Source organism: Camellia sinensis, chromosome 1 (genome assembly GCF_055761805.1).
Source record: "Camellia sinensis isolate YWXY chromosome 1, ASM5576180v1, whole genome shotgun sequence".
Lineage (NCBI taxonomy): Eukaryota > Viridiplantae > Streptophyta > Magnoliopsida > Ericales > Theaceae > Camellia > Camellia sinensis.
This window is the reverse complement of record NC_138961.1, coordinates 217,588,002-217,660,090: the sequence shown is the minus strand read 5'-3', so window position 1 is coordinate 217,660,090 and position 72,089 is coordinate 217,588,002. Positions and strand designations below refer to the sequence as shown.

The 72,089-nt window shown below is 36.0% G+C and overlaps 1 protein-coding gene across 1 annotated transcript; it reads right to left on the bottom strand.

Moving 5' to 3' along the window:
* Positions 1-16,970: 16,970 nt before the first annotated feature.
* LOC114258443 (cytochrome P450 81Q32) lies at positions 16,971-41,804 on the bottom strand. The gene is given in 3 exon segments (XM_028198398.2): positions 16,971-17,266; positions 17,269-17,758; positions 40,877-41,804. Coding segments are annotated over 3 exon segments (1,494 nt in total). The 5' UTR covers positions 41,762-41,804; the 3' UTR covers positions 16,971-17,147.
* Between the last annotated feature and the right edge of the window lie 30,285 nt (positions 41,805-72,089).

Genomic DNA, 72,089 nt, shown 5'->3' with positions numbered 1-72,089 from the left:
GACATTGTTTATTTACTGTATTGGCTTCCGCCAGCCCCTGTACTCTGTATTACTGTATTACTGTTAAGCAGGCCTTTGGTAATCTTGGATTACTGGCCAGTTACGGTGTTAAACCCATAGGGGCGGCTTTGGGTCGTGACATAAACTAACAAGATCCTCGGGAAAGACATCCGAGTACTCACAAACCACACTTGGCAACTTAACTTGGACTTTATCACACTCACTAATCAAAACCTAGCAAGAAGATAACTAAATTTACTCCGTCCACGCGAACCATACACCGGTGATAAGACTCTATCCACCCAGTCTCCCAAGAAATAAAAGCAATTACCGCTCAAGGTACATACAGTAACCCTCTGACAGTAGTGATCTATAACAGTCCGGTATGACGATAACCAGTCCATACCTAAAATAACATCAAAACCAGACATGTCCATCAATACAAAAGAAAAAGAAAGCCGGTGGTCGGCGACCTCTATATCACAGCCCCGACACCCCTGTTTCAAAATCATCTCACCCCCAACAGGTGACACGACACATATCGGAGATGCTAACTGTGCCAACTCCAACCCCAAAACAGACGCAAATGCAGACGAAATAAATGAATGAGATGTACCTATATTAATTAACATATTAGCAACCAAGTTGCAAAACAAAAAGTTACCTCTCACAACAGATAGAGCCAGTACAAGATCCGACGTTGTAACAGCATACGTGCGCCCCGTAGGTCTCTAATCTACCTGCTTACCCCTCGGAGCATAAGACTGCTGCACTGACTGAGCTGAAGAGGCTCCCTGATTGGCCCTCGAGGCTTATACTAACTGTGCTGGCTGGTGACTCTATGTCTGCTTCGAACTAGACGCACCAGGTGTGCCACCCAACTGTAGGCAAAACCTCTTCAGGTGCCCCGCCTGCCCACATTGATAACAAGTGAACGACTGGCCCCTGCCCTTACTTTGGCCCTGAGAACGAGTCGACGATGAAGCTGTTCGCTGCCCTCCTCCCATTTGTGGGCAAGCTGGAGACTTGTGGCCCAATTGACCACATTTGAAACTGTGACAACCCTCACCTCTGATTAGCATTAAATTGTGATTAAGCATGATAAGTAATTGATTAAGATGAAATCCTGAATTGATTGCATGAGTGTGTTGCTTTAATTGCATTTCTATTTGTTTGCTATAGAATGATCTGTTCATGTTTTAACTTCGAACTGCGAATTGAAAGCCTTATCGGCGACCGATTTAGAAATTGATTAGTATAATGTGCTAATTAGGATTTATGTGATTTTATAGTAGGTTTCATTAAAATTCAATTTGGAATGATTAAATTAGAATTTTTAATGTTAAATTGATTGAGCCTAGTTAATTACATGTTTTTCCATTGAGTGGGCCATTTTCTAAAACATTGTTTGGGACTTAATTTATGCATTTGATACATCATCTCACCCATCTCCAAGACCAAAACCATGAGAGAGTTAGAGAGTTGGAAGAAAACTTGATTTCATCAAGAGTTGCTTGGAAAATTAGAGGAATTGAAGAAGATTTGCAAAATTAGACTTCCATACTTAAAATTCAAGACTTAAGGTAGGAAATTCATTCTTTTAATTATGAGTTTAAGTTGTTACATGCATGGTTCTTGGAAGAATTAGTGATTAGAGTCTAGAATTAGTTTAAAATGTTGTATTGAGAAGCAATGTGTGCATACATGTCCATGTCATTAAGTTTTGAGGTCATTTCCATAATTTCCACATGCATGTTCATATTTTGGTCATATTCTAGAAATTCACCATGCTTTTGAGCTCAATCTTGCATTTGGTTATGTTTTGGAGCATTGGAGTTCTTAGGAACTTATGCATGTTGTGTTCTTGCTATGTTCATAAAGTTTCATTCAAAATTGTGTTCTATTATCACACCTTTGGGCTTGATTTTATAAAATGATCTTTGGAACATGTTGTATTATGGGTTTCTAAGTGTTTTCCAGAAAATTAGCACAAAAAAATCGAATTTGAAGCCTTTGAGGTTGAGTTTTGTGCTTGAGGATCAATCTGGAAATTCCAGATTTTTGATCCACGCTCGAGCGTAGGATTTCACGCTCGAGCATACACTCTGAGTACATGTACTTCCGCTTGAGCGTCGATAGTCACGCTCGAGCGTGAAATGCATATACCCAGAAGTTCATGTGATTTGCAGTCCGCTCGAGCGAGGTAATCTGCGCTTGAGCGAGGGTCTGAGTCTCACGCTCGATCGTGGGTTGAGCGTCCATCGAGCATAAAAAATGTGCATCCAGTACTTTTTCATGAGTTTGCAGTCCGCTCGAGCAAGGGAAGTCACGCTCGAGCGGAGCCTCTTTGTTTGCATGTCCGCTTGAGCGGGGAAAGCCACGCTCGGGCGAGACCCCTGTTTTCAGCAAATTTTGAAAAGTGTTTTAAAGTGTATTTTTGTATCCTCATTCCATCCTAGGCATTTCTAGGCCATGTTTAAGGCATCTTAATGAGGATAAAGTTATAGAACCACACCAAGCCATATAGGGGCTAAGTTATTAATCCCAAGTGCGTAACTTAGTTTGTGTTCGTTCTGCAACTGTGTAGTGTTGGCACTCGAGGACGCTGATTAGCCTGTCGATAGCCCAGTAATCTGTGAGTAACGATGTTGTAAAGATATATTCAATTCTAATTATTTTCTGAACAATTGACTGTACTGCTTTCTGGAATAACATTGTTTACTGAATGAATGTTTGTCCTATTTTACGAACTGTACTTGTGGCATCCATAGCAATTTACTGTTACTGCACTGTTACTGTTACTGCTACTATTACAGAGATCTCTGTCGGCTCCAATGTTTGGAACCACTACTGTTTACTGTTTGATGGCCATCAACTGACTGCTCGGTCTATTAAGACCTACTGTACTGATTTACTATTAGACGTACCACATATAATTGTTGTGATTTTTGATTGACTGATATGGCATGAAATATGAGCCACTGATTGAATAACTGATCTACTGATGCAAATGACTGTTTTAATTACTGAAAGGACATTCATTCTCAACCCCTTTACGTATTTGTTATTCACTGGGCTTTAGCTCACGGTTTATATACGTATGTAGGTGGACAGGCACTGGACCGAAGCTAGGAGTGTCAAGTTAAGCTCTCGTTTTGTCAAGCCAACCATTGTGCCTTACTTCGAGGTTCCAAGTTTGTTCAAGCCAGGGTTGTTTTGGGGTGTTCCAGAGTCACCCTTTTGTCTCTGTTTTGTAACGAATGTTTAAGACTCGACTGTACAGTTATGGTGAAGGGATTAGGTCCCTAACCTAGATGTTATGTATATCTGATATGTATATATGTTTTGGTTATGGATGTGGCTTTGTTCATAAAAGTCTTTTTCCATTCAGATTTTCACAGCTCATTGGACATCTTTTATTTACTGTTTAGCTTCCGCTAGCCCCTTACTTTGTACTATTGTTATTACTGTTAAGCAGGCCGTTGGTAATTACGGATTACTGGCCGGTTACGATGCTAAACCCATAGGGGCGGGTTTGGGTTGTGACAGAAACAAGTGATGTCTCCTTGACCACCTCGCCTAGAACCCGAACTCGGCACTAGAAAGGTGGACCTCGAATGCGCTCCTTGGGACTGCTGTGGGTTAGAATCCCTTTGTCTCTTACTGTCCCCCTAACCATCCTGACTCCTCCTGGAGCCCCTCATCCTCTTCTCCTCTGCATACATGATAGTCTCAAGATGGGCTGCAGCCTTCACAAGGTGCCCATAGTCCCTAATCATGGATCCAGCCACTCTAAACATGAGCCCGGTCCACAGTTTCTTCTCAAATTCCAAACAACGGCGTTCCTCAATCGCCAACAGCTCCGATGCAAACCTAGACAGGCTAGTGAATATGGCTTCAAATTCAGCGACCGGTGTGTTTGACTGTTTGAGCTAAGAAAACTGATCCCTTAACTTTTCTCTCACTGTAGCACGTAAGTACTTATCCTGGAAAGCTTCAACAAAGGTTTCCCAAGTCCCACCAATGCGCCCCCGTGCATATTTGCACCATTAACCCGCGTCTCCCTTCAGCTGTAAGGATGTCAAGGTCACTCTCAAACCACCGTCTTTGATACCGAGCATTTCAAATGTCTTCGTCATCTGCTCTAGCCATTTGTCAGCCTTCAGTGGCTCCTTAGGATCACCCAAAAACTCGTCCGAATTCGACTGGAAGAACTCCTTCTTCAGAAAGGATGGCCCAACTTTAGTTACTTGGGCCTGGACTTGATTCTCAGCTCTGAGAATGTCCATAGATTCCCTCGATGCTCCAGCCATTTCGTAGGCTAAGGCGCCTATGGCCTGTTGACCTATTGGCTCGACCATATTGGCCTGACCAACCTTTTCCTCTTGTGCTGGAATTTCATCCAGTATGGGTATCTCATGCCTCCTAGGCCTACCACGCCTACCACCATGACCTTGTCCTGATATCCTAATAAAGGTAACGATAGACATTAGCACATTTACAAATATGCCGAAGCTAATTCACCCACGTCCTAATACGATGGACAACTGTAATTCACTCCACATAAGCACATAATTACATAAATACATATGAATTTTGTTTCCAGATAATGATCGTCCCGTGGCGTCGCTAGAGTTCCAGTTAGAAATGGCAGTGATCAAGTGCCTTTCCAACAGAACTTCCAGAAACCCATGGACCCGATCAACATCCTAGAAATTAAATCCCATACCCATATAGTCACATAAACATGTTGTCATATAACCACATATCATCCATACTTAAGTCTCTAACAAGTGAGACAAACCCATTGTGGTACTAACCACTTCCCATGTACCCAAAATATTTAAACCCGGTACGCTCTGATACCAAGTTGTGACGTCCACAAAATATAATACAATTAATCCATTCCATAAGATCTATGAACATAATAAAATGGTATACTTCATTTATCAGAGTTTGTATTACAAAAGTAGTATTACATGCATTATACATTCAGAAATGTTCATTCTGAAATTACAGCATGTAACACTAATTGATTACAACAAAATAAACGCCTTACGGGCTTACATCTTTCCAAGATATCACTTGGTTACAAGAAAAGAGTCCTAAGCTCTATACATGTAAAGCCCTTGGCTTGAATTAACATTTAAACACAAAAGTAACAAAATGAAGCCTCCAACTCCTAAGTCTTCCTAAGCTACGCCCTTGGACAAGGCATGTCACCTGTGCCTGTAAATGGTTTCTCAAGTAGGGTGAGCCAAAGCCTAGTAGAGATATACTAACACAATATATGAAGTTTAACTAAGATATATGCATTAGTTAAGTGTTCAACATTTGCGACCAACTTACATACTATCTATAATCATCCAGTATTGATATTAACATCTCAATCTATTTCCATTCATTCATTTCCAATCAATTCATGAGTATAGCTCATTATTATCAAATCAATCCAAATTGAGACTACAACTCAATGGTTCACTATTTAATACATTCATCACTTCAACACTTCTATTTTGGCCATTTTACGGAATTCTCATCAGAGGAAATCGGCACCCATAAACACAAGATTTCGGGACTTTCACCCTAGACACCCCAGCCAACTTAATTTTAAATGGAGTCCATCTCCTATCTCCTCCCAAAACAATGGAGTACATCCCCTATCTCCTTCCAAACAATGATACATATACAATGTATTTAAACACGTTGTCATATACAACGACTATCCAAATCACATATTCAATGGTTTAATCAAACCGTCATATTCAATGACATAATTCAAATGATTAGTTTCAATTTACTTAATCCTCATGCAATTTCTACAACAATCATAGCTAACCTTCACCGATAGCCCAAAACAGATATTTCTAAATAGATATACTATCTATCAACAGATAATTTATCAAATTTTCCATAGGTGACTGATTTATCAAATCCAACTACACCATTCATTCATATAACCTCCTAATTACACATTTCCCATATCAATTTTTTTATTTATACAAAATAATTATTGAGCACAAATTAGGGAAATTTTTTCCCTTTTCAAATATCAATCTCAAGTCCAAATTTCATCATTTTAACCCATATAACTTCATATTCAATGCCCCATATATATATTCATGGAGCCCACTATAAAAACCCCTCTTTCAATTTTGAATCCAAACCCTAACTTTACCAAAACCTTCCTAAATCCCACAGTTTATACATAACAACAAATACCTAGGTTAAAAATCATATTAATGTGTAGAATATCCCTATCTCAAGAGTAGAAGCCCAAAGGAGAAACAGAAGAACTTCAAAAATGCTCCAAATTCAGTTTTGTTCGGATCAAGAGGAAGCCCACAAGATGCTCTAACTCTTTAACAAAGGGACTAAGGTTGAGAGATGCTTGGATCTTGAAGTATTTGTAGAGAGAGAGAGAGAGAGAGAGAGAGAGAGAGAACTTTAGAGAAAGAGAGTGCCGGATTAGGGTTTTAGGGAAAATAAGATCATAAAAATGATATAATTTTGTTTTGCTGCGAACTGATGTACGCGATCCTCGCTCGAGTGAAGGAGTGGTCATTCAAGCGACAAGACACAACAAGTGACCTCGCTCGAGCACAAGAAGTGTCACTCGAGTGTAGAACCTTCAGGTATTTCACAAATGCACATCCTCGCTCGAGTGCAAGAAGCCTCGCTCGAGCGAAGAACTTCATCTTCCCAGAAATGCTACGTCTAGGAAGGAAACCTAAGAACTTCAAAACTTGCTCGAGCATAAGAAACTTCGCTCGAGCGAAGAAGTAAATTACATAAGGCTCGCTCGAGCGCTAGAAGGCTCGCTCGAGCGAAAAAGCCAAAATCTGGGCAACAACAATTTAGACCAACTAACAACCAACCTGTTCTAAACTCGCCCAACATGTTACAAAACTCAAATGCAAAGAGTGAAAGGAGAAAAACAAGATATGGATACAATACTAAGCCACGAAACCCGAATCCAGAATATAACAAAGGTCGGGTCAAAATCGGGATCGCTATACATCATGTTCTACGTTTTGGTATATGGAACTAGAGGTCAAAGATGTATAGAAATAGATGAAATCAAGCCTAAAAAGCTTGAGAAAACAAAAATGGTGGAAGGAGAGAGAAAAGGGAGTGAAAAGCAAAATGGTTTGATCCAAAAAGTGACTTTTAAAGATCTGATTCTGCACCGTATGCTCGAGCGTCAAAAGTTATGCTCGAGCGCACTATGCTGACAGCATAGATTTGTAAATTGTAAATAGGTATATCTCGCTCGTCCAAACTCCGTTTATAGTCGTTTTCATGTCCAAATTGAAACTCTGGAAGTAAGCTTTCTAATGGTTCTAGCCTCACATCAAGATTCAAAGTATGGAGAGAGAAAATAATAAAAGAGTAAAGACTACTCAATAATAACTATTCAAATTTGGAGTTTTTGAATCAATCTCACCCAACCTCGATGGTAACACCTCAACCAAGGCTCAAATATCGGCTAAAAAGATTCAAAAATCAAGATAATCAAAGCGTCAAATATAATTCCATTATAATAGGAAGTACAGAGTGCTACTGGTCACCATTAAACTATATCATTGTATTTGAAAATTCTATATAAAATTTATATTTGTATATTATCGCTCAATAAGAATATGTTTATGTAGAATTTAATGATGAAAAGTTGTAGAATATAGTCATGATGAAAAGAAGAAGAAATGGTAGGACAAAGGACAAGATAGTCATTTTCAAAATTTTAGGGTATGACTTTAACAATTCAGGAGTAATTTGTAATGAAATTACAAATCTTAGAGAGGAAAATGTAATTTTTTAAATATGAGGAGGGATTTGTATTAAATAAAAACTCAAAGGGTGTCAGTGTAATTTACCATTTTTTTAAATTTAGATACATCTAAAAACTGAAATTAATCGACTAAACTATTTTTAAAAATTCACTAAAAGAAAATATTTTTGTTCGAATTTTCACATTAACTAAAAAAACCTCACTTATGAATTTCACGAATTAAGTGAGCGGATAATGATAAAAATAATTTAATTTTAAGAAAAAAATAATAAAAAAAAACTTAAAGTCTATTTGGATAAGATTATTTTACTCCAAAAAAAAAAAAAAACACACTAAAAAAGTCAAAAAGTTAAAAGTTTTAAACTCATAAAAGAGGGCAAAAATTTTATTTCTTTTCACTCTGTTTTTTGTATTATTATTATTTTTTTTTTGGTAACATGTCAAAATGTTTGATTTTTTTATCTCATATTTTTAACTAAAAAATTAAAAAGTTACTTTTTAAATAGCCTTAAATTGTTACATTAATTTTTTTTACATTGAAAAATATTTTTTTTAATAAATTTTCAAATACATTAGCTTCTAAAAAAAATCAAAAAATACTAAAAATGCCAACCTAAAGAAACCCTAAATAAATGAGACCCACTTGAAAGATAAACCATAGTTAAGTTTGTTTGACGAGGTTTCTTTTCAGGTAAAGAAATTGTTGAAGTTGGAGTTGTTGGCATAGAAATTGCATTTCTATAAAACTCCCTAAAATCAATTTTCACTCATTGCGTGTCATTTAGAATTGGGCAACCGTAATTAGTCAACTATTCACCCCGTAAAGCTTTTCTCAAAAAAGAAATATTACTATGGAGGATATAATAAATCTAAGGATAAAATTGGATTTGTCACACCTTCTACCCGTATATTATTGACAAAATTATTTATAAGTCCTATTTAGAAGACTTATTTAATGTGTAATTTTATAAATGTTCATTTAGAATTTGAAATCTTATTTCAATAGGAATGTGTTCCATAAGGTTCTATGAGTTGCAAATGAATGATATTAGTGTACTATTATGACCCTAATTCATCATATTACGTTTGGAAAGGCTTTTAGGAAAGACAAATCTACAGGCAATGACCGTGCGAGTTTTTTGGCCTTGATCGCGGGATTCAAGTGTATTTTCAAAATATTGCTTAAATTGATGTGGATATGGTCGATGATATGATGAAGTTTGAGGGTTGTGTATTGATTCCTTTGACAAATTTTTACTACAATCGATTGAGAGGAAGATTTATGTTTTATTTTATTTTTTTTTTGTTTTTATTTATTTATTTATCTTTTTGTTAAAGTGTGTTGCTATTTGTTGAAGTGCGGATTATTCATCTTTAATAAGGCATTGGCAATCTATTACACTCACTGATAGGCATACTTTGGCTAATGCTTTGATTGAATGTGTGTATTTGACATTTTGATGGTTGATGCGTTTTGATATGTTTGATGTGTGAGGTGGTGTGTATAGGTTCAAGGGTTGGCTGAGGGTATTTGGTTTTGGTTGTTAATTGGATGTCGAATATAAACCAACATATGAGAATGTCACGTTTTATAGAAATGCAATTTCTTTGGCAACAACTTCAAGAATTTCTTTGCCTGAAAAGAAACCTCTTCAAGAATTGCTCGAATGTGTTCAGCATCACGATGTCTTCAAGAATTGCTCGAATGTGTTCAGCATCACGGTGCGTTCCGCATAAACCATGCCATGGGATGGCAATTGTACATTGGGACCTAGATGATTGTGTTATGATGCATGTTACATTTAGTGTGTAACGTTAACCCACATACACCATATAGTCGATGACATTTGTATGCTTGTTCGATTATATATGTGATTGAATGTGTATTGTATCTATATTGTAATCGGTGTTTACATACATGTCATAGCACGTTGAGTAAAATTATTAGGGATTTGGATTTGTAATTGAATGTGAATTTCATCCCATTTCGATGTTGAAATTGCACTGGATTGGGGGTGATGGTGGTTCAATACATGGGTTAGGTTGGGATGTTACATGTTACATTTAGAATGTTACAATATTCATAATTCAACGGTGGAGTATTGGAATGTCACATTGGGTTTCGAATGAGAAGCATATGGGAATGTCACAGTGGCTTTGGGATGTTACATGTTACATTTACGTTGGATTTGGGATGAGAAGCATATGAGAATGTAACGTTGGGTTTAGTAATGTCACATTGGGTTTGGGATGTTACATGTTACATTTATATTTTGAATTTCAAATTTCTAACCATATAGATACCATCACAATCTATGGTAATATTGGATTTCCCATATACGGTATTGCCATTAATCAAGTTATTTTGACTTCCAATGTCACGTTAGGTTTGGAAATGTCATATTAGGTTTGGGATGTTACATATTGCATTTACGTTTTGAATTTTAACTTTTCAACCATATAGATAAGATCACAATTTATGGTAACATTTGATTTCTCATATACGGTATTGCCATTAATAAGGTTATTTAGAATTTTAAATTTCTAATCATATATGATCACAATCTATGGTAACATTGGATTTCTCATATATGGTATTATTATTAATTGGGTTATTAATTAATTAAGATTGGGAGTAGATGTATCCACAATAAAACTACATGACCTATTAAGTCATAAGTTTTTTCATAGGACCATATTTTCAATAAGTCTTCCAAATAGGACTTATAAATAATTTATCCTAAACTATTATCAAATTATCTATTTATTCTCTAAATTATCCATTGAATTTACTTTGTCCATAAAATATATAAATTAATTTATGTAGTCTCTAAACTATTGATCGAATTTATTAAGTCCCTAAACTAATTAAATTTATATATATATATATATATATATATTTAATCCCTGAAAGGGTTACAAAGATAAAATATAAGTCTATAAGTATTATAAATTAGTAAAATACTTTATCTAGTTAAAATATAAGCATTTTATCTAGTACTATATACCGAATTTCATTTACAATTTCTTATTGATTGTTTTTAAATTTTTCGCTAAATTCTTTTTACAACTTAATTAATATTATTTTATTCTATTATAATTCGTGGCGAAGTGTTATTATTCAAATTATCTAGTTATATTTTTTCAGTATGTTTAATACTTATATAATTTTATTGGCAAGACTGAGAACTAGACTTTGATACTAATTTAAACACATAGCGAAAAGAAATACTTTTCAAAGACAATAAAAATTTAAAATTTTCTGAAATAAAATATTAACTTGATAGGGTCTTTTACTAATTTATAATACTTATGATCTTATATTTTATTTTTACAAACTTTAATGGACTAAATAGGTTTGAATTAAGTAGTTTAGGGACTTAATAGATACAATAGATAGTTTAGGGACTGAACAAAATTTTAATTTATATATACTTTAAGGATTAAATAGACTCAATCGATAGTTTTAAAGACTAAATAGATAATTTAGCTATACTTTAGGGATAAAAAGTATAATAAACCCTAAATCTAATAATACGAAAATTGCACATAAAACTGAATATAAAAAATTTATTGATAAATATTATTTTGGGAAATAACAAATTAGTATTAATTTATATATTATTTAGCTTTTTTATTTTTCTAATAATTTTTTGACTTTTTAAAAAATATTTCCAAATCAAGCAGAATAAATTTTATAAAATTATGTTTATGATGCATCATAATATGTTATCTAAGGGGTGTCTGATAATTTGATTGAATAATTAAAATTGAATGTATTAAGTGATAATAAATTAAATTCATTTGATAATTACAATTAATATCACTTAAAAAAATTAAGTGCCTCTTAAAATTTAAGAAAATTGTAAATCATATGAAACTTAGCGTATGTCCAATGGTTTGCCATTGGAGCTGCTAAAGCTATATTATAGCAGCTTTGAGGAAAAAACATTCTCCAATGGTCACAAATAGCAGCTATTAAAAATGGCAAATGCCAAAGCCATTGCCAAGTTTGACAATAACTTTGGCAAATAGCGAATCTACCAGCTCACCCAAAACTAACTGATTTTCTTCCTTCTCTCCCTCACTTTCTTATCATTTTCTAGAAAAAAAACTCAAACAAAAATAGATCAATAATTTCATTTTGCAAAATTCAGGAATTTTTTTTAAAAACAAAACTCACCAATTTGTTTAAACAATGTTGGCAAATGACATTTAAAAAAAAAAAAAATCAACAATTTATTTTTAGACAGAATTTCAAGCAATCTCAACATATTCATTTATTTATTTAAAAACTCTAAATTGAAACAGTGAATTAACATAACCAATTGAACCAACATTCAGCGAAGAGAACCCTTTGATCGCTTCTGGTGAGGCAATTGACTCCTATTTCATGGGAAAGCAGTTCAAGTGCTGCCATTTGGTCATGTCGACCCCTCACTGAACCCAACCTCAAAGAAAACTCCAATTAGTAAGAGAACAAAGCAATAAAGAGGAAGATAAAGAGTTTCTTCTTTATCATCATCAAGTCGCAGAACAACAAGATCTCTATCTTCATACAGAGTTTCCAAGTACCCATGGGAAGAGGAATAATTGCTTTGGTCGCAATGAAGAAAGATCCTCTAAAGAAATACACAACTTTGGTCATGGGAAAGTAGACCGACCCGACTTCGCATACTCCGCTACGACCTTCGACGACGCCATTGAAGAAAACTCCAAAGGGATTATGAACCTAGGGTTTTTTCAAGACGACAAATAAGATTGAAATGATGGAGCTACGGTGGTACGTACGGAGATTGGGGACCATTAGCATGAGCGATTTATCTCTCTCATCTTCTCTCCTCTCTATCTCTATCCATCTCATCTTCCAAATCCCTCACATCCTTCGCATCTCTGTTAAACCTCCATCTTTCTTCTCTTTCTCTCAATTCCTCTATCTCATATCCTTCTCACTGCAACTGCACTTCCATCTTCCATCACCAATTCCCTTCACCTTTCCCCACCACCACCACCACCATTGTTGTATTTTTCATGATCAGAATCAGACCTGTTGTCTTCTCTTCCAAATTTAGAACGCTCACGTACGACCAAGTTGCATGAGTCTTTTCTTTTTCTTTGTTGTTGTTGTTGGGTTTGCTTTTGTAAAAAAAAAAAACTCTATTTTCTGGTTCATCAACGGCATTGATGGAGGGATTTCACTGTAAAATTATTGAACGAAAGATTGATTGAAGAATTCGCCAGTCCATGAACATGGAGTGTCGTTGGTGTAGCCTAGTTGTCAAGAACAGAGAGTGGGTCGCTGAGAACGGAGTACTTGAAAGAGAGTAAGAGAGACCTATTTGAGTTTAGAGCTAAAGAGTGACTCAAGAGAAGAAGAAACAGAGTAGATGACCACCAAAGGTGAAGACTTTCACTTGTGGTAGTGTTTAAGGCCATGATTTGCTTGACAGAAGAGGCTTTGATTTTGGTGGATTTTGGGTTTATATGATCTCTCTTTCTCTTTCTCTCTCTGTGTGATAAGTTGAGGAAATTACGTTGGTGAAAGAACAATGGAAGATGAAAAGAGCTTTGAAGGTTGGGATTAATGGTGGATTTTAGAGCAAACAAACCCAACACCACCTTTCCCCTCCCTTCTCTCTCTGTGTGTCCTCTCCTCTGGATTAATTGTGGGTTGAATTTTAGAGAGAGAATATAGTGATTCTAGTTTTGACCCAACCTTTATTGTATTTCGGACTTGGGTTTCGTGGTTTAGTGTTGTTGTTCATCTTTTTTCCCATTGTTTTCCTTTAAGTTTGTCTTTTAAAGTGTTGTGGTTATGTTTGTGACAGGTTGGTTGCTTGATTTCCAAACTTTTGTTGTCCATATTTTTGCTCCTCCACTCGAGCAGCACTTCTTGTGCTCGAGCGGGCTTTGCAAACTCTCAGTACTTTTGCAGGTCTGCAAAACTACTAAGAGAGTGTATTATACACTCGAGCGGGTCTTTCTGCACTCAAGCGGGCTCAGCTCGAGTAGCCTTTTCTGGTGCTCGAGTGGTTGGTCTGTTGCCTACAAAACTACTAGATGTGTGTTTTATACACTCGAGCGTGACTTCTTGCGCTCGAGCGGTGAGCGTCTTTTTCATTGTGTCTTGGCGCTCAAGCGGAACAACTTATTTTATCTGATGCTCAAGCATCACTTCTTGCGGTCAAGCGTCACTTCTTGCGCTCAAGCGGATTGTGCGTATATCAGTTTGTAACAGCCTCATTTTACATCACTTTTTCATCCCCGTCTCTCTCTCTCTAAAACTCTCCAAAACCCTAGATCTTGAGTTTCTCTCTCTAAAACTCATCTGCTTTCTGCTATTTCACCTAGATCCATTGGGTTCTTCACCCTAGTGCCTTTGAGAAAAAGGTAGAGCGTCTTAAGAGCTCTGTTTTGATCCCAGTAGAAGCTGGTTTCGGCATCTTTGAAGTTCCTCCATTGTTTCTTTGGTCTTCTAAGCTTAAGGTAGGGATTTTCTACACCTTCTTATGGTTTTTAACTTAGTTATTGGTTGTTTTGTAACAATGGTGGGTTTTGGGAGTATTTTGGACAAACCTAGGGTTTGGGATGTAAAATCAAAAGAGGGGTTTCTAGTGAATGTGATATAAATGGTCATGGGGTTTGAAAATGAGGTTATATTGTATCACAACTGTTGATTTTGGCATTTGGATTGACCTTTGGGAAACAGGGAAGTTAACCTAAATTGGTTCAAATATTTATTTCATATAAATAAATGAAATTGGTATTATAAATATGAAATTGGATGAATGTTGATGTAAATGGTGGAGTTCGATATGCATTACCTCACACTTTTGGAAATTTGAATAAATTATCTGTTTTGAGATTGAATATCTATGTAGAAACATCTGTATTGGGCTATCGGTGGAGGATAGCTGTGATTATTGTAGAAATTGTATGAGAATTAGGTGAATTAAAACTAATCTCTTGTGGGTTGTCATTGAATATGACTATGTTTTAAATACGTTATATATGTATGATTATTTTGGAGGAGAAATGGGATGTACTCCACTATTTTGGAGGAGACAGGGGATGGACTGCATTGAAATTAAGTTGGCCTGTGTGTCCAGGGTGAAAGTCCCGAAACTACGCATATACATGGGTTCCGATCCTATGGACGAAATTTCCATAAAATCGCAAATTAAAGTGTTTGTGTGATAATTGTGTTAATTTGGGAACCATCGAGTTGTAGTTTCAAATGGGTTGTCTGAAAGATAATGAAATTGGCTCATGAAGTGAGATGAAATGAATTAACTTGAATTGACGCGAAAGAAAAAGGATTTAGATGTGAATTTTGGTACTTTATGATTATATATACTATGGAGGTTTTATCACTCGCCTTGTAAATGCACATTTTACTTATACCATCGTTAAAACTCATTTATTTTGTTAGATTGTTCCTACTGGGCTTTGGTTCACCTTATCTGGAAAAACCATTTTCAAGTGTTGATGATATGCCTCCGCTAAGGCAGTAGCTCGGAAGGAGCTTGGAGCACGAACTTCACTTTTTGTACTTATTTATATAGCCAAGTGCTTAAATTGTATAGAGTTAGACTCTCTTTTGTTGTAACCAAGTAGTGACTTGGAAAGATGTAATTCTTTAGGGCATATAATTATCTGTTTAACTTTTATTCCTCTTTACTACTTGTAGCATATGCTGTAGATTTAGGATGAACTATTTATGAATGTATAGCGTATGTGTCACTTTTGTATATCTATTCAGATTAATGAAAGTTTATTATTTCGATTATGCTGTCTTGCGTTTATTGTGTTGAGTTAGATTATTGTAATTATTTTCGAGACATTATAGAGAAAGTGAGTTTACTTCAAATTTGCTGCTTTCTCTCTTTAAAAACTACCAAACCCACTTCAACGGCTTCTCATTCGGCCGATGAAGCCATCTCCAGTGCCCTCTCTTCCTTTTTCTCATGTGTTCCTTCTTCTCCTCTTTTTCTCTCACCGTCGCTTGGGTTTGGTTCTCAAACTAGTTTGAGAGAGAAAAGAGAGGGGGAAGGAAAAAAAAAAAAAAAACCAAAACGACGTCGTTGTGGCACTTCGAGCCATATTTTGAGTTTTTTATTTTTTAAAATGAATTATATGTTAATTTATTTTTTTATTTTTTAAACATACCAAATTTTAGATGCATTTAATAATAAATAATTTTAAAAAAAAATTCAATAATATACTGATTTTTTATATTTATTGAATTTTTAACAAAAAATCATAAATATTTACTTTTTAAGTGCATTTAAAAGTTAAAATAATTAATTAAAATATTTAAAAAAATCACTAGAGACACAAAAAATCAAAAACTGCATTTGAAAAGTGAAACCAAATAGAGTGATGTTTTTTAAATTATAAATTATGTGTTTTGTTTTTAAATGGATGGATTATAAGATTTACAATATTTTATATAAAATTTATTTGTTTATTATTGCTTTTGTATTTTTATTTTAGTGGGAACAAATAAAAAGTTATTAGGAAAAATCACAAATCAGGGAACAGTGAAAAAAATATTTCATTCATGGGTTACAATGTGTATGTTGTAAGTTATTTTATTTTTATGGTACTAGTCTTTTTTGTGCGTGTGTGTCTCAAATTTTCACTCAAAAAAATTTCATATGTAGAGCGATTATTTTTAAACTCACTAATTCGCAATTGCTCCAAATAATTACTTTCCTGACCTATTTTGTTTTTAACTATTTTATTTTTTTAAAATTATTAGATATTCTCAAAATATCACATAATATTATTTATATATTACTCCCGACAAAGCTCCTCCCTCACCACTCCACCTCCTTGAACAAGAGAGAATCAGAGAAAGAAGAGATATAAAAAAGGAGAGAACAGGGAAATAGCAATTTTATTTTTTTTATTTTATATTTTTATGTAAAACAATATAAGATTTCAATATATTTAGCATTAGTTTGAGAAGTTTTAAATATGTTTACAAAATTTCTTTTCACAACTACATATACAACTGTTACTATATAACTAATTGTGAAAGGAAATTAAGTAGTTGTATTGAGAAACTCCCTATTTAATTTGCCACTTTTATGTGGGCGGATATTTTTAAAATATATATCTACTAATTTATAATAAAATTAATTTCTCATTTATTTATAATATTCACTTTAACTTATATGAAAAATCAATCTCACGTGCAATATATATTTGAACTTATATAAGCCACAAACATCATAAATAAAAAAACAAAACAAAATAAAAAATAGTACAATGTACCAAGTAAGGTACCATGACACATGAGAACATATGGACATAATTTTCACAAAAATGCTGAAGCACCGTTTGCGGCTTAAGAGAGAACGTTGCTCATGATTATGTCACGCGCTTTGCACATGGCTTCCAACGACTCAACTTTGAACATAGTAAGCCCTATCCCTTCCGTTAGATCAACTACCTTCTCAGTGACCTCTCCCATTCAAAGCACTGAATTAATGACCCCAAAGCCAAACCCACAACACGTTGTGCTAGACTAGCACCGGGGCAGGCCCTCCTTCCCATCCCAAATGGCATCAACTTGTGTCCTTCTACTTCCCCACTTGCAAACCTCTCAGGCTTAAAGCTTGTAGGATCATTCCAAACCTTAGCATCTCGGTGAATGGCCCAAGCATTAACCAACAATATTGTGCCACGTGGCACATTGAATCCACCTATAGTGCAATCATCTGATGATGCATGTGGTAACAATAATGGTGCTGTTGGAAACAATCGGAAAGTCTCAGAGATGATAGCTTGAAGGTAATGTAGCTTTGAGATATCAGGTTCATCAATCAAGCGATCTTGGCCTACATGAGCGTCTATCTCGGCTCTTGCCTTCTTCAATACCTCTGGGTGGTTGACTAGAAGGGACATTGCCCATTCTATTGTCACTGATGATGTATCTGTACCCGCTAGTATCATGATCTGGACATTAAAGTTAATAAATGAAAACGAAAAAATAAATTATATTTTTACAAAATCAATATTATATTTGTAACAAAAGATATTTTGTTTTAAAGTATTAGACCTCAATTCTACTACATTATTTGTATGTAATTTATATATATATATATATTATATATAATATATATTACACATCATTAATCACAAAAGTATAAGAGACGATAGGGAGATGAATTTACCATTTTTTAGCCTATTATATTTATCTACATAATAAATATTATGTGTACGAAAAATATTTCATATCTAAAAAATAATAAAATGCATTATTAATTTTAATATAATGAGTTCTACATGCAAACATATTTTTGTAGTGTGAATCTACTGTAGAAATGAAAAAAAAAAAAAAAAAAGCAACGAAAGTCATCCCGTAACATATGTCGTTTTTTCAATTATTATTTAGGAGTTTTAATTGCTGTATAAATTAAAAAAATATTTTAGTTTGTTATTAAATACTTTCTTTTTAATTTAATCAACATTCAAGTGGATATAGTATAGCGTTCTCCTTTGTCCGCTAGTTCGCAAAATTGAGTTAGAATAAAGATTTTGAGGAAGATTTTGTGGATGGAAAAGAAAATAAATATGAAAATGGATAAATTTATGAGATAATTTTTTTTTATTATTAAAGATTATGGTATAGATTCAATTGTATTATGTAGGGATATAATTGGTTCAATATGTTCAATATTTAAGTAAAATTTGTCACTAAATTAATAATGTCGGTTTTATTATTTGAAATACTTATACAGACCGCTTCTCTTATGAAATCGTATCAAACTGAATTGATTAAAATGGTTCGATTTGATATAATTTAATTCATATAGAACCTTTCAAATTTGAGTCACTTTTTTAGTATAATTACTCATTTGTATAAAAATATTGAATTAGTTATTTATTCATCATTTCAAACATATCCAATCTATCTATTTAATAAATAATTTTTAATTCCTAAATTAACAAAAATACAAACAAAAAGAAGTTAAAAAATACTAAGGCTTAAAAAATAATGAGCTAGAGTTAAAATTATATAATAACAGTTTACAAATTTATATATTATATAAGGAAAATGGAGTTTTTAACCTACAAGCATTGTAGGAGTTTTAGTATCCCAATCTTAATTTTCTAATTTTTTGATTAAAAAAAAAACTCAGTATTTATTCACTTCTCTCAATCCAAAAGTCTTTTTGATTTCTCCCATATCCCATACACTATGATTGGTGATGGGATTGTTAATTATTTTTATAAAAAATCTTTTAAAAAATAATTTGTATATTCAAAAAATATTTAAAACAAATATAAATTCTAATTAAAAAATAACAGTTTGCAATTGCGAAAAAAAGAGAAAAAAATTACACTGTAAAAAATAATTTGTATATTAAAAAAATATCTAAAACAAACATTATCTATTTATCTATCTATACTATATATTAAGCAAAATGGAGTTTTTAGCCCAAAGTCTTGTGGGAGCTCCAATCTCCCAATATAAATTTTTTAATTTTTTTATTTAAAAAAAAAATCTTAGCATTTATTAACTTTTCCCAACCCCTAAGTTTTACCCTCCTAATAACACTTTATACATTAAGAACAAGCATAAAAATAATTCTTTGAAATTCAACACATATGAATTTCTTGAAAAGTCACAACACATGATTATTATCCCTCATAATAACACTTTAATGTATTAAGAATAAGCATAAAAAAAATTTCTTCAAAAGTCCAACACATATGATTATTATCAAAATATTAAACTTTAATATAATATAATAAAAAAAAAGACATTTAATTCCTTAAAAAGCCTAAAAAAAATGATTATTATCAAATATTAAACTTTAATATAATATAAAAAGGAAAAAAAGAAGGCATTTAAAAAAAAAAGACATTTAAAAATCGCAAAGTATAATTTTTTTTTTTCAAAAGTCCAACACATATGATTATTATCAAAATATTAAACTTTAATATAATATAATATAATAAAAAAAAAGACATTTAATTCCTTAAAAATTCTAACACATATGGTTATTATTAAAATATTAAACTTTAATATAATATAAAAAAGGAAAAAAAAAAGAAGACATTAAAAAAACATTTAAAAATTTCAATTCACATATATAGATAATCATAAACATAATCCGTGCATAGCACAGGTGATATGCTAGTATCTATACTATATATTAAGCAAAAGGGGATTTTAACCCCAAGCCTTGTGAGAGCTCCGATCTCCCAATCTAAATTTCCTGATTTTTTGATTAAAAAAAAAATCTTAACATTTATTAACTTCTCCTAACTCCCAAGTCTTACCATCATAATAACACTTCAATGCATTAAGAATAAACATAAAAAAAATTCTTTGAAATCCAACACATATGAATCCCTTGAAAAGTCTCAACACATATGATTATTATCCCTCATAATAATACTTTAATGCGTTAAGAACAAGCATAAAAAAAATTTTTTGAAAAGTCCAACACATATGATTATTATCAAAATATTAAAGTTTAATATACTATAATAAAAAAAAAAAGACATTCAATTCCTTGAAAAGTCCAACACATATGATTATTATCAAAATATTAAACTTTAATATAATATAAAAAAAGAAAAAAAGAAGACATTTAAAAAAAATATATTTAAAAATCACAATTCACATATATAGATAATTGTAAACACAATCCGTGCATAGCACGAGTTATATGCTAGTACTATATATTAAGCAAAAAGGGGTTTTTAACCCCCAAGACCTGTGGGAGCTCCAATATCTCAATCTCAATTTTCTAAATTTTTTATTTAAAAAAAAACTCAATATTTATTGATTTGGTCAAAATTCCCTAATCAGCATTTATTAATTTTTTTCAATCCATATGTCTTTCCACATGCCTGCATTTATTGATTTGGTCAAAATTTTCTGATCATCATTTAAAATCCCCTCATACAAATAATTATAAATACTAACTTCTCTCATACACTATGGTTAGTGATAAAATTGTTAAATTATTTTTATAAAAAATCTTAAAAAGCATAATTTTTAGATATTAAAAAAATCTAAAACAAAAATAAATATTGATAATTATCTCGTGCATAACACGGGTGATAGGCTAGTATTATATGAGGAAAATAGGATTTCTAACCCACAAACTTTGTGGGAGCTCTAATATCCCAATCTTAATTTTTTAATTTTTTGATTTAAAAAAAAAACTCAGTATTTATTGACTTCTCTCAACCCACAAGCCTTTTTTATTTCTTCCATACCTACCGTTGCACCATTTTCAACTTCTCCCATACACTATGGTTATTGATGGAATTGTTAAATAATTTTTATAAAAAATCTTTAAAAATTTTGTATATTAAAAAAATATCTAAAATAAATATAAATTCTTATTAAATCTATCTGTCTATCTATCTATCTATCTATCTATCTATCTATCTATCTATATATGATGTAAGGAAAATGGGGTTTCTAACTCACAAGTCTTGTGGGAGCTCCAATATCCCAATCTTAATTTTCTAATTTTTTGATTTAAATTTTTTTTTTAACATTTATTAACTTCTTCCAACCCATAAGCCTTTTTGACTTCTTCCATACCTACTGCTACATCATTTTCAACTTTTCCCATGCACTATGGTTAGTGATGACATTGTTAAATTATTTTTATAAAAAATCTAAAAGAATAATTTGTATATTAAAAAAATATGTAAAACAAATATAAATTCTTATTAAATCAATCTATCTATCTATATATTATATAAGTAAAAAGGGATTTCTAATCACAAGTCTTGTGGAAGCTCTAATATCTCAAACTAAAATTTCAATTTTTTTTAATTTTAAATAATAAAAAAATCCTCAATAGCTCTCATTCAAGCAAAAAAATAAAATAAAATAATAATAATAATAATTAATATCTCTTGATTTATGACTTTCAAATAGAAAGTATATCAAATATATAAAACAAAAAAAAGAAAGTATACTAATCCATTTCAAAATTCAAATTTGAGGGCACTAAATATGGAAAGCATTCTATTAATTTAAATTTAAAATTATAATGATTTATCCCATAATATATAAGTTTTAAATAATGATCTATTCCATGATTTATCTATATATCTATATACCATTATAATTGCAAAATATTATCATTTCATTTAGGTTTTTTCTCATTTTTACTTATTTATTTATTTATTTTTATTAATATGTGTTACAATGTGATTGGTCTATAAATTAATTTTATATTCTTAAAATAAAATTTCAAATTTGGATTCTTAATTAAATTATTTTACTATAATTGGAATGAGATCAATATTCATTCCTTAAATTTTGCATCCTTTATTAGTTATAAAATAAAATTTGAAATTTAAATTCTTCTTCAAATTATATTACTACAATTAGAATAAGATCAATATTCACATGTGTCATAATGATGTGTCATAATATTATTGTTCTAAATATATATTTTTTTTAAATACATGTGTTCAAATTATTAATCGCTATTAATTTTTTTTTATTTTTTTTGTTTTAAATTTTATAAAAAAAATTATAAGGACTTGAACAATAATATTTTTTAATATATATATATTTTTTTAACAAAAGAATAAAACATAACTTTTTTTGTACTTATCAAACATGGCGGATTTGCTTAGATTGATTTGTTTTTTTTAATCTCAATTGTCAATTAAAGAAATTAAAATAAAGAATAAAGATATTTTTGGCTCAAATTGTTAAAAAGTTACTTTTGCTAAAATAAATTAGAAAGAAACGTTAATTTTTTTTATATTAAAAGTGATAGCTCATTAAACTTTTTTATTTAAAAAAAAGAGAGGATTATAGGTGATAATTTATTATTTATTTAGAATTATTTTCAGATTAAATGAAAATATCATATTAAATTTTCTTCTTACAATTTTTTTATTCAAATACTTTTATATTGTAAGAATTTTTTTTATTCTATGTAATATTTTATTGTAATTTTTAAATTAAAAAGAATTTCTAAAAAAAATCATATTTAAATTATTTATGCCATTATAAAAAGTAAAATTTTTTAATATCAACTAGTGGTAGTTTGGGAAGTGTCAAATAAGTATACCATTTTTTTTTTGTTTACTTTTATGAAAATATGTATAGAAAAGTATATATGTGATGTGATTCAAAAAAACATAATTAAGTATACTTTTTTACTTTTTACGAAAAGTTATGTAAAAAAGTAAAAATATGATGTGACTCAAAAAAGATTAAAAGATAAAAAAACTGAGCTAAAAAGACTATTTCCAAACAACTTTTTATTTGATGATCCCTTTCTAAAATGTGTATTTTTAAAAATATTTTCAAGAAAAATTCTATTGGAAATCTTAAGTATATTGCCTTTTCTTTTGTTTGTTAATATTAAATTTTAAATTAAATTTATTTATTATTTTTAAAAATAAATTAACAAATAATTTATATATTTATATATATAACTTTGCTTTGGTTGATCAAGTTATTTGGTGTTTCCGCCCAAATCCACTCAAATTTAATTTGAATTTTTGAATTTCTGCATAGGTCCTTATTTAATTAAAAATTATGTTGTTTAATGTTTAAAAAAATTTAAGCTTGACTTAAGTTGCTTGGGTTGAGCTCACCTAAATTTACAGTTCTAGTAAGGGAGGTTTAAAGTTACATGATTAAATTTGTGATAAATTAAAAAATAATAAATAAATTGTGATAAAATTGTCAGACTTAAATTTAAATATTTATATTGTGATATTACGATAAAACTGTAAATTTCAATCTTTTTTGTTTTCATAATTTGCATGCAAAAATTTAACTATTTATATTATTTTGTATAAAAATATATTATTAATTTTTTCACATGCCGTGTATAGCACGGGTTACCACTAGTATATTATATAAGTAAAAGGGAGTTTCTAACCACAAGTCTTGTGGGAGTTTCAACATCTCAAATTAAAATTTCTAATTAAATAATAAAAAAAATCCTCTATTACTCTCATTGAAGAAAAAAAAATTTAATATCTCTTAATTTATGACTTTCAAATGGAAAATACATCAAATATATAAAATAAAAAATAGAAAGTATACTAATCCATTTCAAAATTCAAATTTGATGGGTACTAAATATGAAAAGCATTCCATTAATTTAAATTTAAAATTATAATGATTTATCTCATAATATGTAAATTTTAAATAATGATCTATTCCATGATTTATCTATATATCTATATATCTACATACTATTATAATTTTAAAATATTGTCATTTCATTCCGTACTTAAATTATGATTGGTTTATAAATTAATTTTCTATTCTTAAAATAAAATTTTGAATTTGGATTCTTACTTAAAATTATGTTACTATAATTGGAATGAGATCAATATTCATTCCTTAAAATTTCAAATTAAATTATTCTTCAAATTATATTATTACAATCAGAATGAGATCAATATTCAGATGTGTCATAATATTATTAGTCTGAATATAATTTTTTTTAAATACATGTCTTCAAATTATTAATCGCTATTAATTTTTTTTCTTTTTTTTTGTTTTAAATTTTATAAAAAAAATTATATCCTTCTAAACTATAAGGACTTGAACAATAATATTTTTTAATATATTTTTTTTTAAATAAAAGAACAAGACATAACTTTTGTAGAACTTACCAAACATGGTAGATTTTGTTAGATTTTTTTTTTAATTTTTTTATCTCAATTGTCAATTAAAGAAATTAAAATAAAGAATAAAGATATATTTGGCTCAAATTGTTAAAAATTTACTTTTGTATAAAAATATATTATTAATTTTTTTACATGCCGTGCATAGCACGGATTATCACTAGTATATCTATAAGGAAAAAGGGAGTTTCTAATGAGAAGCCTCTTAAAGAGCTCCAAACTCTCATTCTAAAATTATTAATTTTTTAATTTATAAAATAAATCAAAAAAACCTATTGGCTAATTTATTTATTTAATTAATAATAATTATGCCTTAATTTATGGATTTCAAATGCGAAGATAACAAAAATATTTCATAATCTCTCCATCCTAATCTCTATTATCGATTTCCAAAAACTAAAAATAAAAAATAAAAAATTATCTTCATTCTCTCTCCCCAAAAAGTTAGATAATATCTCTGTCATCTATATCTTATATATTATATTATAACATGACAAAAAAAAAATATTAAAAATCAGATATACGAATAGATAAAATTAATAAAAAAATTAAAAATAAGACATACAAATAGATAAAATTAATAAATTTGAATTATTTATTCAGTTAAAACATTTCTTTTGTCTCTCAGTATCCAATTTTAAAATTTAAAAATCTTTATAATTTATCTAAAAAAATTTAATTTGAAAATATCTCCCACCATCATACTTTAAATTAATAAAACTCATATGTCTATCACATATTTAACTCACATCATAACTTACCCAAATAATAATAATTAAAAACAAATAAAAATCATAAATAAATTAAATTAAAAAAAAATGAGAAACCCATAACTCCATCTTATATAAATTAAAAATAAATAAATAGAAACCACACAAAAATAAAGAAGATAAGAATTTAGATATGAATCTCAAAAAGATATAACAATATCTAAATTTGAATTATGACTTAGTAATATAATTATCTATTTTCTTGATGCATATCTATCAAAATTTTAAATCACTAAATGGGACAAATTGATCAATTTTCTAAAGTTGTTGATTTTTTAATTTATGAAATAGATTAAAAAAAACTATTGGTTGATTTATTTATTTAATTATTTTATAAATAATAATTATCCCTTAATTTATGGATTTCAAATGGAAAGATAACAAAAATATTTCATAATTTCTTAATCCTAATTTCTCTCACAAATTTCCAAAAGAAAATATTAAAACTTACATTCCTTCTTTCTTCCCAAAAAAAAAAAGAAAAAACCTAAAATCAGATATATAAACAGATAAATTAATAAATTTTATTTTTATTTATTTAGTTAAAATCTTTTTTTTTTCATCTCAACATCTAATTTTAAAATTTAAAAATCTTTAAAGTTTATCTAAACAAATCTAATTTGAAAATATCTCTCACCATCATACTTTAAATCAATAGAACTCACATGTCTTTCACATCATAACTTACTTAAATAATAATAATTAAAAATAAATAAAAACCACAGATATATAAAATTTTAAAAAATAGAAACATACAACTCCATCTTAAATAAATTGAAGAAAAAAAAATAAATAGAAAACACATAAAAGTAAGGAAGATAAAGAATTTAGATTTGGATCTCAAAAATATATAATAATATCTAAATTTGAATTATGATTTAGTAATATAATTATCTATTTTTTTATGTATATCTATCAAAATTTTAAATCACTTAATGAGACAAATTAATCAATTTTCAAGTCTTATTTAAAGAATAATCTGATTATTCATCGCAAACTCCTAAATTTCGCGAGCACTGGCGAAGAAGCTGACGGATTAGGTTGGGCGAGGTCTTAGTTGTTGGAGGTAACATCTTACCACTCCATAAACTTATTTATTTTTTAATTTTATTTTTTTCCTAGTGTGATTCCCTTTCTATGCTATTGGTTTGGTTTTGGTTTTGATTTTGGTGAGGTTTATGTGTTTATTTACAGGTTTACATGGTGGAGAACAATTATTGGTGATGATAGTTGCAATCGAAGTATCTATGCCCGTTCTGTGTCAAAGATTTTGATTAGATTTTACTTCATTGAAGACCATAAAATTGAAGTAAAAAATGGGTATCGAATTTTTTATATTTTATTGCCATTTTATTTTATAAAAAATGTGAAAATTTATTGGGAATTCAAGATTTTACTATAAGATTATATTTTTGAATAACTAGGTAAATTTAAAATTTTTAAATATTATTGTGTTCTTTATTTTTTTCCTCCTTCTATCCCGTTATACCATTACTGCTATTTGTTAGTTTATTAATTATAATTCAACTAATTGAAAATAAAAACTTAATATTACTCTTCATATATATTATATAGCGATCCCAGTTTTTCCCTTCATGTATTGTATTTCGAATTTGGGTCCCATGGTTGGTTATGATTGTTTATATTCTGTTTCCGTCCTTAAATTCCTTGCATTTGAGTTTTAGGATATGTTGGGCAGGTTTGAAACAGGTTGGGTGTGATTTGAAACAAATGGTTGCTGTCCAGATTTTGGTTTCTTCGTTCGAGCGAGGCTTTTGTCGCTCGAGCGAGCTTCGGGTTTTAGTTCCTTCGCTCGAGTGAGATTTGAGTGGTGTGTCTCTTTACTCAAGCGAGCATTCTTGCGCTCGAGCGTGTGTCTGCGTCTTGGAAAGACCTGAAGGTTGGTATTCTTCGCTTGAGCGAGGGTTTTGTCGCTCGAGCGAGCGAGCTGTATGTTTTGTGTTCCTTCGCTCGAGCGAGAACTCTTGCACTCAAGCGTGTGTCTGGGTTGCAGACTTGAAGCTTTGTATTGTGCCCTCGAGCGAGGCTTCTTGTTGTGTCTGGTCGCTCGAGCGACCACTTCTTCGCTCGAGTGAGCTTCGCATATATCAGATCGCAGCAGCAGTCTTCTTCCTCACTTTTTGATTTCCTTTTCTTCTTAAACCCTAGATCCGGCACATTCTCTCTATACATACACCTTCTCTCTACAAAGACACTTAGTTCTAGTGATTTTCTACCCTAGTCTCTTTGTAAAAAAGGTAGAGCTTGGTATGGGCTTCACTTTGATCCGAAAAAGTTTGTGTTTGGAGCATCTTCGAGTTTCCTCATCTTCTCCATTGGCTCTCTTCTTTTGAGGTAGAGATAAACTACTCATCTTTATGAGCTTTAACATAAATTTTAGTCATTTTGATTAAATGGTGAAATTATGGTAATTTTGAAAGTTAGGGTTTGGTTTGAAACTATAAAAGAGGGGTTTTATATTTGTGGAACTCCAAGTGTCTTTGAGACCTTGTTAATGTATTCGTTGTATATGAAATGGATAGATTGGGCTTTGAGAGCAATATTTGAGAATGGAGGAAAAGTGTCCTAATTGGGATTAAATCAAATGTTTATCAAAGTAATGAAATTAATTATGGGAATGCATAATTGAGTGGAAATGATGAAATTGGGGACCAAATGTGATTATTGGCATAGTTGGATTGAAAATCGCTTACCTATGGAAAGTGTATTAATTTATCTGTTTGATAAATTTAAATATCTGTTTAGAAATAACTATTTGGGCTATCGGTGTAGGATAGTCGTGATTGTTATAGAACTGCATGATGATTAGGTAAATTAAAACTAATCAACTGAGTTATGTCATTGAATATGACGGTTGGATTAACACATTGAATATATGCTTAAATTGATCATTGTATATGATGAAGTGTTTAAATACATTGTATATGTATATTTGTGTGGGAGGAGATATGGGATGCACTCCAATGTGTGGGAGGAGATAGGGGATGTACTCCACTATTTGGGAGGAGATAGAGGATGTACTCCACTATTTGGGAGGAGATAGGGGATGGACTCTATTGATAACTAAGTTAGCCGGAGTGTCCAGGTGAAAGTCCTGAAACCTTATATCCATCTGATTGATGTTGATGAATTGAAGTGTTGTCTTTATGAGTTGTAGTCTCATTTGAAATTGTTGAAGATGGAAGTGTTGATAATATGAGTTGTAGTCTCATTTCAAATCATTGATGAATTGAAGTATTGCTTTCATGAGTTGTAGTCTCATTTGAATTACTTGGATAAATAAACCATGTCGATAAAGTGAATTGGAAATGATAATGAAAGTGGGTTGTTAGAAAAATATCTGCATTGATGGATTATAAACTAAATGGTGTGTATCAATGCACATGTGTTGAACAGTTATCAGATGCTAATGTTTTAGTTATTTCTCATATTATGTTTAGCATATCTCTACTAGGCTTTGGCTCACCCTGTATGGGACATCATTTTCAGGTATAGGTGATATGCCACCTCCAAGGATGTAGCTTGGGAGGTTTAAAAGCTGAAGGCTTATTTTTGTAGTTATCTTTTGTATTACATGTAATTCAAGCCAAGGGCTTAATATGTTAAGAGTTAGAACTCTCTTTTGTTGTAACCAAGTGTTGACTTGGAAAGTTGTAAGCCAGTAGGACATTTATTTTTGTTGTCAACATGTAATACTTTTTGTAAGGAATACTCTGATAAATGAATATATGTTTATTTCTTCTATGTCTATGGTTATCATGAGTAATTGGGTGATGTATTATTTTGAGGGCATTACAACTTGGTATTAGAGCGTACTAGGTTTGATACGTGGGAAGTGGTTAGTACCATAATGGGTTTGTCTCCCTTGTTAGGGACTTAAATGTAATGTCATGTACTTATGTGATAACATGTTTTTGTGACTATGTGAGTATGAGATTTAGTTTCTAGGATGTTGATAAGATTCTTGGGTTTCTGGGAGTCTTGTTAGAAAGACACTTGATCACTGCCGTTTCTAACTGGAACTCTAGCAACGCCATGGGACGGTCATTATCCGGAAATGAAATTCGTAAGTGCTTATGTGATTATGTGCTTATGTGGGGTGAATTGCAGTTGTCCAACGTATTAGGACTCAAGTGAAATAGCTTCGGCACATTTGTGAAGGTGCTAATGTTCTTGTTACCTTTATTAGGATGTCAGGACGAGGACGTGGTGGTAGGTGTGGTAGGCCTAGGAGACAGGAGATGCCTATATTGGATGATATTCCGGCGTAGGAGGAGGGTGTTGGTCAGGCCAACGTGGCCGAGCTAGTGGGTCAGCAGGCCACGAGTGCCTTAGCCCGCAAGATGACCGGAGCATTGAGGGAGTCTATGGGCATTATCAGAGTTGAGAATCAAGCCCGGGCCCATGTAGCTGAGGCAGGGCCTTCTTTTCTGAAGAGAGGGTTCTTCCGATCGAATCCGGACAAGTTTTTGGGTGATCCAAAAAAGAGCCACTGAAGGCCGATGAGTGGCTTGAACAGATGATGAAGACGTTTGAGATGCTAGGCATCGAAGACGGAGGCATGAGGGTGACCTTAGCGTCCTTCCAGTTGAAGGGAGACGTGGGTCAGTGGTGAAAGTTTGTTCGAGGGCGTATTGGAGAGACTTGTGAGGCTTTTGTTGATGCCTTTCAGGAGAAGTTTTTGCCTCCCACTATTAGGAAGAAGTTGAGAGATCAGTTCTGTCTGCTCAAGCAGTTGAATACACCAGTGGCAGAGTTTGAAGCCGCTTTCACTAGCTTGTTGAGGTTTGCGCCTGAGTTGGTGGCGTTTGAGGAACGCCGTTGTCTTGAGTTTGAGAAGAAGTTGAGGACCGGACTCAAGTTTCGAGTGGCCGGGCCCATGATTAGGGAGTATGGGCGCCTTGTGCAGGCTGCAGCCCATCTTGAGACCATTATGTAGGCAGAAGAGGAAAGGATGAGAGGCTTTAAGAGGAGTCAGGATGGTTAGGGGGATGGTAGGAGGTAGAAGGGTTCTAACCCTTAGCAGTCCTAGGGGACACTTGCGAGATCTACCTTTCCAGTGCCGAGTTCAGGTTCTGGGAGAGGCAGTCAGGGAGACATTACTTGTTACAAATGTGGCCAGTTGGGCCACAAGTCTCTAGCTTGCCCGCAGAAGGAAGGAGGGCAGCGTGCTTCATTATCTTCGGCTCGTCCTCAGAGCCAGAGTCAGGGTAGAGGCTGTGACAACCCTCACCTCTGATTAGTGCTAATCTATGATTAAGCATGATAAGTAACTGATAAGAATGAAATTCTGAACTGATTATATGAGTGTATTGTTTTGAATGCATTTATATCTGTTTTATTTCTAAATGAATCTGTTCATGTTTTAACTTTGAACTGCGAATTGAAGGTCTTATCAGCAACTGAACCAGAAATTGATTAGTGTTTTATGCTAATTAGAATTTATGTGATTTTATGGTAGGTTTAATTAAAATTTGGTTTAGAATGATTAAATTAGATTAAATAATGTTAAATTCCATTAGTTTGCAATTACTACCAAATTGCCATTGAGTGGATAATCCTAGGCTAACTCCTCCCCACTTCATGCACATTTGACATATCACCTCTTCAGCCATTTTCTAGACCAAAAACGTGAGAGAGAGTAAGAGTGTTGGAAGAAAAATTGAGTTCATCTAGTTTGACTTGAAACTTAGAGGAATTGAAGGGGGTTTGCAAAATTTAGCTTCCATACTTTGAATTCAAGGCCTAAGGTAGGAAAATCATCTTCTTAATTGTGAATTCAAGTTATCTCTTGCATGTTTCATGGAAATTTGGAGTTAAAGTCAAGAATTGGTTTAAAGTATAGAGTTGAGAGTGAATTCATGCATGCATGTACATATTCTTGAATTTTGAGGTTATTCTTCATGAATTTCCATATGCATGTCCACATTTTGGTTGTAGTCCATGAATTCATCATAGTTTTGAGCTCAATCTTGCATTTGGTTATGTTTTGGAGCATTGGAATTCATTAGAACTCATGCATGTTACGTTCTTGTATTGTTTATGAAAGTTCCTTTGAAATTGTGTTCAATTGTCTCACCTTTGGGCTTGATTTTACAAAATTGATCTTCAAAACATGTTATACTATGAGTCTTCAAGTGTTTTCCAGAAAATTAGCTCAAAAGAATCGAGTTTGAAGCTTTAGAAGTTGAATTTTGTGCTTAAGGATCAATCTGGAAATTCCAGATTTTGGATCCATGCTCGAGCGTACACTCTGAGTACATGCACTTCCGCTCGAGCGTAGAAAGTCACGCTCGAGCGTGAAATGCATATGCCCAGAAGTTCATATATTTTGCAGTCCGCTCGAGCGAGAGAATTCACGCTCGAGAGAGGATTTGAGTCTCACGCTCGAGCGGAGGTCGAGCGTCCGTCGAGCGTGAAAATTGTGCATTCAGTACTTTTCATGAGTTTACAGTCTGCTCGAGCGGGGAAAGCCACGCTCGAGCAGAGCTCCTTTGTCTGCATGTCCGCTCGAGCATAGAAAGCCATGCTCGAGCGAGACCCCTGTTTCAGAAAAAATTTGAAAAGTGTTTTAAAGTGCATTTTTGCATCCTCATTTCATCCTAGGCATTCCTAGGCCAAGTTTAAGGCATCTTAATGAGGATAATGTCATAGAACCACACCATGTATAATTAGGGGCTAAGTTATTAATCCCGAGTGTGTGTTCGTTTTGCAACTGTAGGGTTGGCATCCGAGGATGCTCATTAGCCTATTCGTAGCCCAATGCTCTGTGAGTAACAATGTTGTAAAGATATATTCAATTATGATTATTTTATGAATGATCAACTGTACTGGTTACTGAAATACTATTGTTCAATGAATGAATGCTTGTCCTATTTATAAACTGTACTCGTGGCATCCATAGCAACCTTCTGTTACTGTTACTGTTACTGCTACTGTTACAGAGATCTCTGTCAGTTCCCATGTTGGAACTATTACTGTTTACCGTTATGATGGCCATCAGCTGACTGTTTGGTCTGTTAAGACCTACTGTACTGTTTTGCTATTGGACGTGCCACGTATAGCTGTTATGAATTCTAAATGACTGTTTAATTAATGAAAGGACATTCATTCTTAACCCCTTTATGCATTCGTTATTCACTGGGCTTTAGCTCACTGTTTATATTTATATGTAAGTGTCCAGGCACCGGACCAATGCTAGGAGCGTCAAGTTAAGCTCCCGTTTTGTCAAGCCAACCACCGTGCCTCACCTCAAGGTTCCGAGTCTGTTCAAGCTAAGGCTATTTTGGGGTGTCTCAGTTTCACCCTTTTGTTTCTGATCTGTAATAAATGTTTAAGACTTGACTGTACAGTTATAGTTAGGGATTTGGTCCCTGACATAGATGTTTGTGGATATGTCGCATGTATATATGTTTTGTTTATCAATGTGACTTATGCATAAAGTCTTTTTGCATTCAAACTGTCACAGCTCATTGGACATCTTTTATCTGCTGTTTTGGCTTCCGCCAGTCCCTTTACTCTGTATTACTGTCATTACTGTTAAGCAGGCCTTCGGTAATCACAGATTACTGGCCGGTTATGGTGTTAAACCCATAGGGGCGAGTTTGGGTCGTGACAGAGGCCAGCCGCTCGCTTGTTATCAGTGTGGGCAGGCGGGGCACCTGAAGAGGTTTTGCTCGCAGTTGAGTGGCACATCTGGTGTATCGAGTTCGAGGCAGACGCAGAGTTATCAGCCAGCATAGTCAGTTCAGGCCTCGAGGGCCAATCAGGGAGCCTCAAGGCTCAGTTTGTGCAGCGGTCTTATGCTCCGAGAGGTGAGCAGGTAGATCAGAGACCTACAGGGCGCGTGTATGCCTTTACAGCGCCAGAGCTTGTACCAACTCCATCTGTTGTGAGAGGTAGCTTTCTGTTTTGCAACTCGGTTGCTAATGTGTTGATTGATATGGGTGCATCCCATTCTTTTATATCTTTTGCTTTTGCATCTGTTTTGGGATTGGATTTGGCACAATTAGCTTCTCATATTTGTGTTATATCACTTTTTGGGGTGAGTTGATTTTGAAACAAGGGTGTAGAGGTTGTGATATAGAGGTCGCTGATCGTCGGCTTCCTTTTTCCTTTGTAATAATGGCTATGTCGGGTTTTGATGTGATTTTGGATATGGACTGGTTATCGTCATACCGGGCTGTTATTGATTGCTACCGTCAGAGGGTTACTATATGTACCTTGAACGGGGATTGTTTCCATTTCTTGGGAGAGCGGGTTGGTATAGTCTTGCCACCACTGTATGATTCGTTATGGCGGAGTGAGCTTAGTTGTCTTCTCGCTACTTGTATGAGTAGTGAGTATGATGAGACCCAGGCTGAGTTGTTGAGAGTGGTTTGTGAGTATTCGGACGTTTTTTTCCGAGGACCTTGTTAGTTTACCACCTCATCTAGAGATCGAGTTCTTTATTGACTTAGTACCTGGCACGGTACAGATGTCCATGGCACCGTACTGTTTTACCCCAGCTGAGTTGAGTGATTTGAAGATTCAACTCCAGGAGTTACTAGATAAGGGCTTCAGTCGCCCTAGTACTTCACTGTGGGGAGCACCGGCCCTCTTTGCTAAAAAGAAAGATTGGGCTTTGAGACTTTGCATCGACTACCGAAAATTGAACTGGGCTATGGTTAAGAATAAATACCCTATGCCTTGTATAGATGATTTGTTTGACCAGTTGAAAGGGTCCTGTTGTTTCTCTAAGATAGACTTTAGATCGGGCTACCATCAGTTGAGGGTTAGGGAGGAGGATATTCCAAAGACGACATTCCGTACGTGGTATGGCCATTATGAGTTTCTGGTGATGCCTTTTGGGCTCACCAATGCACCGACAGTGTTTATAGATTTGATGAACCGGATCTTCCGGGAGTTCTTAGATCGCTTTGTGGTCATCTTTGTGGACGACATCCTGATTTATTCACCTTTTGAGGAAGAGCACGAGGAACACTTGCGAGTGGTACTTGAGTTGCTTAGAGCCCACAAGCTGTATGCTAAGTTTGGGAAGTGTGAGTTCAGGCTAAGAGAGGTTAAGTTCTTAGGCCATGTGGTATCTGGGGAAGGGGTGTCTGTTGATTCATCCAAGATAGAGGCAGTGCAAGATAGGACACAGTCTAAGAGTGTTTTTGAGATCCGTAGTTTTCTAGAATTAGCCAGTTGTTACCGTCGGTTTGTAAAAGATTTTTCCAGGCTAGCTTCGCCTTTGACTAGATTGACGCGGAAAGAGGTCAAATTTGTGTGGAGTGAGACTTGCGAAAAGTCGTTCCAAGAGCTTAAATTAGACTTACTACTGCTCCAGTCTTGATTATTCCGGAGAGAGGTTTGGGTTATACAGTGTATTGTGATGCCTCACAAGAGGGTTTGGATTGTGTGTTGATGCAAGAGGGGAAAGTAGTAGCCTATGGCTTGCGGCAGTTGAAAACACATGAGAGGAACTACCCCACTCATGACCTAGAATTAGCAGCCGTGATTTTTGCCTTGAAGATTTGGAGGCACTATTTGTATGGTGAGAGATTCGAGGTGTTCTCGGATCATAAGAGTCTGAAATATCTGTTCACACAGAAAGACTTGAACTTGAGGCAGAGGAAGTGGATGGAGTTTATAGAGGATTACGACTTTGAGTTGCACTATCATCCGGGGAAGGCCAATGTTGTGGTCGATGCCCTCAGTAGGAAGTCCATTAGTGATGTAGCTTGTATTGCCATCCGGGAATGGGAGATGTTGGGTACTCTTGGCGAGTTCGACTTGTTTCTGGGCGAATCTGTTGAGTCTGGGGCCTTGTTTTCTGTAGTTGCATAACCTACACTTGTGAATCGAGTGTTACATGCAAAGAGAGGTGATTTGGATGTAGAATCCCTCCGGGAGAAGATCTCTAGTGGGAAGGTGGAAAAGGGTTTGACCGTGTATCCTAACTTGAGTGTGAGGTACCGAGACCGCTTGTTTGTGCCGGAGTCTTGCCGAGAGGAAGTACTTCGAGAGTTTCACCATTCACGCCTTGCGGTGCATCCGGGAGGCACTAAGATATATCGTGATCTAAGTTGCCAGTTTTGATGGAGGGGTATGAAGAAGGATGTGACAGTGTTTGTATCGAAGTGCCTTACTTGTCAGCAAGTGAAGGCCGAACATCAGAGGCCAGCGGGTTTGTTGCAGTCCTTGCCTATAGCTGAGTGGAAGTGGGAGCACGTCACGATGGATTTTGTCGTGGGTCTTCTAAGGACTCAATGGGGTAGTGATGCCATTTGGGTGGTAGTTGATCGGTTGACTAAGTCGGCGCACTTTATTCCTATGCGCGTGAGAGATTCGGTAGATCATCTTGCTGACTTGTATATTCTGGACATAGTGAGGTTGCACGGGGTCCCAGTGTCGATCGTCTCAGATAGAGATCCGCGTTTTATTGCTAGGTTGTGGAAGAGTTTGCAGAGTGCCTTGGGCACTAGGTTGACCTTCAGCATGGCTTACTATCCTCAGACTGACGGGCAGTTCGAGCGTACTATTCAGATCCTTGGGGACATGCTTCGAGGCTGTGTCCTTGACTTTAAGGGGTCATGGGAGAGGCACTTACCCCTTAGTGGAGTTCACCTACAACAATAGTTTCCAATCGAGTATTGGTATGGCATCGTTTGAGGCCTTGTATGGCCGATCGTGTAGGTCTCCAGTGTGTTAGGCCGAGGTGGGTGATGCACCTTTGTTGGGCCAGGAGTTAGTTTGGGAGACGACGGAGAAAGTTGAACTTATCCATAAGAGGTTAGTTACAGTACAGAGTCGCCAAAAGAGTTATGCCGACCGTAGGAGGAGGCCTTTGGCATTTGAGGTGGGTGATCACGTCTTTATGAAAATATCACCTAGGCGGGGTTTGATGAGGTTTGGGAAGAGTGGGAAGTTGTCCCCTCAGTTTATTGGCCCTTTTGAGATCCTTGAGCGGATTGGGGAGGTTGCATATCGTTCAGCTTTGCCGCCGCAATTGTCCGGAGTGCATGACGTGTTTCATGTTAGTATGCTTCGGAAATACGAGCTAGATCCGTCGCATGTATTGGATTGGACCGACTTAGAGGTTGATGAGGATGCCCCGTATGAGGAGAGACCAGTGCGGGTCTTGGATAGACGGGACCAAGTCTTGAGAGGCAAGACGATTCCCTTGGTTAAGATATTGTGGAAACATCACGGGGTTGAGGAAGCCATTTGGGAACGTGAATTGGAGGTCCGAGAGAAATATCCGGACTTGTTTGTTAATGTTTAAGCATGTGTTGAGAATTTTGTTTTGTTGATAAACTCTAAGAACATTGTATATGTTTTGGATTATGAAAATATTGAAATCGTTGAATACATTTCAGGACTATGAGTTTAATTTAACATTGTATATGTTGAATGTGTTGTAGAAATGCAAATATATTATTATCATTGAATATGTTATGGGATTGTGAAGTATGTATATTGGAACTTGTTGAAATTCAAAGGAATGCATGTTGATAATGCATATTGAGCCATATTTGTAAAGTTGTTTTCTTGAAAAGAGATGGAATGATTGGTAGAGGACCATGTTGATAAAAGTTGTGTTATAATCATGTGGAGAATTGGAAAGATCACAATTTTGAAACTTATATATATATATATATCTAATTTCGGGGACGAAATTCTTTAAAGGGGGGAGGTTATAGCGATCCCAGTTTTTCCCTTCATGTATTGTATTCCGAATTCGGGTCCCATGGTTGGTTATGATTGTTTATATTCTGTTTCCGTCCTTAAATTCCTTGCATTTGAGTTTTAGGATATGTTAGGCAGGTTTGAAATAGGTTGGGTATGGTTTGAAACAAATGGTTGCTGTCCTGATTTTGGTTTCTTCGCTCGAGCGAGGCTTTTGTCGCTCGAGCGAGTGAGCTTCAGGTTTTAGTTTCTTCGCTCGAGCCAGGATTCCTTCGCTTGAGCGAGATTTGAGTGGTGTGTCTCTTCGCTCGAGCGAGCATTCTTGCACTCGAGCATGCGTCTGCGTCTTGGAAAGACCTGAAGGTTGGTATTCTTCACTCGAGCGAGGGTTTTCTCGCTCGAGCGAGCGAGCTGTATGTTTTGTGTTCCTTCGCTCGAGCGAGAACTCTTGCGCTTGAGCGTGCGGTTGGGTTATAGACTTGAAGCTTTGTATTGTGCGCTCGAGCGAGGCATTTTGCGCTCGAGCGAGGTGTTTGTTGTGTCTGGTCGCTTGAGCGACCACTTCTTCGCTCGAGTGAGCTTCGCATATATCAGATCGCAGCAACGGTCTTTTTCCTCACTTTTTGATTTCCTTTTCTTCTCAAACCCTAGATCAGACACATTCTCTCTCTACATACACATTCTCTCTATAAATACACCTAGTTCTAGCAGTTTTCTACCATAGTCTCTTCGTAAAAAAGATAGAGCTTGGTATGGGCTTCACTTTGATCCAAAAAAGTTTGTGTTTGGAGCATCTTCGAGTTTCCTCATCTTCTCCATTGAGTCTCTTCTTTTGAGGTAGGGATAAACTACTCATCTTTATGAGCTTTAACATAAATTTTAGTCATTTTGATTAAATAGTGAAATTATGGTAATTTTGAAAGTTAGGTTTTGGTTTGAAACTATAAAAGAGGGGTTTTATATTTGTGGGACTCCATGTGTCTTTGAGACCTTGTTAATGTATTCGTTGTATATGAAATGGATGGATTGGGCCATGAGAGCAATATTTGAGAAAGGAGGAAAAATGTCATAATTGGGATTAAATCAAATGTTTATCAAAATAATGAAATTACTTATGGGAATGCATAATTGAGTGGAAATGATGAAATTGGGGACCAAATGTGATCATTGGTATAGTTGGATTGAAAATCGCTTACCTATGGAAAGTGTATTAATTTATCTGTTTGATAAATTTAAATATCTGTTTAGAAATAACTATTTGGGCTATCGGTGGAGGATAGTCGTGATTGTTGTAGAACTGCATGATGATTAGGTAAATTGAAACTAATCAACTGAGTTATGTCATTGAATATGACAGTTAGATTAACACATTGAATATGTGCTTAAGTTGATCATTGTATATGATGAAGTGTTTAAATACATTGTATATGTATATTTGTGTGGGAGGAGATAGGGGATGTACTCCAATGTGTGGGAGGAGATAGAGGATGTACTCCACTGTTTGGGAGGAGATAGGGGATGGACTCCATTGATAACTAAGTTGGCCGGAGTGTCCAGGGTGAAAGTCCCGAAACTTTATATCCATCTGAATGATGTTGATGAATTGAAGTGTTGTCTTTATGAGTTGTAGTCTCATTTGAAATTGTTGAAGATGGAAGTGTTGATAATATGAGTTGTAGTCTCATTTCAAATCATTGATGAATTGAAGTATTGCTTTCATGAGTTGTAGTCTCATTTGAATTGCTTGGATAAATAAACTATGTCAATAAAGTGAATTGGAAATGATAATGAAAGTGGGTTGTCAGAAAAATATCTACATTGATGGATTATAAACTAAATGGTGTGTATTGATGCACATGTGTTGAACAGTTATCAGATGTTAATGTTTTAGTTATTTCTCATATTATGTTTAGCATATCTCTACTGGGCTTTGGCTCACCCTATATGGGACATCATTTTCAGGAACAGGTGATATGTCACCTCCAAGGATGTAGCTTGGGAGGTTTAAAAGCTAAAGGTTTATTTTTGTAGTTATCTTTAGTATTACATGTAATTCAAGCCAAGAGCTTAATATGTTAAGAGTTAGAAATCTCTTTTGTTGTAACCAAGTGTTGACTTGGAAAGTTGTAAGCCAGTAGGGCATTTATTTTTGTTGTCAACATGTAATACTTTTTGTAATGAATACTCTGATAAATAAATATATGTTTATTTCTCCTATGTCTATGGTTATCATGAGTGATTGGGTGATGTATTATTTTGAGGGTGTTACATGTTATAATTAATTTGTTAACGCTATAGTTGTATATAATAGCCTAATATATAGAGATAATTTCTAAATATAATTTTTATTTTTTTATGTGATTAAATTAGTCATCTTAAATAGTGTACAGAGGAGTTAGATGGCTTCTTTTATCCCAAAAAACTCATTTTTTTTTTTACTTTTAAATTTTTTAAAAATTGAAACATCAGTTGTTTATATCCATAAAACAAAATTGATAAATATATATCTAAAACCTACACTTTTTTTTTTCTTTTCTTTTTTCTTTTTTAATAGGTAGAATATTTACAAATAAAAAATGTTTGACATCTCAAAAAACTTTCTATAATCCGACTTATAATAATGTAGTCATATGTGTCAATTTTTATACAAATATGAGAAGAGAATTAATCAAATTATACATTTCAAACAACCACATACTCAAACTCTCAAACTTTCATTATTTCAAGATGTTATTTCACTATAATTCCAATTAAGAGAGTGTTCAACCATTAATATTTTTTTTGTCAAATTATAATTTGATAAAAATTTAAAGACAGGAAGTGTTGGAAATTATTATTTTTTCCGTCAAAATTGATGAAAAGAAAAAAAAATGGAATAAAAATGAAAGTTCTTCTAAAAATTGATAAAAATTTAATGAAAACGTTAAAGTAATTCATATCAAATTAAATTTTTTATTCAAATTTAAAATCAAATAAGATAAAAAGAAGTTAAAAAGAAAATGATGAAATATTGAAAATATTTTGAAACCTTCTTATTCTTAAATACTAGAAATTCGTACGTGTATTATATTCATATTGTATTTTTAGTTATGAAATTAAAATAAAAAGAAATGTAACTTAAAATTATTGGATTAATAATAGAAATATCATATTAATTATTGTTAAATATCACTTTATTTCACATTTAATAATAAAATTGTATATTTGTCTTAATTATAATTTTTCAATTTGTATATTTTCATAACAAGAAAAGGCATGTCATAATTCATTTAATCTCATTTAATTAGGTTCAACTTTTTTTAATACAAATTATCAAAATTGCACTAAATAAATATATATATATTTAAACTAATAATTAAAAAAATTATAAACAAAAAAGTTAATTTATAAATTTAATGTATACCACAAGGCAAAATATTAAATTATTTCAAGATAATTATAATAATTTTTTTAATTTATAAAGTCCCGTGCAGGGCACGGGTTACCACTAGTTTAAGTTATAGAGATGAAAATTTTAATCAATTAATTTTAATAATTTATTATACTTAATAATATTACTATATTATTAGATTATATATATTATAAATAAAATATATGTTGAAACCATCGGTATCGGTATAAACATCTTGTGCATTGAACTAGTTGTATGGTTTCGGTTTAATTCAATACACAAGATGTTTAAGCTGATACTGGGCCAAAAATTTAAAAAAATCAAATTAAAAAATCGCACAGACCGAATCTTATTAAAAAAAAATTAAATATAGCTGGTCGATCCAGTCGAATCTGTTTGATCGATTTTTTTATTTTTTTATTTTTCCCACTTCGGAGTTACATGGTTAGTTTTATATTTAGATTAAATCTTAATCATATTTTCAGTTTTTTTGAATAAAATTTTAAAATTTGCAGCATTGCTGCATAAAAATTGTGTGATGGCTAGATAGAGAGAGCGGGAGAGTCCACAAACCTGGATTAGTCCTCTGATAATTTCATCTGTATAATATTCTGGCTGTGATTCTTGCAAGGAAAGCAAATGATCGATCATGGTGTTCTTACTCTTGTCACGCCTGTGCTCATCGATCAGACCTTGCAGGAAGTCGTCCATTTTCTTATGAAGTCTCCTCAAATTCTTCTCAAAACTCTGGTAATCAATCCACTTTAAAATCGGTAAGAAATCCCCTGGGTACGATGCACCACCATACTCGAATGCCTGTCTCACGATCTCTCGGAACTCCTGCGCCTCCTCGTTGTTCGACAAGTCGTCGTCTCCGTAATACCTCTTTCCGGCGATCATTCTCATGATGATATTAAAGGTCAGTTCAGAAAATTTGGATTTCAATTCCACTCTGGCGAAATCATGAGACGAGTGTCGATACAATTTACGGAGTAAAAGCTTGATTTCGTCTCGCCTAATCGATAAGAAGCTGTTGAGGCGGCTGGTGGAGAAGATTTCCACCGCCATGAGGCGGCGGAGGTTGCGCCAGTGGTCGCCGTAATTGGACGCTCCGACGGTGGTGTAATTATAGCCGAAGTACTTGCCGATGGTGAGACGAGGGCGGTTGGCTAAGACGACGTCGTTCTTGGTGAAGCATTCCTCCACTGCGGACGGCGATGACACCACCACCACGAGGCGTGACCCGAACCGGAGGGAGAAGACCGGCCCGAGGTTTTGGTAGAGTCCGTCGAGAGTTCGATGGAGAGGTTGTTTGAGGAGGTGGAGGTGACCGATGACGGGAAGAGCCGGTGGGCTTGGAGGGAGATTCTTGTGAGTTGTTGTTGCTCGTGACAAGAACTTGAAAGCAATAATAAGAAAGAAAAGAGAGAGAAATACGCATGGCAAACTAACTTCCATGGCCAGTTGATTAATTTAATTAGGAGAGGAGATGGATGTGAAGATTAAAATATATATCCCTATACATGTAAGAAGCACTTGAGGTTTGCTTTTTGTTTTTCTCATTTTGCCCTTTTGTTTGGTATGATTTACGAATGCTGGTTTGTACCTTGATTTTTTCATTTTGTCCTATTTTTTTGGTAATATTTATTTGCAACAATTATATTAAAAAAAAAATCCTAAAGTTTGAAATTTGTAGCAAAATAAATCATGAGTGAAGAGTTTTTTGAAACTATGCAAAGATTCTTGGTTAGCTATGAAATATGATTATTTTAGTTTGGGCAAATTACAAATTTTTTTTTCAAGATTTTGCGTGTTTTTCAATTTAAATCACAGGGTTTCAATTTTGACAAATTAAATCCTGGAGTTTCTTCCATCTTTTAATGTAAACCCTCCGTCCATATCCGTTTGATTGAAGTAACAGTATCTGGCTAAAATTCTCAAATTCAAACAAATATGTTCAAACACTTGTATCTCCTTCGTTGTAACTCTATTTCGACTTATTTTTGCGTCGTTCGATTCACCTCATTGCCTAGTTTTCATTCCACCCTTCATATGCCTTGTTCCATCTCTTTTTGTGTGCCGTTGGAACTCCAAAATTTGACTAAAAATAAGATTTTTCTCTCTTTGGACACAATTTTCAGATTTAAATGCACATGTTCAAGCACATGTATCTTCTTCGTTGTAAATCCGTTTTACCTCACTTTTATGTTTTGGATTCACCTCATGGCTTAGTTTTCAATCTATCCCTTATATGCCTTGTTCCCCAAATTTTGCATGTTGTTGGAGCTTCGAAAAATGGCCAAAAATAAGATTTTTCTCTTTTTGGGCAAAATCTTCATATTCAAACTCACATATTCAAGCACTTGTATCTTCCTCATTGTAACTCCGTTCCCCCTCATTTTTGCGTTGTTGGATTCACATCATGGCCTAGTTTTCATTTCACCCATCATGCGCTTTATTTCACCTCTTTTTGCATGGCATTAAAGCTTCAAAAGTTGGCCAAAAATAAATTTTTTCTCTTATTTTTTTTATTTTTTTGTTTATTTTATTATTTTATTTTTTTCCCTTCCTCTATCTTCTATCTCCATGCTTTCTCCTTCTTACTTTTTTCCACAATTATTCTATTTTTCCCCTTTTCTTCATGGCCTTTCCATTGAGCTCGTGGTGGTTACCGAACCTCTGACGGTGGCAGTATTGTCGAGTATGATTGCATATGACTTACAAGAATGGAAAGAAATATAAGAGTGGGGGAAGGGCCTTGAAGGAAGAGGAAAAGAGAGAATAATTGTGGAAATGAAATAGGAAGGAAGAAGTATGGAGATATATGATAGACGAAGAAAGAAAAAAAAACGAGAGAAAAATCTTATTTTTGGCCAACTTTCGGAGTTCCGACAGCATGCAAAAAGTGGTGGAACAAGGCGTATAAAGGGTGGAATGAAAACTAGGTCATGAGATAAATCCAACGACGTACAAATGAGGCGAAACGGAGTTATGAAGAAGGAGATACAAATTCTTGAATATGTGTGTTTGAATATGAAAACTTTGCCCAAAGAGAGAAATCTTTGTAGCATTTGGTAGAGTTTTAGAAATATGATTTGAGAATAGAGTTTTATTTTGAGTTTGTGAGTTTTGGGATTATGATTTTAGTGTTGAAAATTTGTTTGGTTATGAGTTTTGAAAAGAGTTTTGAATTGAGTGTTGAGTTGAATATTGAATGTTTGATTTGATATGTGAAATCAGAAAATTTGTTTAGTTATGAGTTTTGAAAAGAATTTTCAAAACTTAATTCAAAAAGTTATAACTTATAACCAAATACACAATTCAAAACTCTATTAAAAATTCTTATCAGTAGTCATAACCAAAGTCTTTTTAAAATTCAATTCAAAAAATTAATTATTAACAAAAAATAATACTCATAATCAAACTATTTTTAAAATTCAATTCAAAAAATTAATTATTAACAAAAAAAATAGCAGTCATAACCAAACTCAATTTTTTCAATACAATAATTGAATATCAGCTCCCAACTTCTAATCCACATATCCGTATTCTTCAATTATTTCAATACAATTATTTCAATTGTTTGACTTCAATACAACCACCAATTTCTACCTACCTTTATTTCAATACAATTATTTCAATTGTTTGACTTCAATACAACCACCAATTTCTACCTACCTAAATTAATATCAGCTTCCACCTCTATTACTCCCCTTCACCACCTACCTAAATTAATATCAGCTTCCATGAATTCGCTCTACATATATATGTACAAATCATATTCGTATTCTTCCAGAGTAGAAGTCGAATACAAGCTTTGATCAGTTTCTATATTGCTATGCTATCCCTTTCATGCCAATTAATTGTTGACTGAATGTAATGACCCAAATTTTTTTAAAAAAATAAATAAATAGTCAGTGTATAGATTAATTGAGTAATATTTGGATTGGAGTGTTGTGTAAAGTTATGTGTAGAATGGTTCAATTTTGTAATAAACTTTTTTTTTTAAATATAAAATTTCGATCTCAGAAATTATGAAATTTTTATTATGTTGTTCTTATACGAGTCTAGCATGTTGGATAAGAATTTTGGAATTTAATTGTGAGTATTTATTTTAGGAAAATTCGCAGACTGATTGGTATTTAGTTTAATTTATAGCAGAATTTGAAATTGAGTGTTGGGTGTTTAGATCATGATTTGAGATAAATTTGTTGGGCCTATTTTGGTATATAATTGGACTATGTTTCGCTTATGGATGAGACCCATGACTTAAGATTCAATTTAATTTGAATTTATTTATGATTCATGTTTAACTATTTAAGGGTTGTTTGGAATGATCTAAATAAGTGCACTTTTTGTCTTTTTATGAAAAGATGTGCAGAAAAGTAGAGAGGTGATGTGATGGAAAAAAGATAAAAAGATGAAAAGATGGATTATATAGGGGATGCCAAACCACCCCTTAGTCTTTTTTAATTATGCGATTGGTAGTAACTAACTTAGGAGTTGTTATTATTTATTATATAGGATTATAATAAATATTTGATAGTTGATTTTATGGTGTGTACCATATGGTGAAAAATTATATATTTTATAAGGAATGAAAATATGTATATGTTATAGTGAGTAAAATATTATATTTTTGTGGTATACAAAAATATTATATTTTATGGTCAAAAAAATTATATCATTTTATAATTTATATTATAAAATTTAAAGATATTTTTAAAAAAATATCATTTTTTAAAAAACACATTCTTAGAAAATCAAACCCACATACCTTCCCATCATTTCCTTTTCTTTTCATTTTGCGTTGAGCAGAGAGCGCGGCTCTCTCTCCCTCTCTCTGTTCTCTATTATTGCTTAATCTTTGAGTTTCAAATGGGAGTCCTTAGAGTGTGATTTTGCAAAAGTTTTCTAAATGAAAGTCGGAGAGCTCGTTATGATCTTCGCAATGGTGGTCTCGGATTCATGATCGGGTGACGTTTGCATTTTCGGATTTGCTTTTCTTCATATTTGAGATAGGAACTTTGTTCATATTATTACATTAAAGCGATGTTAGGGATATTTTGAGAAAACATATCATTATAGGAAGCTTTGTATATATGTATTTCTCATATTTTTGTTTGATTAATTTTTGGAAGAAAAATTATGTGAAATGTTAAAAATATTGGTATTTTGAACTTAATTTGGGAAAATCATCTTGTGCTGGTAATTTTGTAAAAAAAAAAAAAAAATCCGAAAATAAAATTAAAAGTTGTATGGGTTGTGCCTACATCACATTATGATTAGAAAATTTATTTTGAGAAATATAAAGTTGAAATATTTTTTTTTTCATCTTTGATTTTGAATTTATTTTTGAGAAAAATAAATTAATGTTGATGAATATTGAGTAAATGCTTAAGTTGGAATTATAAAGTTGTTTTGGGATTAAAAACCCTAAAAGTGTTACATTCATGATATTTTATGAAAGATAATATGCTGATGATTTAGTTGTGTTCATTTTTTGTGAAAATAAAAATGTGAAATGTGGACTTTTGAACTCATAACCTTGAAAATGTTACTCTTGGGCATATTTCATAATTTTTGATGTAAATATCATGTTGGTTAGGTAATTTTAGAAAAAGTTGTGAAATTGTTATTGGTAGAGAATTTGCGAAAAATATTACCTCTTTAAGTAGCTTGGCATGAAAAATGGTTATGTTGAAATATGGTTAAGTTTGAGGGATGAGGCAGGTGAGGTTAAGTTTGGTGTTATTAATTTGGAAGATGGTGAATATAATGAACTTACTAATTTGATGAATTAAATTAGTTTGATTAATATTTTAAATCCTTCACAATTAAAGGGGTGTTATTGGGTTTAATTCCTAACTTTAATATTATGAGATTAAAAGTGACGAAGTTGACCAAGTATGAGATTTGGAGAAATAAGTGAGATTAAGTTGATGTGGTATGGTATTGGGTTTCTAGTTTTACTAGTTGAGTAATGTTATAATAATAATTTCATATTTCAAAATTTTTGTAACGCCCCAATTTCTTATGCCCAAATGATAACACAACCATCATGGCTTCTAAAAGGAAAACAAAAATAATTCTTCACACTTGCATTACATGATACAATTAGTTCCTCAATGCGATTATACGTTTAATCCAAAACCAAATAAATAAACAAATAGATACCCCCAAGGGTTTACAAGTTTCCAAGGCTTAGGACCAGTTACACAAAATGGTTATTCAAACCCACACAAATACAGGCCTTGGCTTACAAACAGAGCTACAACAAAATGAGAACCTTGTACTCTCAACACATATTTCCTCGTCTTTAGTTAGGCGGAATCACCACATCTTTTCTTAGACAAAAATCTCGTAGGATGAGCATAAAGCCCAGAAGGAAATCCTTAACAAAGTATATATATTTTATACAAGTCTCAAGAGATGAAATACACATGTTATGCTATGCCCCTTTTTTGAAAGTAAATCACATTTTCATCTTTTGAAAACCATCATGCTCAATGATCTCATGCAATTTCAATTGTTCAAAACTTAACAATTTATTTTAAGGGTAGTAAATACGACTCTGGTAATCCCTAGGTCGGTATCTACAAGTAGACTATATAAGTACTACCAAATTTTCATTTTTACCGGTATTAACCGGAAGGCTCGACACCCATCCGCACGGGTTTTTGATCTTTCACCCCGGACTCTCAGGCCAACTTATTCAATATCATCTACACCATCTATCATGACTTACCAACGTATTTACCCCAAAACCATTCCATGAAAACTTGTTTCTCAACATTCTTTTCTCAATGCAAGTTTTCAAATCAACTTTCAAAGTTTAATGTAATCAAATGAATTGATATGCCAATTTCACAAGATGAATATAAATACTTTTATTCCAATTCATTATCCAAAGAATAACACAATTCCCTCTTCTCAAGTATCCTCAATAATTAGTCATTTCAAGACTATTACAACGTTTTGAACAATAATTTTCAAAATGAACAATAATTCTCATATTCCATGAAATTCATCATTCATATAAATATAAATAAGAAAATTTCCAAATATCCATTTATTTCGACACACAAAATAAATATAACAATATCATTCATGGATTTTCAATCTCTTTTAAAAATCCCTAATTTCTAAGTTTTCTCACCAAAACTATACAACTCAAATCTTTTAAAAGAAAACTTTTCAAAATCATATTTTCTTCAATCAATGAAGATCGAAACCCATAAGATCGTTTTAAAAGAACAAGAGACAAACCCACTTTCAAAATCGCTCAACTTCTTGAATCAACAATCAATTTTCAAAGCTATTGAAGGATGATTTCGAAAATTATCTAGATCTTGCAAAATATATATATATAACTCTAAGAAAATCCCTACCTCAAGTATAAAAAAACCCAAGCAACAAGATGGAACTTCAAGGATGACAAAATCAAGTTATTCTTGGATCAAAATGAAGCTCTTGAAGGACTCTCCCTTTTTCTCAAAGACACTAGGGTGAAGAACACAATTGATCTATATGAAATCTTAGAGAGAAGGTGAGTTTTTAGAGAGAGAGAGACTCAAGATTTGAGTTTTTGAAAAGTTTTAGAGAGGGAGAGAATTGAAAAAGTGATTTGAAATATCAGATTCACGAACTGATATAACATGGTCCGCTCGAGCGTGGAAAGCCCCGCTCGAGCGTCAAACACAGCCTTCCACTTGAGCAGGGAAAGCTCCGCTTGAGAATCGAATACACTTTCTCAGTACTTTTGCAAATATGTCAAACTTCTAGAATCAAACATTCTCCGCTCGAGTGCATAAACGGCTGCTCGAGCGGACAAGCAACTTTGAATGCATTTTGCATTTTTGCTTCGGGGACGCTGGCCCTCGACTCCGCCTAGACGCTGCCCCAGACCTGCCAAGAGGCGCTGCCCCCTGGGCCCCCGCGAGTTGACTGGCAGCTCAATCCCCGACATACTCAGCGAAGTGGCAAAACATGAAAGAATTAACTTCTGATACAACTTTGCAAGACATAATTCGGGTTGGATTAGCATCTAAAGGTTTGGACACATTACCTGTTCCAAACACAGTGCTACAACCCGATAACCAAAATAAGGGGAATACAGGGAAACTAAGATACGTAACACCGTTCAAAACCATACCAACCCGAGCCCAGAACACCACAAAGAGACGGTCAAAACCGGGATCGCTACAATTTTTATGAGATATTTGAATTGTTTGGTGGTTTTTGACAAGAAAAGAATAGAATGTGATTTTTAGCTTGCTTAAATGGATGAATTGGATTAAAACAAAAATGAGTTATCAAAACTTTTATTTATTTATTATTTTTCCTTGGTTTAATTCGATAGGGGTGGGTGTTGATGATTGGAAAGTGAACACTTGTGCTATATTTTATAATTATAGTCAAGAGAAGATTTTGATACAATTGATTAGGTGTTGGAATATTCAGTTGTGCATATTGAGAATTATGATTGAACTTGAAGGTCTCGAGATTTCACTTGCATGAGAAAATGGGAATTTGATTCTATTTAATGTTTGGGATGGGGATGAGTTTTGGAAAGATTATAATTACATTTTATTGATAAAGTATGTGAGTTAGAAATAGATGAAACGTTGAACCCACTTTGGTGTTATATGTTATTGCTATTGATGAACCTATTGTTTAAGAGTTTTGGTTTTGGTAACCGGTAGAGGATTACCATGTTGGTATTTAAATGAGGAGATCCTTGGAAAGGTAAGAAAATGTTTGATTTTGGAAGTTTGTTGTGTATAAAGAATATTGTTGAATTGTCTTGAAAAGACTAAGTGGGAAGTTATTGATTTACATTTGGTAAATACATGAACATTGACATTATTATATTATCTCTTGGGATTGTATCATGGTATTACATTGATAGAGATATGGAAATTGATCACAATGGAGCATTGTGTGGTGGAATTGAAATTGTAACTATTCTAATGCATTGTTAATTGTCATTCCATTTCATTGTTATCATGGATTTCGAATTGCAATTGAAAACTGTGGAGAGGTGGTTTGGAAATACTCTTTTGATCTTTGGGGACGCTAGTGATCCTCTGCTAGTCACCTGAAAAGGAATAAACACTCCGGTCGGGGGTGCCGGAATTAGCACTCCGACGGGCAAGTTAGTCTCTGCACTCAGGATTACTTGTATTCTAAGTTAAGCACAATAGTTCTCACATACCTTTCTTCATCTGTTGTTCCTTTATTTATACTTGTTTCCTGGGCCTCGGGGCCTGGCCCATTTTTCACTCATTATCCGCTTATTTACTTGGCTCCGTAATACAATAGATACTCGGTCTACTTATTCTATTTCGACCTCCTGATCGTGCAGGATGGAGCCGAGTAATATCTGTGTCATGACCCGAACCCGCCCCTATGGGTTAAGGACATGACCGACCAGTAATCCTGAGATTACCTACGGCCTCCAACCAAAACAGACGTAACTCAACAAAGTAAAGGGGGCCAAACGGAAGCAATAATTAAAAACTTTGTCCATAAAGCCGTGCTTATATGCACTTCAAAACAAACCATACACATATACGTTAATAACCCACAACAAAGTACAGTACCATGAAATCCTTTACAGACAGGATCAGCTAAACTAAGTCAACCCATAACAAAACTATATACAGATATACACAAAGTCCTCGCCAACAAGACAAAATATAAATACATAACAAAAGTGGCGAAGACTGGTCTCATGCGTGAGACGCAAGGCTGACTCTCCAAAACTCATGTTGTTCCTAGCAGACTTCACTGGGGCTGGGTTTGGACTTCTCTTGGCTCACCTACAAACACATGAATGAGCGTGAGCAATAGCCCAGTGAATAATATCAAATACAGAAATTACATAACAATGTAGAACGACATGTTCCAAATGGCCTTGGGCCTAATTCATATTTCTATTTAACAGGTATATAACTACACGAAAACCAAATTAAGTGGCTGTAGTTCCAAACATTCTGGCCCTTGGCCACTTCAGATTTCCATTCATGTCAAAACGGCCTTCGGCCCAATCATTTATGTTAAAACGGCCTTCGGCCCATTCATTTATGTCAAAACAGCCTTCGGTCCATACATTCGTGTCAAACGGCCTTCGGCCCACTCATTCATGTCGAAACGACCTTAGGTCCATTCATATATATCAAAACGACCTTCGGTCCACTCATTTCTATCAGAACGACCTTCGGTCCATTCATTTCTGCCAAAACGACCTTCGGTCCATTCATTTCTGTCAAAATGACCTTTGGTCCATTCATTTGTGCCAAAACGACCTTAGGTCCATTAATTTCTGTCAAAACGACCTTAGGTCCATTTATTTATATCAGAACGACCTTAGGTCCATTTATTTATATCAAAACAACCTTAGGTCCATTTATTCGTTCATGTCAAACTTTTGTCCACAATCCCAATTAGCAACTCAGAAAGCTTATAAGGGAATAACCAATTGGACATTGACAAGCTATCAATTATCGATATTACTCACGGTGATCGGCTTGTGGATTTGCCCTGGAGCTTGACCCTACATATTTCATGAACACAAAGGGGTCACTAACAGTTCAATCCGTTCTTCAATTCACATATTCCTCTTTAGGCTTTATTCTTATCTCATTAACTCATTTACAATGTTTAACACATGCCCAAGAGTCATTACAAGTGAAAGAGAACGGAAAACGAAACACAGAACACATGAACAAAATTTCAGAAAACAGAGTCCCCGCTCGAGCGTGGACTTACCCGCTCGAGCGGACCCAAGAGGCCTGCAAAAGTACTGGTTACTTCAAAATTACGCTCGAGCGTGAGTTAGGGCGCTCGAGCGGAAGGCCTGTCTACAAAAGCTCCCTGCTTGAGCGTGAAATATCTCGTTCGAGCGGACATCCAACTCTACAAAAAGTGCTGGGAGCACGATTTTCCCACTCGAGCGGTAGTCATCCCGCTCGAGCGGACATAAAAAATCTGGGTTTTCCAGATTAAGTTCTTGAGCTCCAATTCGATTTTTAACCAACAAATCATGCATGTTATGGCCCAATTCTCAAATATAATCACACTAACATGATGTAAACCCCAAATCACAACCCAATGGAGCTCAATTCACAAATAATTCACATGCATGCCCCAATCTCCTATCAAACTCATCACCAATACATCTCATTCAAGCATGCAAAGCTCACCTTTTCATGATCTACTCTTGCATGTAAGAAATACACATTATTCACAACTTATTTGGTGAAGAAATGGTCATGCACATGGATTTCATTCAAACTTCTACATAGATTACACAATCAAGCTCAAACATGGAAATCTATAGCAATTCTTTACATGCATGCTTCTATTAACTTGAAATCCAAAATATACAACTCAATTCCATTACTTTCAAACTAATTCATGCTCTTGACCATCTATTAAACTTGAATTCACAAGATGATGACTATAAATGCATGAATCACTCACCAAGGAGCTTTAATCTTCCCAATTTAGCAATACTTGAGCTTAATCTCCAAAAGGTCCAAGTCTTGAACCACAAATGCACAATTCTCTCCCCCCTCTCTCTAACAGCCGGCTCTCTCTCCCTTTCTCAAGGTTTGATCAGCCAAAATGAGGTCATAGGAGAGAATGGGAAGTGTAGTGCTCAAATACAACAAACCCCACTAGCCACAATTAAAAATATTAAACAGTTTGAGCACAATGCCATTAAATAAATCAATTTAATCTGACCTGAATCAATTTTCAATTAAATTTCACCGTAGGCTCTAAAAATTACGCTAATTACAATGGCGTAATCAATTTCGTGTTCTGTGGCTGATAAGGCCCTCAATTTAATTTCCAAAGCAGATTATTCAAACAGATATTCCTACGGTGAACAGATAGAACTTCAAAATCACATATATTCACATAATGGCACATAAAATCATGCTAAAGACATAATCATACTCAATTTAAGGACCAATTAGCATACTACAGAACAGGGGTATCATAATCTGTCTCCTAGAGTGTACGCTTCTGATTTTGCCATTTATTCGGCTCCCACAATTGCCCCCCAAATTTCCTATTGACGGTGGTTAATTGGTGTGTTTGGTTTCGAATTTGAAAAGTCAAGAGGGACAAAAGTTAGGCGGCTTCACATATCCCAATGTGAATGTCAGAACGCACACGTCTTTCAGTCATCATTATACTTTCCTGCCTCATTCATGCATCTCTCACATTTAATGCGATTTGAAACTACAGTCCCTTCGAATGCATGCTTTTTCAAATATTTAAGCCTCCTGGATTGCCAGTCGATATCCCTTCTCTAACTCGCGTCTTCTACAACTTCTCCCCGTCTCTCCTTGTCTCCTTTGCCTCTTGTAAGTTTTCTTCTCCTCTTTGTAATCCTATTTTCCGTGTTTGTTTTAGATTTGGCATACCCTTGAGTCCTCACTAGAAATGGCTAAGCACTTGAAAGACCTCCTTTCCGAGGGTCGTATTTCGGGGTTCCGACGACATTTTTCTATCCCTGATGATGTCCACCTATCTCTAGTGACGGATAATACTCTTGATATGGAGAGGGAAGATCAAAATACAATCGTCTTTCTTCTGCTATCCATTGCAGAGGGCGGAGTCCGTTTTCCCCTACACCTATTCCTTAGGGCCGTCCTCCGCCATTAGGGTCTGATTCCTTCCCAACCTAATGTGAATTTTTTTCGAATCATCATGGGAATCGCAGAGTTGAACCGGCACCTTAGGATCAACCTTGGCATTCCGGCCATTCGACACTGCTATGCTTTAGCCAAATCCTCCGGTCGGCTCGGGCGCTACTTTCTCAGGGCCAAGGACACTAACCACCACTTAGTAACCATGCTTGCCAGCTCTGGCAAACGAGTTGATGATGTGATGGTCAATGTTCGAGGCAACTGCGAATTCAGCGAAGGCGAAGATCGCCTAGACCCTATACCCAGACGGAGAGGTGAACCAGGTTGTCGTGTAACTCCTCGTGTTCATTGATCTTTCTTTTACTCAGCTTTTTCTCCCAGTCTAATCCTTTGTTTATGCAGGCAACAAGTTGAAGAAGATTTTGACTTCGGCCGACGAGGCAGTCCTTGCGGAAATTAAGACTGCACTCAAGTATTTTGGCCGCCCAAACGTACAGAAGCAAGGGAGAGCCACCTATATACTCCTGTGATACGAGCCTACTTATACTACGTTCTCGGTCGTGGATGACATTCCGATCCCTACAGGCGAACAACATCTTACGGCTCTTGTCTTTCCCAGCTTCAAGACCCTTTGACAAATTGGTTTTGAAGCATCTGATTCGGAGCGAGACGTAGAACCGGTGGTCGAGGTAGTTGCCGATCCAACGAGAGAGTTCGTTGCGAAGGCCAAAGAGCTCGACGAGGCTCTAAACTCAGCGTTTGAAGCAGCCGGTCTTAACCAGCCTAACTCACCATCCACTTCGAGTCGGGGGGAGTTTCCCTTTGGAGATATTTTTACTGGTTTAGAAGATCTGCCCGGCTTCTATTTCGAGGGTATGGCGAAGGAATCTCTTTCTCAACTGGCACGAAAAAAGAACACTGAGCGTTTGGCCGCTCGTTAGAAGGCCGAGGTCGTTACTTCCAAAGCTGCCCTCCCTGAATCATCCGAGTTGGTTGTGGTTGTTGAAACGGTTCAAATTGTTTCTGTCGAGATGAAACGGTCAGTTGAATGTTTGACTCCAGAGGCCGATAAAGGTAGGGAAAAACAACCCGCCGATTTTGAGGCCGTCTCTGAAGAAATCCCAGCCAAAAAACGGCCGCGCTTGGAGGAGTCGGACGTGGTTGTTCCTTTTGTGGTTCAACCGAAGATAAAAAATGTGCTGATCTCCTCTGACGCATCAGCTTTGAAAGACCTAGTAGTGGCGTTGAGCCTGGCTTCATCGGTCTCGTTGTCGACTGACAAGGTGGCTTTCCACTCGGAGCCGGATGTGTTAATAATTGCATTGGCCGCTCAGACAGCTCTTCTGGTATGTATCTTGATCTTATCTTTTGCGTTTCCGCATATATTTGTTTTGGTTTTAACATTCTATTTTATAGACAGTTGACAGGATAGCCGGGATAGGGCGGCGTCAGCACGACGCCGTCGAAGAAATAGGTCACTTAAGATTGGAGGTGGAGGGCGAAAGGAGTAGGGCCAACTTTGAGACAGCAAGGGCGACGATGGAGAGTGCAATAGCGGAGGCCGAAATGGAGAGAGCGAAAAATGCTGAAGAGCAGAGATTGGTCGCCGAGCAGAGGAAAAGCGCGAGCGATGAAGCGCTCAAGTCAACCCAAGAGTTGATTGCCAGGCTGGAGAACGAATTAGAGGAATTGAAGAAGGCAAAAGAAAAAGCCAACTCCGAGACTTCCACGGCGTTCGAGGCCGGGCAAGACGCCGCCCTTGAAAGCTATGCGGAGGAAGCTCCTAAATTTGAAAACTGAGGATTCAAGCACAGCTGGCTTAAAGTCCTTGCTGCTGCAAATGTGACATTGGGAATGCCAATTCCATATGAGCAAGTGGACATCGAGCCGCTGGAGTCTGACCCCGAGGACCCTGAGGATTGATTTAGGACGCCACACTGGTTTTTTTTGCCTAGGATTTTCAATGTATTTTCTTCTTTTTTATTTTATTTTATTTTATTTTTGCTAAGGTGATCTTTATGTATAAAGTGATACTTTGTCTGTATTCAGTTTATCAATGAAATTGTCCCTTGTTTTGTGTTATTCATGTACTTAATTAAATGAATAGACAATTACTCTATAAATGAATAGACAATTATTCTATTAAAAAGACGGATGATTCAAAAGTTGGGAGATATTCATGATTCAGATTTAAGGAATCTACCCTTGCCTTAGATATGAACTGGACCGCCGAATGAGTCCAGTTCGCTAAATGGTTGAGGTACAATCCTTTCGGCATAAATCTGCCATTGCCCCAGCCAGTGCATGAGCTTCATCAGCCGAATAGAACACGCTCATGGAATGGCTGTGGCATAAATTGATCGGCATTGGGTTTAAATACTTGGCCGATCAGATTAATAAATCTGCTCTTGCCCCAACTAGTGCATGAGCTTCATCAGCCGAATAGAACACGTTCATGGAATGGCTGTGGCATCAATCGATTGGCATTGGGTTTAAATACTTAGCCAATCAGATTAATAAATTTGCCCTTACCCCAGCCAGTGTATGAGCTTCATCAGCCGAATAGAACACGTTCATGGAATGGCTGTGGCATAAATCGATCGGCGTTGGGTTTAAATACTTGGCCGATCAGATTAATAAATCTGCCCTTGCCCCAGCTAGTGCATGAGCTTCATCAACCGAATAAGATGCGTTCATGGAATGAATCCTTTCGGCTTAAGAGCTTAAGGCCAAGGGATTTGGCCGACCCGAGCAGAGCCATTGATTGTTTGAATTAGGGGATTTGCCCTGGTCAGGGGTGAAGCTAGAAAGCCAACAGTCGGCAGTTTACGGAATGCGTGCATTAATGAGGTCACCTCGGGAACGCGGTGCACCCGTGAATTATTTAGAGAGGGGGTTGTGCCCAAGCAAAACTCAACCCTGTATGAAGAACTAAACAAAACTCAATCCTGCAATGAAGAGTGAATGTCTAGCAGATTATTTTTCAATAGCAAAGGCGAAAGCAAGACACTGGCGAAGCTGGAGTCAATGAATCGAGGTGGCGAACTTCCCCGAACGGGGCCTAGAGCATCTGCTGAGCATGAGAGGCATTATTCTCCTCGTAGACGAAGCAGGTCACCTAGAAGGGAGAAACGCCAACGGGATAGTTCCCTTCGTCTGCGCAGCGAAGCCAGTGGGCCACCATGCCCATTGACCTTTGCAGTTTTTGTCGACAACAGACTGATGACGGAGGCGGATTCAATCATCCAAGATCCAAATGTGGCAGTAGAATTTTCCCGACAGATTTTTTCGCCAGAAGTTCAGCAGCCGATGGTTGGTTGACGAGACTTCGAAGTGTTCCGAGAGGGCATTCATGGGGCAGTGAAGGGGCTGTACACCTCCTACAAAATTGATATGCATCTTCGTGCTGCTCGACGGGAGATAGAGCAGAGAGATAAACGCATTCGAAGCCTAGAAGCTCGCGCGGAGAAGGCCGAGCGTGAGCTGAGAAAGGTCAAGACTGGTGGGGAGCAGTAGGCCGGAAAGTCTAACCTGATCGTGGAAGAAAGGGTGACATAACGGCTAATAGGTCATGCGATTGCCGATCGGGATACGGCTAGCATGTTTGCGATTGAGTCTGCCAAGGGTAGGGCTTACGAAAAAGGCTTCCATGAAGGCCAGAAGGTCGGAATTGAAAAAACCAGGGAAAAACTTGCCGAGAAGGTCTGCTGATGCGAAAATCGGGGATTTCGGCATGGGTGGATCGAGGCACTGAAGGCCGCAGAAACCCTCCATGCAGCAGGTGTTTAGTCGACTTCACCGTTATATCATCGCCACAATCTTCCCTTCGACGCGTACGAGATAGAGAAGAGTGACGATGAGGGTGGCACCGCATAAACTTTTATTGTAAAAATAAATACATTCTGTATTTATTTATTGTTTAATTAATAATGTATTTGAAAGTAGTTTAATGATGACATATATTTGTCAGAATGTTTTTGTTGTTGTACCAACTATTTTATGAGTGGATTTAATCATGATATTATGATCTTTTTATTCCAACTATGATGGTATGAAATTATACTTGTTTGATAAAAAGACCATGACCATGAAACTATATTTAGTTGGCCGAAACGTAAATTGCGCAAGGTGCCACGAATTAGGCCAAAATATATGGATACGGCTCTAGAAATTTGACACCTCATTCGGCCCAGGCTCGACGGCGTCATGCGCCAATGAGGCTCCGAATCCGGAGTCTTCATTTGGCCAATCGTGACATCCATGAAGGGCGCTCCGAATCTGGAGTCTTTAACGGCCTAAAGACGTCATGCACCGATGGGGATCTGAATTCGAAGGCTTTATCGGCCCAAAGGTGTCATGCACCCATGGGGCTCCGAATCCAGAGGATTCATTTGGCTAATCGTGACATCCACGAAGGGCACTCCGAATCCAGAGTCTTAATCGGCCCAAAGTTGTCATGCACCAATGGGGTTCCGAATCCGGAGTCTTTAATTGGCCCGAAGACGTCATGCGCCGATGGGGCTCCGAATCCAGAGGCTTTAATTGGCCCAAAGGTGTCATGCACCAATGGGGCTCCGAATCTGAGGCTTCATTTGGCCCAAAGGTATCATGCACCCATGCGGCTCTGAATCTGAAGGCTTCATTTGGCCAATCGTGACATCCACGAAGGGCGTTCCGAATCCGGAGTCTTAATCGGCCCAAAGGTGGCATGCACGAATGGGGCTCTAAATCCGGAGTCTTTAATTGGCCCAAAGGTGTCATGCACCAATGGGGCTCCGAATCCGGAGGCTTCATTTGTCCAATCGTGATATCCATGAAGGGTGCTCCGAATCCGGAGGCTTTATCAGCCCAAAGACGTCATGCGCTGATGGGGCTCCAAATCCGGAGACTTTATTTGGCCAATCGTGATATCCATAAAGGGCGCTCCGAATCTGAAGGCTTTATCGGCCCAAAGACATCATGCGCCGATGGGGATCCGAATCCGGAGACTTTATTTGGCCAATCATGATATCCACGAAGGGCGCTTCGAATCTAGAGGCTTTAGGGGCCCAAAGACGTCATGCGCCAATGGGGCTCCGAATCCGGAGACTTTATTTGGCCAATCGTGATATCCACGAAGGGCGCTCCGAATCCGAAGGCTTTAATCGGAACACCTTTGAACTGGATTGCACAATGAATAAACAAAGATCTTTGCATTACAAGAGTGGAGCATGTACACGTTGAACCATTCAGAACTAGTATCATTCCCCACAAGTCGGGTTTAATGATAAAATTTTCGTAAGTGCGTTGAGTTCCAAGGCTGTGGCAGACTCCTTCCAGACATGTCCTTAAGCCGATACGCCCCTACCCCTGCGATTGAATCGACCTGATAAGGGCCGTCCCAGTTAGGGCCCAATTTTCCATCAGCCGATTTCCTGGCCGCCGAAAGTACTTTCTTCAGGACCAACTCTCCTAGTGTGTAGCGGCACAGCTAAACACGTCGATTGTACGACTTGGCAAGCTGTTGCTGGTATCGTGCCATGGAAGCAAGGGCACGGTCTCTTCGTTCTTCGATCAGAATCAAATCCAAAGCCAGCATCATGTCGTTTCGGCCCATATCAAAAACTTGAGATTTCAGGGTTGGATGACCGATCTCCAGGGGTATGATCGCTTGGGTTTCAAAGCATAGAGCAAACGACGTTTGACCAGTGGATCGCCTCGGCGTAGTTCGATGTGCCCACAATACACTCGGTAATTCTTCGACCCATTACCCTTTGCTTTCTCCAGCCTCTTCTTGATGCCGTCCAAGATGGATTTGTTAGAGGCTTCGGTTTAACCATTGCTTTGGGGGTAAGCCGGCGTGGAGAAGTAAGGTCGGATACCATACTTGTTGCACAGCTTCCGATAGACGCCACAATCAAACTGGGTGTCGTTGTCTGAGATAAGAGCTTTTGGAATGCCGAATCGCGTTATGATATTTCTCCACACAAAGCACTTGACATCAGCATCTCGAATGTGCGTTAATGCCTCCGCTTTGACCCATTTTGTGAAGTAGTCTGTGGCGACGATCAAGTATCGCTTGTTCCTTGGGGCCCTTGGCAACGGTCCTATGATATCAAGCCCCCACTAGGCAAACGGCTAGGGACTAGTGATAGAGCTCAACTCTTCAGCAGGCAGATGGGTTAACGGGGAGAACTTCTGTCATTGTTCATGTTTTTTCACATAGCATTCGGCATCAGATCTCATTGTCGACCAATAATACCCGTGTTATAGCTCTATGGGCCAGAGAGCGCCTGCCAGAATGGGCACCACAACTGCCTTCATGTATTTAAGCAAGAAGCTCTTCGATTTTGTCAGGGTGCACACATTCCAAATATGGACTAGAGAGGGATTTTTTATAAAGCCTTCCTTACGGATCCAAGTAGTATCGCAGGGCTTTATTTCGCAGCTTGTGCGCTTCTTTCTTATCCTCTGGGAGCTGTTCGGAAGACAGGAATACAGCAATGTGATCTATCCAACTCGGTCCAGATTCTATAACATTGACCTGAACTTCCTCCGAAGGGCCGATGCTCGGCTCCGGGATGAAACCTACTTCGATGGTCCGTTTAATCTCTGAGTTAATGGCAGAGGCTAGGCAGGCAAGGGCATCTGCATCTGTGTTCTGATCACATGTTATCTGGTTCAATTCATGATGGTCAAATTTTGCCAGCAAGGAGTTGGCCGTTTTCATGTAAGCCGCCATACGGTCGTTTCTTACCGCGTACTCCCTCTTTAGCTGATTGATCACCAGTTTTGAATTGCAAAATACAAGCAAGCGCCGAGCACCCAGAAGATGTGCATTCCGCAAACCAGCTAGAAGGGCTTCGTATTCGGCTTCGTTATTTGATGCTTCGAAGCTGAGCTTGATGGCCTGCTCAATTATTGCGCCGTCGGGAGCCATGATCACAACTCCTGCTCTGCTGCCCCGCTGATTGGATGATCCATCACAGTACAACTGCCAGATGTCCCCAACATAAATTCTCCAGTTCGGCTCCGGTCGAATTTCATCAGACTTGAAATCGACAAGACCCCCAGTGAATTCGACAACAAAGTCGGCTAGCACCTGTCCCTTGATTGAGGTTCTAGGTAGAAACTGAATGTCGTACTGGCCGAGTTCAAGAGCCCACTTTGAAACATGTCCTGATGCTTCTGCATTTCGTAGTACTGATCGGAGGGGATAATCTGTTAGCACCCCCATGCTATGTGCTTGGAAGTAATGCATCAGTTTTCTTACCGCCATGACTAGGGCTAGGATGAGTTTTTCCAGCGGAAGGTAGCGTGTTTTGGCGTTAACCATTTCCTTGCTCACATAATACACTGGCCGCTGCTTCCCCAGCTCTTCCTTTATCAGTACGGCGCTGACGGCCCTATCGGAAACTACCAGATACAAAATGAGCGGGTCACTAGCAGCAGGTGTTGTCAAGAGTGGTACTGAGCAGAGGTAAGTCTTGAGGCTGTTGAAAACGGCTTCGCATTCGGCGGACCATTCAAAAGCCTTGCCCTGCCGTAGTGTATGGAAGAATTGTCGGCAGCGATCTGTAGACCGACTGATGAACCTATTGAGTGCGGCGGCCATCCCCATCAACTTTTGAACCTCTTTTATTGAACGAGGGGAGCTGAGTTCCAAGATTGCTGTGATTTGCCTCGGGTTGGCCTCGATTCCCCGGTGGTTGACAATGTAACCTAAGAACTTGCAGGAGCCGATCCCAAACGCACATTTGGAAGCATTCAGCTTCATTTTGTATTTGCGTAAGATGCCGAACGTCTCTTCTAGATCGGCTAGATGGGTTTTCTCTTCTCTGGACTTGAATACCATGTCATCAATGTACACTTCTATAGTATGGCCGAGTTGCTCCTTGAACATAGCCGTGACTAGTCTTTGGTAAGTTGCCCCTGCATTCTTCAGCCCAAAAGGCATAACCTTATAGCAGTAGGTTCCTCTTGGGGTGAGGAATGCAGTTTTTTCTTGGTCCTCAGGATGCATGGCGATCTGATGGTAGCCTCTGTAAGCATCGAGGAAGCTCATGCGCTGATGGCGTGTCGTCGCATCTACAAGTTGGTCAATTCTGGGTAGGGGAAAACAATCCTTGGGGCAAGCTTTGTTTAGGTCTGTGAAATCGACGCACACTCGCCAAGTCTCATTTTTCTTCTTCACAACCACTGTATTAGAGAGCCATGTAGAGTAGGTCACTTCCCTGATTTCCCCGGCATCATGCAGCCTGTCAACCTCCTCAACAACGGCGACAGTGTGCTCTGCGGCTGACCGCCGACTTTTTTGAATAATCGGCTTGCATTTACGGTCAACAATCAAACGGTGCTGTGAAACGGACGGATCTGTACCCGGCATCTCGTATGGAGTCCACGCAAAGATGTCAAGGTTGCTGAGTAGGAAAAAGATTAGTTGCTGTCTGTCGGCTTGACTCAGGGAGGCGCCGACTATGAAGAACTTCTCTGGGCTTCCGTCAATTTCAACTCGGTCTAGGCTTTCTGTGGCCTTTTCACTTGGAAGCCGCCCAATATCGTCGAGGCTCTCCTGATCCGGCACCTTAATGGAATTTACTTGCAACTTCTTTGCCGTCTTTCCAACGATGAGATAACATGCTTGTGCTACTTTCTAGGAGCCGCGAATTTGCTCAATGCCGCGTTTCGTCGGGAAGCGTAGCAGCTAATGATACGTACTCGGCATGGCCTGCATGGTATGTAACCAAGTTCGCCCCATAATGAGATTATACAGCGATGGCAGCTTGACGACCAAGAATTCTATATCCACTGTTCGGGAGCCCGCTCGAACAGGTATTGTGATTTTCCCTAACGGGTACTTTGGATTGGCGTTGAAGCCAGATAGTGGATAAGGAGTCAGAGAGAGATCTGATTCGGAGAAGCCGAGTTTGGTGAATGTCTTGTAGTATAAGACCTCCGATGTGCTCCCCGGATCAATGAGTATGCGCTCAACTGTGAATCGGTTTACGCGTAACTCAATTACCAAGGGATTAATGTGGGGCAGTGTCACTCCAGCCAAATCTGAATCATCAAAAGTAATGCCTGTGGCTTCATGGAGCCATTTAGTCAGAGTGAGTTGATTTTGAAAGTAAGGATTCAACTGAATCGTATGCATCGCCGATGACATTGACAGACTGTATATCATGTGGATCACGTCGAGCGGCGGTGAATCTTGTCTTAAGACTATTGCTTTGGTTGGGTTACTTTTTCGAACATACTGTTGTAGGCGGCCATCTTGTACCAATTCCTCCAAGTGATCCTTCAGTGCATAACAACTCTCAATATCATGGCCATGGTCCTTGTGATACTCACACCGTCTATCCCGTCTTCTCATGTCGGGAGGTCTTACCATTTTCGACGGCCACTTGAAGAACGGAAGGTGTTGGGTTTTGGACATAACCACACTAATCGGCTCTGTCAACTCCGTATATTTCTTGTCAGCGTACCTCATGCGCCTGCTCTCAACTTGCAGTTGTTCACTTTCTCGGGGGGAGCAGTGGCCGCTTGATCGGCAGGAATCTCGTCTCTTGTCCCTTTTGGCCCGATGCCGTGGTTCCGGGCTCTGAGGTGGTACAGAATTTATTGCCTGAGCAATTGCAGGGGCTGTCTTGTTGGCCGTGTTTCCGACTTTAACCAGCAAAGCGTCATCTTCTACTTTGCAGTATTCTTCGACTTTCTTCATCAACGACCAGACCGTTTTGGGGGGTCTTCTAGTCAAAGAACTGCGGAGAGCATTGTCAGGATGCAAACCCATTTTGAAGGTGGTGATGGCCATAGAGTCGTTGCAAGCGTCATCAACAAGATTAAAGCACTCCCAATAGCTCGCCGAATACGCTCTTAATGTTTCTCCTGGCTGGATCTGCATTGCCCAGAGAGAGTCGGCTTGTTTTGGCTGGACCTCGTTGGTGATGAATCTGGCCCTAAAAGATTTCTATAATTGGTGGAAGCTTTTGATCGAAGTCGGCTTCAGTTTATAATACCACCTGACAGCCAATGGTCCCAAACTGCTGGGAAATATTTGGCACATAAGGGCCTCATCGTCTGCATGCAATGTCATGGCTTGCTTGTAGTGACAGATATGATCGGTGGGGTCTGATTTTCCATCATAGAGAGTGAACGACGGAGCTTTGAACTTTTTGGGCAGAACCGCCTTGGCGATCTGTCGTACAAAGGGATCATGCTGGTCTTCTTCATCTGAACCGTTTCTTCTGCGCTTATGCCTTATACGAGGACTCTCTTCAGAGGAATTGGAAGTTTGAGATCGTCCCTTCTTCTAGGCTCCAAGGATAATGAGTTGGAGTCACTATCAGTGTCTTGTTGTCGGGCTCGAGATCGTCGACCACCTGCCCTCACAGATCGTTTCGGATCTTGGCGTATAGCTTGTTTGGACTTCGCCACTTCCAAGGCCAAATCCTGATGGAGACGTTTGTTCTCAGCGATCATGTTTTCCAACCTCTGTTTGTTTTGCTTTGCTTGTTCCATGATCGCTTGCATTGCCTCATGCTCTGGAGTCGAGGGTGAGGTGAAGTTCAAAGCGCGTCTTGCGGGGATAGTCTCCGGTCCAAGCATGTTTATTGGAGTGAGGTCGACTTTCTGCGTGGTTTCATCAGTGACTATAGGAGGGTCTTCTGTTACGCTCGCCATGGATGTGTTTGAGTATTCCCACAGACGGCGCCAATTGTGGAGAGGTGGTTTGGAAATACTCTTCTAATCCTGGGGGACGCTAGTGATCCTCTGTTAGTCACCTGAAAAGGAATAAACACGCCGGTCGGGGGTGCCGGAATTAGCACTCCGATGGTCAAGTTAGTCTGCACTAAGGATTACTTGTATTCTAAGTTAAGCACAATAGTTCTCACATACCTTTCTTCATCTGTTGTTCCTTTATTTATACTCATTTCCTGGACCTCGGGGCCTGGCCCATGTTTCACTCATTATCCGCTTATTTACTCGGCTCCATAATATATAGATACTCGGCCTACCTATTCTATTTTCGCTTCCTGATCGTGCATGATGGGGCCGAGTAATATCTATCTCCCAGAGTGTACGCTTCTGATTCTGCCATTTATTCGGCTCCTACAAAAACTATTGTTTTAAGAAATGAATTGTTTTTGGCGAAACAAGATCATTTTGATTTGTTTTGGGTAAATACATTGGTAAGTCCGAATAGGGGTTGTAGTTTGATGTTTGTTAAGCTGGCCTGAGTGTCTAGAGTGAAAGACCGAAAACAAGCACGGAGGAGGTACTACTGCCCTTCCGGTGAGAGACTGGTAAAGGGAGGATTTGGTAGTGCTCGATATGCTTACTTGCAAACACCAGCCTAAGGATTACCTGAGTCGTATTTACCACCTTGGAATTTTATTGAAATTGTTGGATTAATGTATTTTTAAATTGACATTGTGCACAAGATTTTCAAAAGATGAGAAAAATATTTTGAGCATGACATGGTATATGCCTTCATCTCATAAGAGTGTATAAAATGTATTTGATGCTTTGTTAGATGTCATTATGAATTGTTTAATTATTTGATTCAATTGACAATGAGATAATTGAATGAATTGAAAATGATGTCCTATTACTATTGAAGCATGTTTATTTATTTAAGTTAACTAGTTGTGGTTAATTAAATATATTGGATTTAAGAGATGATGTAATAGAATTGTATGGTTTTGAAATGGTATGATTTCAAGTATATGTATGACTATCTTTGTACCCGCATATCTTCTAACGTTATAATATGAGATTGTTTGGTGAGCTAGTGGTTGCTCACCCCTTACCTGTACATGTGTGCAAGGAGTGTTTTCAGATTTGAGGATCAAATAGCTTGGCATGGTTATAAAGTGGTGATGAGTTGTAGTGCTTTTAATTGTTTCTTTGGTTGAGCCCTATACTTGTAAAAAGGCATGAGAGAAAAGCATATTGGCTAGTGATTGTGGGGCCTCAATTCTTGACTGGAGGGGACACCAAAGGCCTCTGCCCTTCTATCCCTTGGATAGATAGAGAGGGAGGGAGGGCAGAGCTTTTGGTTTTTTCATGTATGTAAATGTCTTTGTTGTACAACGAGAGGGAACATGTGTATTTAATTATTCATCATTTCATCCAAGGATGAATTGTCATCTGTAAATGGACTTAATTAATGAATATTGGTAATGTTATCCGAGTAATAAAATACGGGGTGTGACACTGAAAAACATCAAATGGGTGAAAAGCTACACAAGGGAATAATGGTTGTGAGATAATGGCTGAACAAGTCCTAGGCTAGTCTGTAAACCTGTTTGTTTAATCAGCACAACAAAAAGAACTTTACTCATAACAAAAGCGAGAGCACAACAAGGAGGACCAGGGTTCACCAACAAAAGAAAAAGTAAAATGAGAGCCAAAATCACCTTACATACTATTGTCCAATCTCTACAAATAAAAAACAAAGGAATCTTCTTAAAAGGAGGGGACATTAACACCCAAAAAGATGAGAAATAAGAAACTCTATACCACAACCATCCTAGATCATCATATATCCTTGCATTTTGTTCCGTCCAAATCACAAAAAATGCACAAATAACATAGTTCCATAGAGCACGAGCTTTAGTATTGGATCCAAATCCCTTGAAGTCATTGTGAAGCACTTAAGGACAAGAGAAAGGAGCAACTCAATCCATACTTGAATATGAAATATGGTATGCTGTGAAAACAAAGGCACCAAGTAATGCAAAAATAAATTATCAATCCTCTCCTCATCCCTTCTACACATGATGCATCATTGAGGAAACAAAATGCAATTGGTTTTATTTTTTTACTTATCAATTTTTATGTATTTATTGTTTATGCTTTTGTATTATGTTTTTTAGGGCTTACCAATGCTACCAAAACGATTGGCGCAGTCATCTCTTCAACCTTCACACGAGGCAATTTTTGTTCCGAATGGGGATTTACATGACAATGTGGAGATCCAACACTCACAGCCACTTGATGCTGATATAGAGGCACAGAGGGAGGCAGCCTGCCAATCTAGTGTCGATAAGATCTTCAATTTTACTATTAAAATGAAATTATTTGTTTTAAATCTATTATAAGATGAAATTCTTGACTAATCACCATACTTGCCATTTCATATGTGATGTAAGTGGAATGATTTCTGGCTATGGTAGATGTTAGCTGAGGATTTTGTTCGTTCATAAAAGTGTGGAATATATCAAAAAAACCTCCATGCTTAACAAAATTTTAACTTTAATCAACATTGTAGTCCGAAATGAACGCTAGCACCACATATTAGTCAAGAAAATGAAGAAAATGATTGTATGAAAGGATAAAATTTCAAGTTTGAACAGTAAATAAGTGTATGTAAAATTCCTAGGGCTTCTTCTATTTGAATTAGCACAAGTGGAAAGAAAAATATATTTCCACTTTCCATGTCACGCCCCAAATTTTAATTACTTGGAAACATTACCAAAAGCCTGTAATTTAAGTCCATTTTTTTTTTTTACAAATATCTATTACTCTTGAGTAATAGAAACCTAATAACACTTGGTTCTCTCTAATAATGAATACAACAATAGTAATAGTACATGCCAAGCCTTCGCTACGGAGTTGCAAATAAATAAATACAAACATCCATGCTCAATGAGATTGCACATAAGAGATACCTGAACTTCTTAACTCTCCAACCAATCAATCCAAATTCTTTCCTATAAGAAAAATGAAACAACAAGGGGTGAACACAATTGCTCAGTAGGAATCTCATAATTCGAAAACAATAACCATCCTATAGATAGAAATGATCATGCATGCAGGGTGATACCATATAGTAAAGTGATATTTTGTAATTTCAAAATATCATAGGCAGAGTATCTTTTTCTTAAAGTTTATTTGAACATTTAAGGAAAACCTTTGACCATCAAAAACTATCCATTTTCATTAGAAAACCATAAATCCTTTTTGAAAACAAACATGTTTAAGGAACCACATCATTTTATATTTATTAATCCATTCCAAAATATTCCTCATTTAATTTCCATCTTAACATTCCTCTTTTTATTTCCATTCTCCCTTTTTACTAGTTACATTTATTATAACATTATAACCTCAAGTCCAAGTTCCCTTAATACTCCAAAACATCCCACATACATGCTATTCCCACCAATCTATTCATATTTGCTATAACTCCTCAATGCAGAAATCTAAATCTCCTTTATATTCAATAATTGTTATCCTACACTCAACTCCTACTTATCTAATAACTACGTCACATCTACACTTGCATTATCAACTGTAATTCAATATACCACAACTACATCATATCCACATGTGTGTTATCAATCATAATTCAACATATCACAAGGATAATAAACCCTTTTAATTCAATTTCTTCAGATAATTTCTATATGCATTCCCTTTATATGCCAAATTACATATCAATTGTAATTTCATAAGTTCATTTCAATTCACACATATTATCATCGGCTCAACACATTTCTCAATACATTCCACCTTTTGCCGACTTGATATAGCGGGACAGTGGGCACCTAATCCATAACGCTTTCCACATTTTGCTGGCTATTATATGGTGGGAAGTGAACTCCCAAAAAACCATTTTCTCAAAAGTCATTTTCTTCCAAAAATCACATTTTTCCAAAAACCATTTTTCAACTTTTTAAAACCATTCCCCACATTTGCTGGATATTATACGGCAAGACGTGGGCACCTAAAACATTTTTGAAAACCATTCGTTTTTCCACTTTTACCGTCTATTATATAGCAGGACTGTGTGGACACCAAAAAATTATTTTTTCACATTTGCCGGCTATTATACGGCAAGACTGTGTGGACACCCAAAAATTATTTTTTTCACATTCATCCAGCGATAAGCCTAGGCAGGGCAATTGGGCACCTTGAATTCAAACCACCCCTACATTTACTGGCTATTATACGGATAGCCATGGGCACCAAAAAACTATTTTTCAATTTTAAAACCATCTCCCACATTTGCCGGCTATTATACGGCGGGACGTGGTCCCCCAATAACCTTTTCGACTCCCCGCGCGGGTACCAACCACAGCACAACCCAAGACAACTCAACTCAACTCAACCTAACACAACTAAACTCCGCACAACATAACTCAACCAAACTCAACACAACCCAACTCAACTCAACACAACATAACCCAACTCAACTCAACACATCATAACCCAATACAATTCACATAACACACAACAAAATTCAACACAACCATTTCAACACAAAGCTCATATCATCCATGCCATTAGTAATTTCTTTTCTACCAAGTTTGGTTTCATATTATAACATAATTTAAAACATCAATATTAAAAGTTCAATCGTAACTTTTACCTAAATTTTTTAAACTCTTTAACATTTCAATTAAACTTGTACATGTGCAATTTAACATATCAATTTCATGATTCTGCTATCAATTGAAGCAAAACCATTAACCATCTTCATGAGCCAAACTAGGGTTTTTAAGAGAAATTAAAACTTTTCACAAAAACATATTTTATTCCAACCCTTCTATTACTTTTACACCCAAACTCATGACCCAAAACCATAACCCAACAAGTAAACCCCACTCTCTTCAAACCCTAAACCCCAATCTCATGATTCATCACAATATGCATAAGAATATAAACTTTTGTATTTATATAAAGAAAATACCACAAATCTATCTATAAATGAGGGTATTGAAAGAGAACTAGAAAGCCCTACCTCTTGAAGCAAGAGATAACAACCCAAAAATCACCGGCGACGAAACCACGAAACTCTTGGATCAAAAGAAAGCCCTTGACGAGATCTGCACTCTTTCTCAAAGGACCAAGATGAAAAGATCACTCTAGGTGAGTAGATCTAGAGATTTAAGTGAAAAAGTTTGAGTTTTAGAGAGAGAGAAGAGAACTCACAATTTGAGAGAGAGGAAAGAGGAGAAAAGGTGAAATGAAAATATGTTTGGAGCCTATTTATAGTAGTAAGGTAATAATAAAATAATAGCCCCAAAGTCAAATGAAAAGAACAAGTCAAAAAATCCCAAAAAGTAGGGCCCAAACCAACCAAAAAAGTTAAAAATTACACACAGGTGTCGACCCTTCAGGAAGAAAAGTAATCTGTGCAACAGGCAAGGTATCGACACCTCCCAAACTGGTGTCGACACTAAATTTCAGCAAGCAATTTCCAGATTCAGCAACATACAACGGTCGACCCTTCCCAGACTGGTGTCGACCCTTGTGGATAGCAATAAGAGGCAGGTGTCGACACCACCAAGGCTAATGTCGACCCTAAATTCCAACAAAACTTTCAGAAACTTCACCAACAGGTAAGGATCAACCCTTAGGAAGGCTGGTGTCGACCCTCGAATAGAATTTCTAAGTTTCCAAGGAACAAGAACAAGTGTGAACAAATAGACCCAATGAGTTTAAATCGGATTATACTCCTCCAAAACCAACATTCAACAAATCCAAAGACTCCCAAAAATAAAAATAACTGAATTAAATACACACTCCAATGGATTAAAGGATGCGAGTACTACATTCCAAGTCAGAGATTAGAAAAATTCTAGTTTGACAGACCCAACCAAAAGACAATAAAACAAGTCAAAGATCATAAAAGTGAAGTTGTAGATGACATATTACCTTGTTGCTGATTCACCATTTTCCTATCTGTAAAATAGAGGAACGATTTGCATCTATTGCAGATGATGTCTCGTGTGAATTTCATTCATTTGCAAACCCATTTTGTCTTCGAAAAAATGTTATTCATATTCATATTCATTTATTGAAAATTAAAATGTCCATTACTTTGTTTCATTCTTTTCTTTCCGAAAAGATGAAAAATAAAAATGAATAAAACAAAAACACAACCAAAGCCAAGTAGGAAGGCAGGGCAGAAGTTATACCTTTGGGAATAAAAATGCTGAAGTAGGAGAAGCATCCAAACATATTACATGACTTAGAAGGAACATGAATAGTCCTTGTCTTTTTACGAAGAACAACTTTGGTAATGAAAGAATTACATTTAGGATAGTGCACACTGTGTTGATCTAACTTCTTTACAACTCTCTCAAATTCAAATTCTATGTTTTCATCACATTCTTTATGATCAAGACTGCTAATGTTAACAAGTTCATTTGTTCCTTCACTTAACAGTTTGAAAAACATGTATTCTTCTTCACATGAAATTTTATTCTTGCTGAAACCAAGCATCAATTGGTGAATTCTTAATGTTCTTCAAAGCCAAACATTTGTACCTGATCATGCTGATAATGCTCTTTATGAAAACCTCTTTAGGTTTCCAGACTTTAGCATTCACTAGTGGAAACATGTCAAGGAAAAAGTTATGACACCTATGTTTCAGCGTCTAACGCTAAAAGCTTTACATAATTGATTGAATTCATATAATATAATTAATTATGACTTACAATATTTGTGGTTGTTGCTAGGATCAATTTGACATGGAAGGTCAATCCAGGGATGTTAGCAAAGATGTGGCAACAAAGTGTGGACAGAGCTTGAGCACCTACACCTATAGACTACGAATAAAATACCTGAACCTTAAGAGTGCTAAGGGAGAGAAGTATGCTAGAAGCCACCCACCGCCTGAATATGACCTCGAGAAATGGAAAACTTGATTGACAAGTAGTGGAATGATAGCAATTGGTTGGTAAACTTTTCTTATGTTTATTTATTGTTGACAATTACCTTGTCTTCCCAATATATATATTTTTCTATTTGAACTTGCCCCTTGTAGAAGCAATCAAAAGCTAACATTGACAATAGAAATCAATTGAAGATGAAGCATAGATGTGGGTCAAAATCTCTCCCAGTTAGGGTACACGAGACGGTGCGTCTTCTTTAATTATTATTTTTTCTTTTAAAGATGATTCTACTACCATCATTCTTATTTAACTTACTAGTTGAAGAGCAAAAAAACCAGACAAGCGCAAATGGGGGCCAACTACCAAAGTTTCCATGTGTTTACAAATCCACACACTTTAATGATGTCACAAAGCAGTGGATTTCTCCAGAGTGCGAAAAGAATTATGTATGTATATTTACCTTTTGTATTAGGATGATTCCAATTTTTACTGTATCTTTATTCACTTTTCTATTTATTTATTTTTTAAATGATAGGATAATATGATAAAGATCCAAGCTGAACATTACTCCCAAACTCATATGGTTCCAATTACTCCGGAGGAGCTATCTGTGAAGGTGCTCAAGCGAAGGTTAGGATATGTTAAAGGACTTGGGTTGTGGCCTTCCTTCTCTGTTAGGACTACCAGTGCTTTGACTGACAGTGACTATGTGAGCCATCTAGAGATGGAAATAAAAGAGCAAAAAAGGATAGTCACAAAAAGAGGAAATTACGACACAGAAACATGATATTCAAGCACAAAAAGAGGAAATTCAAGCACAAAATAATGTGATAGGAAAGATGAATAAGTCGCTTGAGGAGCATTTGGAGATGACATCAAGCATCTTGGAGTTTCTTAAGAAGCAAGGTTTCAAAGGACAATTTAGAGGAGGAGGTATCTCATGAACTCGTAGATTGCCGTTTTGGTAAGTTTCGCTTGTTTTATGTTTTTATTTTTCTCATGTTGGTTAGTATATACTAGTTAAAGAAAAACAGTTTCACTAATTATTAACTAAGATTTAACAAGTTTCAAGATGTATTTAATGAAAATAGATTCATTAATTACTTCTTACTTAGCATGACCCTTGTTAAAATACACACTAACCGAAGTAGAGACAAAACTATGTGTTTATTTTTTTGTGTATTTTTGCTAGGCATTGTTGGAGTTGCTTTAGTTAGTGATGTGATTAATAGGAGCTTTCCATGTACAAAGGAACTTCTGGTTGTTAAGCTAGACTCATTGTGTACACAATTTGTTTTGACAAGGATAGAGAGGTCTATATAATGTAATTGATAATATGTTAATATTTTTCATATTTATTTTCTTTACAGATTGGTTTTTGATGGTGTTTGGAAGTATACTTGCAAATCAAGATCAAGTGTTGATTTTTTTTTTTCCTGAACTGATACTTAGTTGTAGTTGCAAATCAAGATTGAGTGTTGATTTTTTTTTTGGTGGACTCCACATTAGTTC